The sequence below is a fragment of the Mixophyes fleayi genome, chromosome 12 (genome assembly GCF_038048845.1).
Source record: "Mixophyes fleayi isolate aMixFle1 chromosome 12, aMixFle1.hap1, whole genome shotgun sequence".
NCBI lineage: Eukaryota > Metazoa > Chordata > Amphibia > Anura > Limnodynastidae > Mixophyes > Mixophyes fleayi.
The window spans coordinates 34,405,507-34,477,595 of NC_134413.1; the positions used below are offsets into that span (position 1 = coordinate 34,405,507).

The window sequence follows — 72,089 nt, forward strand, 5'->3', positions numbered from 1 at the left end:
TAAAACGGAGTTATATAAAACATGCCTAATGTGGTTGTGAACATATATATGCTCTGATCCATAAAATCAGGTGCAATTGCACTTAAGTAGATGCTCTATGCCAGTGATGGCTAACCTGTGACACTCCAGGCATTGTAAAACTACAAGCCCCAGCATGCTTTGCCAGTAGATAACTAGCTGATAGCTGGCAAAGCATGCTGGGGCTTGTAGTTTCACAACACCTGGAGTGTCACAGGTTAGCCATCCCTGCTCTATGCCAAAGAAGTCCTGCATTAATAATTCTAGATATTTCAGCCTTCGCCAAGTTTCAGCAGCTCTTGATGGCCTTGTTGTGTCATTGGTATGTACTGTTTCACTCTTTGTATGTACTAGTTATAAATTTGTTTTTGTTTTATAGGGGGAATGTTCCAATTTTGATCTATGTAGGCGGTAGGCGTGGTGGTGAAGAGTATATGCTTAGCTAGGTAACATAAACCCTGGGCCGAAGATGTTTCAACAAAGGAAAAAGAGCTACTTGGAGTATTGAGATGCTGGGGTGAACCAGGAGATCAATATATACACCTCTAACCAGAGCGTAACAATCCTTAGCTGGATCCCAAAAATGTGCAAGGTATCCCCTTGGGGGCCACAAACTCATAGCTGTGAAATTGTGATGTATATTTTCTGGAGTTCTACCTTAGTATCACCTAAATAACAATTTATAATCTGATTAAACATAGTATGCAGTAAGACATTTCTTAGTTCTAGAAAACAATAGTTCCCAGCTTTGTTCAGGATAAACTATTTGGAGGTCTCCTTCCAAATGTAAAATTAGGGAAGTTTTGGCAAAAAGTTACAGGATAAACGAATCTCTATCTGAAGGTAATGTCAAGGTGAGTTGAGTTAGTGTTCCAGGCATTGTTCCAGGGGAAAGCCAGTGACATCTCAGATGTGTAGAAATGTATACAAAGTCTCTGTTCCAAAGTTTAAATGCAAAACTGAGCTGTTGAACTCTTGCTAAGGTAGGTCCCATATATAAATTTTTAAATTCTGTAATTACAAAATGTACTTAGTTTTAAAGCTGAAGGTTGGGAATATGCACCTCTATCACTTGAAGTTGGGGCATGTCATTATGTTGAGCTGCAGATTTTTCCATGTTCACTCAAACTTTCAAGCCATTTGGGAGTTACCAGCATTTCATCTGGTGTGCATGCACTCGATAGAGCTCCTATCAGTGATCAAAGTGGAAATTTAGGAGTTTACAGTATGGAAAATGTGAGTGACAGGAATTTGATAGTTTCTCCAACTAATGTTGGAGAACCTGGCTTTGGCTAGGGGGAGAGTCTTAATTGCTATCTCCTCTGGAGTCTTATCAGGTCAATGTCTGTTAGTTTTGGCAAGTGTATATTATTGTGGAAACTATTGGCTAGGTTTCTGCTGGTTCACGGATATTTGGATTGTCTTTTAGGTTATAAAGAGTCGAGTAATAATCTGCAAACGTGTCTGTTATTAAAGTTGTTATAAATTGCCTAGTGACTTGTTTTGTTACATTACGCTGGTGTGCCACTGAGAATTCTGCCATATTTAGAGAAATCTGTCATTTTAATTGGTCTATCTCTCTAATGACAACTTTGTCAGTGCACCACTTAATCATGTGGGGCCTGATTCATTAAGGATCTTAAATGAAGAGGTATCTTATTTCAGTCTCCTGGACAAAACCATGTTACATTGCAAAGGGTGCAAACTAGTTTTCTGTTTTGCACATAAATTAAATTCTGGCTGTTTTTTCATGTAGCACACAAATACTTGATAGCTTATTTGTACACTGAAATTTAAAGTTGATATATGTGTGCTACATGAAAAAACAGCCAGTATTTAACTTATGTGCAAAACAGAAAACTAGTTTGCACCCCTTGCATTGTAACATGGTTTTGTCCAGGAGACTGAAATAAGATACCTCTTCATTTAAGATCCTTAATGAATCAGGCCCGTGGTCGGCAAAGTCAGACTTACCCGGGGCAAGTTGAATTTTGTGTTCCATGATAACTTCTGTAACCCTTACGTACAACTAAACTTAAAGTTCCCATTTAACAACTTCATGGCCAGTCCATATGTCACTGTTTTTGGGATGCATTTAAACAGGGATTACTTCTTTTTTTTTTTTTTTAATAGACTACCCAAATTAGTTTGTTCTATATGTATCAGTTTTTCTGGGCACACATAACTTTTTATCACTTTAAGCATTGTCTAGAGCAGTTTCCCCAACAGTGCAGGTTTTCCAGAGGAGCAGTGATATAATTACACCACCTGTGGATCTGTTACATTGTATCAGTCAGTAACGACTACACCTGTGCTCCAGCAAAGAGATCTGGAAAACCTGCACTGTTAGGTTCCCTGAGGACTGAGTTTGGGAAACTCTGGCTTAGAGGACAGCAGGTAAATATATAAAATAATTGTTTCTAATGATTGTTGTCCTGACTAATTTACTGTAATCTATTAACCTTAAGATTTAATTATCTTGTTCTCCTGATTTAAGGGGATAGGAAATATGTATAGTTTTACCCAAGTCTGATGTATTTGTAGGGACCAAGCACAAATGTCCCTATTTTGGTTTTACCCACATACTAAGAGGAATAGCCACTTATTTCCTCGCCACACTGAACTTTATTTGAAATCCTTTAAGAGCACCGGACACCTGTACAGAGTGGAGGCAGCCATAGTACAGGCTGAACCAATAATCAGAATACTAATAATAGAAATACAGCCGAAGCATTGAGTAGGAACCAGTGATGTCATGGAGGCACCAGCTGGTAACGTGCTGGAGAGTAAACTACTAATAAATACAATGGGCTGACTGTCTATGTTTTATATATTCCTTATAATACACAGCTGTCTGTAATGTATAATGAGGTGATGTCATCACTACGCAGTTTATACATCTATTACAGGAAACCTCCGCTACCACCCAATCCAATCTCACAGCAGAAGGATGTACTAATAACAACAAATAGTAATAATAATGAAAGTTCTTGTTATACCAATACCGTCTTTAAAGTCGCTTTGTGTCTGTATGTACGGCTGGTGCTCTTCAGCCTGTGGATGTAAAAAGAAATTCATGTATCCAACGCTCTACAATGTTATAACTATTACATGGTGCTGCCCTGTACAACGCCTCTTACTGTATTCTCTGCATAAAGGTGCATTGAGATGTATCCATTGTACGTCACCCTCCCTATAACACCTCACTAGTTATTACACCCACAGTAATTCAAGGAGCTGTTATAAAAAGGCAGCTTTGTATATTGATTAGCAACACACCCTGAAGATGGATAAACTCCAGTGCCCGGAGGATCTTTGAGAATAAAATATTTTGTGACTTGCTACCCTCCCCCTAACCCAAAACGTTAAAGGGCACCGGACTCCTGTAACATTCATACAGTGGCCCGAACCAACATTCAGGTGAATGCAGCTTATAAATTAGGAACAAGAGATGTCCCTGGTTTGTAATAACGCCACATGTTGTAATCAAGAATATTGGTTCAGTTCTCCATACGACAGCTACTTCTCTGACTTTGATACATTACTCAATGTGATTGTTTGGGGGGTAGATGGATTTTAATAAATTCACCTCCATATTCTACAGAAAAAAACATTACCGCCTCTGTCTGCTTTATCCAGTTTTTCAGAATCCGCTATTCTAATTCATCCGAGTTATTACAGGGTAAATAGTAATATCTGTTACTATCCTCAGATATATGATGTGCAGTATACAGTACCACCACAAGAAGGCAGCCTGCACTCATCACCACTTATAGTTCTCGGTAGGATTGGCAATAAAGCAGTTTGTGTGCGTCTGTATACACCCACCTGATATTTAGTAGGAGACTCGTGTTTCCACTCATTCATCTTGCGGAGTTCTGAAATAAATAAATTCCTATTAGTGGAGTCCTGAAAAACCTGCTGTTCTCTAAACCAGTCAGTGGTCAAAAACCAGGAACACGGTATGTAGCAGTGATGGGCAATCTAATATACACTCCAGGGGCCAAACCATGTGGCCCTCTAACATTCAACAGGGCCACACGTTACCCTTCATCTCAGTAATACGTTAAAACAATACAATTGATCAAAGAAGGAGACACCTATCTGTAATAAGGTATTAGCAGCATTTTACACAAACACATAGAGCCAGGGGCCGCTGGTGAGGACCTGGGGGCCCGCCTGTTGTCCATCACTGGTGTACAGTCACACGAACCCAAGGTGGGTTATAAGAACCAAGTTATTTGTATACTATGTTTAAGATTTCTGGTCTGGCTCTTTAAAGGTATAACATAACTTACTGGTAAGTTTGTTTTATTCACTTTGTCTTTACAGAAATGTCCACTAAAATAGACTGACACGTTTATCTTATCTTAGAGCACCTCAATGATAGGCAAATCTCTGTATATTAATATTTATAGAAGCTGCCATATTTCTTTCTAAGCTGAGCTAAAGTGAAATATCAGCCATAGACACCAATGGAACAGTGCCCCTAGTGGTGGAAATTGCCCTGGTAGTCACACCCCCCCCCCTCCCCCCTCATGTTTGATGAACAAGACCCCCGTTAAATACTTTACCTATTGTGTTGCTCGTGTTATAATCCAAGTGACTCTTAGATGACGTCTTCTCTCCTAACACAGGACTGGAAGGCACAAATAACATAAATATTCATAGTCCATTCACCATCATATTATATACACACATGTAATATCAGTACACATACGTGACCCACGTATATAAACTGGGATAGAACGACATGAGGAAGAGCACACAACACTTCTCCATATGTTCTAATAACAAAAACTAAACTAAATTGTGAACAACGGAAGTCTTTTGGAGTGAAATGAAACTTTAAATCAAAGTCCGTTCGAAGCTCAAAAACCAAACCCACGTTCTAAGCAACAAGTCAACAATTTCTAAAGATTTGAATAAAGGTGATTTAATGGCACAAAATTGTCATATAGCATTTTTCTCAGGTGGGAAAAACAAAACATTTCCTAAAAAGGAGACTTTTACGTTTAACAACTTAATGTTTTACACTCCATTTAAAAGGATATATCCTCAATAGTAAATAGTCAGAATGTTATAACAACAACAACAACACACTAAGGGCTAGATTTACTAAGCTGCGGGTTTGAAAAAGTGGGGATGTTGCCTATAGCAACCAATCAGATTCTAGCTATCATTTTGTAGAATGTACTAAATAAATGAAAGCTAGAATCTGATTGGTTGCTATAGGCAACATCTCCACTTTTTCAAACCCGCAGCTTAGTAAATCTAGCCCTAGATACAATGTTACACTGTAGTATCCGACAGCTTATATATAGATTCTATATCCCTTCTCAGTGTACTCACCTCCCAATTTCTTTGTCTGGCAGATCCTGCGTCTTATATTCTTTCAGTCGGAAATTATACTGTGCACCTTTCCTCTCGCAGTCCATCACGGGCCGGTCGTCTGAAAACAGGGACATGTTGGTGATGAAAGGTTTCTCCCCCGTTACCTGAAACGCACCTTTCCCCCCCAGTTTTAGCATCGCTGAGGGTACATGGCCGGTGCTCTCAGTAATAATGGGACCGGCTGACAGTTGGGTAACGTTAGTACATATGCCAAACAGACTCCTGGTGTAGCCATGGAAACATCTTCCACAACAGAGATTGGGGCAGGGATTGGCCTGGTCTCACCTCACACCCACTCGTTTGCTGAGATTAATCGGTATCAGACAGATCACTGCCTTCTACATCATCCAATTTGCTTAAACAAAACACTGTGGTCACCGCTGGATTCCCAGCCCTTAGATGGGAGTCTAACTAAACACTGACATGTTGTCTCTTACTAAAAATAAATCTGTCTAGTTCCTATATCATCAAAACAAGTCTATATTGACGCAGGTGGTTGTGGATGACATGACGGAGGAGACGCAAAGTCAGGGTAAAGATAAAGGGCAATTTATGGGTGCAAACCCCCCCCCTTAAATAGGAGGTCTCCTCAGGCAACAGGACCCCCCCACCCCTGATTGCAATAAACCACCGTGACTCTTGTCCATTTTCCTCTACAAGAAGGAAGGATGGGGGGTTCTATGTGACCCTAAATTAAAGCTCAGGCTCAGGCATGGCTGTCCACAGGACATCCCGCACACATGACGTCTGTGCGGTGGCTTAAGGACATATAAAAACATTACCCAATATACCCTCCCTTCCTCTCCAGAGTTAAAAATCTTATTTCATATGTTTTCTAGACTGTATTTTGGCTCCTAACAAACACTTTATTTATTCGGCATAGTCTATGACTCACCAAGAGCTTCTAAGGCGCCTAACGTATGAATGACAAAGGGACGGTATTCGGCAATCAGTTTGGTTACCGGATTGAGGCGCAAATCCAGGCTCTTGAGGTGCGACAAATATCTGAGATGCTGGATCTCCTCTAGAGATGAGATGTCATTATAATATAAATTCAGGAAGCGAAGAGCCTGGAGATATTCAATGCCCTGCGGAAGCAATATAACAATCACGCTGGTTATTCTGGGTTATATAGGAGTTATTTTGTTGGCTGAGAATGTAGCCGACCAATTCACCAAGAGGTCGTGACCTGGGGGCCGCACTGAATTGTCCAAACCCCTTACATTGTCACTCACCTGTAAACTGATCATTATGTTTCTAGACAAGTCCAATGATCGGAGACTTTTAAAATTCTTAAACGCATCTCCCAGGCGAACAATCTTTTTCTTGTATGTCCCTTGTAGATTGAGCGACTCCATCGTCTCTGGAGAAAAGTTTTGGTAACGATAACACAGTGAAATAATGTCCATTGTACTAAGTTAGTATAAAATAATAATATGGAGACAGGAAAAGACAGAACTGGCTTCTGGGTTTGCGAGAATCATTCCTTGGTGGATTATTCTAATTCTAAGCTGTAGTTATTTTATTATGAATATTTGTTGCATTACTGATGTATTATTATAGCACAATACATTCTGAAAACTGGTTCCAGACAGTTCACATAAGCATTATTATTATATATTGGACAGAATGAGATCTTGCCCTGAGCTCCAGCTGGGATAAATCTGTATTATTATACGTTGAAGATACTCGGAACTTGTCTAGATTAATAAGTATTATAATGTTTGTGTTAATATTTCACTAAACACACTGTGCCCCCTGGCCATACTTTTCATATTAATAATATTATTTTATATTGAACACAGTGTGGTTCTGTCCTCTGATTCCAAGTGGGGTTACTAATATTTTATTATTTTTGCTACTTGTTAATTATCAGGGCTCCACTTGAAACATGGACTCCGCCCACCTATCGGTTTGGCTATGGTGACCAGGAAGTAAGGTGGCAGCGTACAGATGTGATTGTGGTTATCCAGAGTTAGGAGGCTTCTTCACCATCATTTCCTCCCACATGTCCTTCTCTGTCCACCTAGGTCACAATGACTTAAAAAGCTGTGTGGCATTGGGTGAGCTCTCAGTGGGCAGGGGGATTGGGTCAGCTCCTGAATCCTGCCTGGATTATCAGGTGGGCGGAGTCAACGGTTGGCGCCCGGATATTTAACAAGTGCTTTATATTAGTATAACATCAGAGCCATCTTGTCTGTTACTGAGTGAGTTCATTTGTATTTATTTAGTGTAGTAACAGCCGTCCACAGCCCACCAGGAGCCCATATACACCGAGCACTAGGCCCAGGCCGGGGCCTCGGTTACCTGCCATGCCCGGCTGCAGCCCGGCTCTCCCGCACACCCAGCTCTCAGTCAGTCTCACCCTCCTCACAGCCATCCCATTCACTGGGTCCAGTGACAACAACATTCCCCCAAGCAACAGCGGGAAACACGGCGCGGAGTGGAAGGTTCCGGGGGTGGGGCCGGCACAGAGGGGGCGGAGCTGTCACTGCCCGACCAGCCACTGGGGACGGCCGGCAACGGAATGTGGGCGTGACAGGGCGGGCACGGTGTTATCTGACGGTGCCATGGTAACAGGGGCGGGCGGATGCTGTTGTCATGGTGACGGGGGCAGGGTAACGCTCTCAGGGGAGAGGCGGTTACTCTGAGCGCTCCTAGAGGTGTCCGGCGGGGAGACGGTTAATAACGGCCGATGGCGGAGAACGAGCAACCGCCGGGGCCGGTAATACCGGGACTGCTACACGTCATATGTGACTCTCACTGAGAGACGTCATACCTGTGTGTGACTGTCACTGAGAGGCGTCATACCTGTGTGTGACTGTCACTGAGAGACGTCATACCTGTGTGTGACTGTCACTGAGAGACGTCATACCTGTGTGTGACTGTCACTGAGAGACGTCATACCTGTGTGTGACTGTCACTGAGAGACGTCATACCTGTGTGTGTGACCGTCACTGAGAGACGTCATACCTGTGTGTGACTGTCACTGAGAGACGTCATACCTGTGTGTGTGACTGTCACTGAGAGACGTCATACCTGTGTGTGTGACTGTCACTGAGAGACGTCATACCTGTGTGTGTGACTGTCACTGAGAGACGTCATACCTGTGTGTGTGACTGTCACTGAGAGACGTCATACCTGTGTGTGACTGTCACTGAGAGACGTCATACCTGTGTGTGACTGTCACTGAGAGACGTCATACCTGTGTGTGACCGTCGCTTAGAGACGTCATACCTGTGTGTGACTGTCACTGAGAGACGTCATACCTGTGTGTGTGACCGTCACTGAGAGACGTCATACCTGTGTGTGACTGTAACTGAGAGACGTCATACCTGTGTGTGACCGACACTGAGAGACGTCATACCTGTGTGTGACCGTCACTGAGAGACGTCATACCTGTGTGTGACTGTCACTGAGAGACGTCATACCTGTGTGTGTGACTGTCACTGAGAGACGTCATACCTGTGTGTGACTGTAACTGAGACGTCATATCTGTGTGTAACTGTCACTGAGAGACGTCATACCTGTGTGTGTGACTGTCACTGAGAGACGTCATACCTGTGTGTGACTATCACTGAGAGACGTCATACATGTGTGTGTGACTGTCACTGAGAGACGTCACACCTGTGTGTGACTGTCACTGAGAGACGTCATACCTGTGTGTGACTGTCACTGAGAGACGTCATACCTGTGTGTGTGACTGTCACTGAGAGACGTCATACCTGTGTGTGTGACTGTCACTGAGAGAAGTCATACCTGTGTGTGACTGTCACTGAGAGACGTCATACCTGTGTGTGACTGTCACTGAGTGACGTCATACCTGTGTGTGACTGTCACTGAGACGTCATACCTGTGTGTGACTGTCACTGAGACGTCATACCTGTGTGTGACTGTCACTGAGACGTCATACCTGTGTGTGTGACTGTCACTGAGAGACGTCATACCTGTGTGTGACTGTCACTGAGAGACGTCATACCTGTGTGTGTGACTGTCACTGAGAGACGTCATACCTGTGTGTGACTGTAACTGAGACGTCATATCTGTGTGTAACTGTCACTGAGAGACGTCATACCTTTGTGTGTGACTGTCACTGAGAGACGTCATACCTGTGTGTGACTATCACTGAGAGACGTCATACATGTGTGTGTGACTGTCACTGAGAGACGTCATACCTGTGTGTGACTGTCACTGAGAGACGTCATACCTGTGTGTGACTGTCACTGAGAGACGTCATACCTGTGTGTGTGACTGTCACTGAGAGACGTCATACCTGTGTGTGACTGTCACTGAGAGACGTCATACCTGTGTGTGACTGTCACTGAGAGACGTCATACCTGTGTGTGACTGTCACTGAGAGACGTAATACCTGTGTGTGACTGTCACTGAGAGACGTCATACCTGTGTGTGACTGTCACTGAGAGACGTCATACCTGTGTGTGACCGTCACTGAGAGACGTCATACCTGTGTGTGACCGTCGCTGAGAGACGTCATACCTGTGTGTGACCGTCGCTGAGAGACGTCATACCTGTGTGTGACCGTCGCTGAGAGACGTCATACCTGTGTGTGACCGTCGCTGAGAGACGTCATACCTGTGTGTGACTGTCACTGAGACCTCATACCTGTGTGTGACTGTCACTGAGACGTCATACCTGTGTGTGACTGTCACTGAGACGTCATACCTGTGTGTGACTGTCACTGAGAGACGTCATACCTGTGTGTGACTGTCACTGAGAGACGTCATACCTGTGTGTGACTGTCACTGAGAGACGTCATACCTGTGTGTGACTGTCACTGAGACGTCATACCTGTGTGTGACTGTCACTGAGACGTCATACCTGTGTGTGACTGTCACTGAGACGTCATACCTGTGTGTGTGACTGTCACTGAGAGACGTCATACCTGTGTGTGACTGTCACTGAGAGACGTCATACCTGTGTGTGTGACTGTCACTGAGAGACGTCATACCAGTGTGTGTGACTGTCACTGAGAGACGTCATACCTGTGTGTGACTGTCACTGAGAGACGTCATACCTGTGTGTGACTGTCACTGAGAGACGTCATACCTGTGTGTGACCGTCGCTGAGAGACGTCATACCTGTGTGTGACCGTCGCTGAGAGACGTCATACCTGTGTGTGTGACTGTCACTGAGACGTCATACCTGTGTGTGTGACTGTCACTGAGAGACGTCATACCTGTGTGTGACTGTCACTGAGACGTAATACCTGTGTGTGACTGTCACTGAGAGACGTCATACCTGTGTGTGACTGTCGCTGAGAGACGTCATACCTGTGTGTGACTGTCGCTGAGAGACGTCATACCTGTGTGTGTGACTGTCGCTGAGAGACGTCATACCTGTGTGTGACTGTCACTGAGACGTCATACCTGTGTGTGACTGTCACTGAGACGTCATACCTGTGTGTGACTGTCACTGAGAGACGTCATACCTGTGTGTGTGACTGTCACTGAGAGACGTCATACCTGTGTGTGTGACCGTCACTGAGAGACGTCATACCTGTGTGTGTGACCTTCACTGAGACGTCATACCTGTGTGTGACCGTCACTGAGAGACGTCATACCTGTGTGTGACCGTCACTGAGAGACGTCATACCTGTGTGTGTCCGTCACTGAGACACGTCATACCTGTGTGTGTCCGTCACTGAGACACGTCATACCTGTGTGTGACCGTCACTGAGACACGTCATACCTGTGTGTGACCGTCACTGAGACACGTCATACCTGTGTGTGACCGTCACTGAGAGACTTCATACCTGTGTGGTCATACCTGTGTGTGACCTGTCACTGATAGACGTCATACCTGTGTGTGACTATCACTGAGAGACGTCATACATGTGTGTGTGACTGTCACTGAGAGACGTCACACCTGTGTGTGACTGTCACTGAGAGACGTCATACCTGTGTGTGACTGTCACTGAGAGACGTCATACCTGTGTGTGTGACTGTCACTGAGAGACGTCATACCTGTGTGTGTGACTGTCACTGAGAGAAGTCATACCTGTGTGTGACTGTCACTGAGAGACGTCATACCTGTGTGTGACTGTCACTGAGTGACGTCATACCTGTGTGTGACTGTCACTGAGACGTCATACCTGTGTGTGACTGTCACTGAGACGTCATACCTGTGTGTGACTGTCACTGAGACGTCATACCTGTGTGTGTGACTGTCACTGAGAGACGTCATACCTGTGTGTGACTGTCACTGAGAGACGTCATACCTGTGTGTGTGACTGTCACTGAGAGACGTCATACCTGTGTGTGACTGTAACTGAGACGTCATATCTGTGTGTAACTGTCACTGAGAGACGTCATACCTTTGTGTGTGACTGTCACTGAGAGACGTCATACCTGTGTGTGACTATCACTGAGAGACGTCATACATGTGTGTGACTGTCACTGAGAGACGTCATACCTGTGTGTGACTGTCACTGAGAGACGTCATACCTGTGTGTGTGACTGTCACTGAGAGACGTCATACCTGTGTGTGACTGTCACTGAGAGACGTCATACCTGTGTGTGACTGTCACTGAGAGACGTCATACCTGTGTGTGACTGTCACTGAGAGACGTAATACCTGTGTGTGACTGTCACTGAGAGACGTCATACCTGTGTGTGACTGTCACTGAGAGACGTCATACCTGTGTGTGACCGTCACTGAGAGACGTCATACCTGTGTGTGACCGTCGCTGAGAGACGTCATACCTGTGTGTGACCGTCGCTGAGAGACGTCATACCTGTGTGTGACCGTCGCTGAGAGACGTCATACCTGTGTGTGACCGTCGCTGAGAGACGTCATACCTGTGTGTGACTGTCACTGAGACCTCATACCTGTGTGTGACTGTCACTGAGACCTCATACCTGTGTGTGACTGTCACTGAGACGTCATACCTGTGTGTGACTGTCACTGAGAGACGTCATACCTGTGTGTGACTGTCACTGAGAGACGTCATACCTGTGTGTGACTGTCACTGAGAGACGTCATACCTGTGTGTGACTGTCACTGAGACGTCATACCTGTGTGTGACTGTCACTGAGACGTCATACCTGTGTGTGACTGTCACTGAGACGTCATACCTGTGTGTGTGACTGTCACTGAGAGACGTCATACCTGTGTGTGACTGTCACTGAGAGACGTCATACCTGTGTGTGTGACTGTCACTGAGAGACGTCATACCAGTGTGTGTGACTGTCACTGAGAGACGTCATACCTGTGTGTGACTGTCACTGAGAGACGTCATACCTGTGTGTGACTGTCACTGAGAGACGTCATACCTGTGTGTGACCGTCGCTGAGAGACGTCATACCTGTGTGTGACCGTCGCTGAGAGACGTCATACCTGTGTGTGTGACTGTCACTGAGACGTCATACCTGTGTGTGTGACTGTCACTGAGAGACGTCATACCTGTGTGTGACTGTCACTGAGACGTAATACCTGTGTGTGACTGTCACTGAGAGACGTCATACCTGTGTGTGACTGTCGCTGAGAGACGTCATACCTGTGTGTGACTGTCGCTGAGAGACGTCATACCTGTGTGTGTGACTGTCGCTGAGAGACGTCATACCTGTGTGTGACTGTCACTGAGACGTCATACCTGTGTGTGACTGTCACTGAGACGTCATACCTGTGTGTGACTGTCACTGAGAGACGTCATACCTGTGTGTGTGACTGTCACTGAGAGACGTCATACCTGTGTGTGTGACCGTCACTGAGAGACGTCATACCTGTGTGTGTGACCTTCACTGAGACGTCATACCTGTGTGTGACCGTCACTGAGAGACGTCATACCTGTGTGTGACCGTCACTGAGAGACGTCATACCTGTGTGTGTCCGTCACTGAGACACGTCATACCTGTGTGTGTCCGTCACTGAGACACGTCATACCTGTGTGTGACCGTCACTGAGACACGTCATACCTGTGTGTGACCGTCACTGAGACACGTCATACCTGTGTGTGACCGTCACTGAGAGACTTCATACCTGTGTGGTCATACCTGTGTGTGACCTGTCACTGATAGACGTCATACCTGTGTGTGACTGTCACTGAGAGAGACGTCATACCTGTGTGTGACTGTCACTGAGAGACGTCATACCTGTGTGTGACTGTCACTGAGAGAGACGTCATACCTGTGTGTGACTGTCACTGAGAGACGCCATACCTGTGAGTGACTCACTGAGAGACGTCATACCTGTGTGTGTGACTGTCACTGAGAGACGTCATACCTGTGTGTGTGACTCACTGAGAGACGTCATACCTGTGTGTGACTGTGACTGAGAGACGTCATACCTGTGTGTGACTGTCACTGAGAGACGTCATACCTGTGTGTGACTGTCACTGAGAGACGTCATACCTGTGTGTGTGACTGTCACTGAGAGACGTCATACCTGTGTGTGTGACTGTCACTGAGAGACGTCATACCTGTGTGTGACTGCCACTGAGAGACGTCATACCTGTGTGTGTGACTGTCACTGAGAGACGTCATACCTGTGTGTGTGACTGTCACTGAGAGACGTCGTGACTGTCACTGAGAGACGTCATACCTGTGTGTGTGACTGTCACTGAGAGACGTCATACCTGTGTGTGACTGTCACTGAGAGAGACGTCATACCTGTGTGTGACTGTCACTGAGAGACGCCATACCTGTGAGTGACTGTCACTGAGAGACGTCATACCTGTGTGTGTGACTGTCACTGAGAGACGTCATACCTGTGTGTGTGACTCACTGAGAGACGTCATACCTGTGTGTGTGACTCACTGAGAGACGTCATACCTGTGTGTGTGAGTCACTAAGAGACGTCATACCTTAGTGTGACTGTCACTGAGAGACGTCATACCTGTGTGTGTGACTGTCACTGAGAGACGTCATACCTGTGTGTGACTGTCACTGAGAGACGTCATACCTGTGTGTGACCGTCACTGAGAGACGTCATACCTGTGTGTGTGACCGTCACTGAGAGACGTCATACCTGTGTGTGTGACCTTCACTGAGACGTCATACCTGTGTGTGACCGTCACTGAGAGACGTCATACCTGTGTGTGACCGTCACTGAGAGACGTCATACCTGTGTGTGTGACTGTCACTGAGAGACGTCATACCTGTGTGTGTGACTGTCACTGAGAGACGTCATACCTGTGTGTGACTGTCACTGAGAGAGACGTCATACCTGTGTGTGACTGTCACTGAGAGACGCCATACCTGTGAGTGACTGTCACTGAGAGACGTCATACCTGTGTGTGTGACTCACTGAGAGACGTCATACCTGTGTGTGTGAGTCACTGAGAGACGTCATACCTTAGTGTTACTGTCACCGAGAGACGTCATACCTGTGTGTGTGACTGTCACTGAGAGACGTCATACCTGTGTGTGACTGTCACTGAGAGACGTCATACCTGTGTGTGTGACTGTCACTGAGAGACGTCATACCTGTGTGTGACTGTCACTGAGAGAGACGTCATACCTGTGTGTGACTGTCACTGAGAGACGCCATACCTGTGAGTGACTGTCACTGAGAGACGTCATACCTGTGTGTGACTGTCACTGAGAGAGACGTCATACCTGTGTGTGACTGTCACTGAGAGACGCCATACCTGTGAGTGACTGTCACTGAGAGACGTCATACCTGTGTGTGTGACTCACTGAGAGACGTCATACCTGTGTGTGTGAGTCACTGAGAGACGTCATACCTTAGTGTTACTGTCACCGAGAGACGTCATACCTGTGTGTGACTGTCACTGAGAGACGGCCATACCTGTGAGTGACTCACTGAGAGACGTCATACCTGTGTGTGTGACTGTCACTGAGAGACGCCATACCTGTGAGTGACTCACTGAGAGACGTCATACCTGTGTGTGTGACTGTCACTGAGAGACGTCATACCTGTGTGTGTGACTCACTGAGAGACGTCATACCTGTGTGTGACTGTGACTGAGAGACGTCATACCTGTGTGTGACTGTCACTGAGAGACGTCATACCTGTGTGTGACTGTCACTGAGAGACGTCATACCTGTGTGTGTGACTGTCACTGAGAGACGTCATACCTGTGTGTGTGACTGTCACTGAGAGACGTCATACCTGTGTGTGACTGCCACTGAGAGACGTCATACCTGTGTGTGTGACTGTCACTGAGAGACGTCATACCTGTGTGTGTGACTGTCACTGAGAGACGTCGTGACTGTCACTGAGAGACGTCATACCTGTGTGTGTGACTGTCACTGAGAGACGTCATACCTGTGTGTGACTGTCACTGAGAGAGACGTCATACCTGTGTGTGACTGTCACTGAGAGACGTCATACCTGTGAGTGACTGTCACTGAGAGACGTCATACCTGTGTGTGTGACTGTCACTGAGAGACGTCATACCTGTGTGTGTGACTCACTGAGAGACGTCATACCTGTGTGTGTGACTCACTGAGAGACGTCATACCTGTGTGTGTGAGTCACTGAGAGACGTCATACCTTAGTGTGACTGTCACTGAGAGACGTCATACCTGTGTGTGTGACTGTCACTGAGAGACGTCATACCTGTGTGTGACTGTCACTGAGAGACGTCATACCTGTGTGTGTGACCGTCACTGAGAGACGTCATACCTGTGTGTGTGACCGTCACTGAGAGACGTCATACCTGTGTGTGTGACCTTCACTGAGACGTCATACCTGTGTGTGACCATCACTGAGAGACGTCATACCTGTGTGTGACCGTCACTGAGAGACGTCATACCTGTGTGTGTGACTGTCACTGAGAGACGTCATACCTGTGTGTGTGACTGTCACTGAGAGACGTCATACCTGTGTGTGACTGTCACTGAGAGAGACGTCATACCTGTGTGTGACTGTCACTGAGAGACGCCATACCTGTGAGTGACTGTCACTGAGAGACGTCATACCTGTGTGTGTGACTCACTGAGAGACGTCATACCTGTGTGTGTGAGTCACTGAGAGACGTCATACCTTAGTGTTACTGTCACCGAGAGACGTCATACCTGTGTGTGTGACTGTCACTGAGAGACGTCATACCTGTGTGTGACTGTCACTGAGAGACGTCATACCTGTGTGTGTGACTGTCACTGAGAGACGTCATACCTGTGTGTGACTGTCACTGAGAGAGACGTCATACCTGTGTGTGACTGTCACTGACAGACGCCATACCTGTGAGTGACTGTCACTGAGAGACGTCATACCTGTGTGTGTGACTGTCACTGAGAGACGTCATACCTGTGTGTGTGACTCACTGAGAGACGTCATACCTGTGTGTGTGACTCACTGAGAGACGTCATACCTGTGTGTGTGAGTCACTGAGAGACGTCATACCTTAGTGTGACTGTCACTGAGAGACGTCATACCTGTGTGTGTGACTGTCACTGAGAGACGTCATACCTGTGTGTGACTGTCACTGAGAGACGTCATACCTGTGTGTGTGACCGTCACTGAGAGACGTCATACCTGTGTGTGTGACCGTCACTGAGAGACGTCATACCTGTGTGTGTGACCTTCACTGAGACGTCATACCTGTGTGTGACCGTCACTGAGAGACGTCATACCTGTGTGTGACCGTCACTGAGAGACGTCATACCTGTGTGTGTGACTGTCACTGAGAGACGTCATACCTGTGTGTGTGACTGTCACTGAGAGACGTCATACCTGTGTGTGACTGTCACTGAGAGAGACGTCATACCTGTGTGTGACTGTCACTGAGAGACGCCATACCTGTGAGTGACTGTCACTGAGAGACGTCATACCTGTGTGTGTGACTCACTGAGAGACGTCATACCTGTGTGTGTGAGTCACTGAGAGACGTCATACCTTAGTGTTACTGTCACCGAGAGACGTCATACCTGTGTGTGTGACTGTCACTGAGAGACGTCATACCTGTGTGTGACTGTCACTGAGAGACGTCATACCTGTGTGTGACTGTCACTGAGAGACGTCATACCTGTGTGTGTGACTGTCACTGAGAGACGTCATACCTGTGTGTGACTGTCACTGAGAGACGTCATACCTGTGTGTGACTGTCACTGAGAGACGTCATACCTGTGTGTGACTGTCACTGAGAGACGTCATACCTGTGTGTGTGACTGTCACTGAGAGACGTCATACCTGTGTGTGTGACTGAGAGACGTCATACCTGTGTGTGACCGTCGCTGAGAGACGTCATACCTGTGTGTGACTGTCACTGAGACGTCATACCTGTGTGTGTGACTGTCACTGAGAAACGTCATACCTGTGTGTGACTGTCACTGAGACGTAATACCTGTGTGTGACTGTCACTGAGAGACGTCATACCTGTGTGTGACTGTCGCTGAGAGACGTCATACCTGTGTGTGACTGTCGCTGAGAGACGTCATACCTGTGTGTGTGACTGTCGCTGAGAGACGTCATACCTGTGTGTGACTGTCACTGAGACGTCATACCTGTGTGTGACTGTCACTGAGACGTCATACCTGTGTGTGTGACTGTCACTGAGAGACGTCATACCTGTGTGTGACTGTCACTGAGAGACGTCATACCTGTGTGTGTGACTGTCACTGAGAGACGTCATACCTGTGTGTGACCGTCACTGAGAGACGTCATACCTGTGTGTGTGACCGTCACTGAGAGACGTCATACCTGTGTGTGTGACCTTCACTGAGACGTCATACCTGTGTGTGACCATCACTGAGAGACGTCATACCTGTGTGTGTCCGTCACTGAGACACGTCATACCTGTGTGTGTCCGTCACTGAGACACGTCATACCTGTGTGTGACCGTCACTGAGACACGTCATACCTGTGTGTGACCGTCACTGAGACACGTCATACCTGTGTGTGACCGTCACTGAGAGACTTCATACCTGTGTGGTCATACCTGTGTGTGACCTGTCACTGATAGACGTCATACCTGTGTGTGACTGTCACTGAGAGACGTCATACCTGTGTGTGACTGTCACTGAGAGAGACGTCATACCTGTGTGTGACTGTCACTGAGAGACGTCATACCTGTGTGTGTGACTGTCACTGAGAGACGTCATACCTGTGTGTGTGACTCACTGAGAGACGTCATACCTGTGTGTGACTGTGACTGAGAGACGTCATACCTGTGTGTGACTGTCACTGAGAGACGTCATACCTGTGTGTGACTGTCACTGAGAGACGTCATACCTGTGTGTGTGACTGTCACTGAGAGACGTCATACCTGTGTGTGTGACTGTCACTGAGAGACGTCATACCTGTGTGTGACTGCCACTGAGAGACGTCATACCTGTGTGTGTGACTGTCACTGAGAGACGTCATACCTGTGTGTGTGACTGTCACTGAGAGACGTCATACCTGTGTGTGTGACTGTCACTGAGAGACGTCATACCTGTGTGTGTGACTGTCACTGAGAGACGTCATACCTGTGTGTGACTGTCACTGAGAGACGCCATACCTGTGAGTGACTGTCACTGAGAGACGTCATACCTGTGTGTGTGACTGTCACTAATAGACGTCATACCTGTGTGTGTGACTCACTGAGAGACGTCATACCTGTGTGTGTGACTCACTGAGAGACGTCATACCTGTGTGTGTGAGTCACTGAGAGACGTCATACCTTAGTGTGACTGTCACTGAGAGACGTCATACCTGTGTGTGTGACTGTCACTGAGAGACGTCATACCTGTGTGTGACTGTCACTGAGAGACGTCATACCTGTGAGTGACTGTCACTGAGAGACGTCATACCTGTGTGTGTGACTGTCACTGAGAGACGTCATACCTGTGTGTGTGACTCACTGAGACGTGATACCTGTGTGTGTGACTCACTGAGAGACGTCATACCTGTGTGTGACTGTCACTGAGAGAGACGTCATACCTGTGTGTGACTGTCACTGAGAGACGCCATACCTGTGTGTGACTGTGTGACTGTCACTGAGAGACGTCATACCTGTGTGTGACTGTCACTGAGAGACGTCATACCTGTGTGTGACTGTCACTGAGAGACGTCATACCTGTGTGTGACTGTCACTGAGAGACGTCATACCTGTGTGTGTGACTGTCATTGAGAGACGTCATATCTGTGTGTGTGACTCACTGAGAGACGTCATACCTGTGTGTGACCGTCACTGAGACACGTCATACCTGTGTGTGACTGTCACTGAGAGACGTCATACCTGTGTGTGTGACTGTCACTGAGAGACGCCATACCTGTGAGTGACTGTCACTGAGAGACGTCATACCTGTGTGTGTGACTGTCACTGAGAGACGTCATACCTGTGTGTGTGACTCACTGAGACGTGATACCTGTGTGTGTGACTCACTGAGAGACGTCATACCTGTGTGTGACTGTCACTGAGAGACGTCATACCTGTGTGTGACTGTCACTGAGAGACGTCATACCTGTGTGTGACTGTCACTGAGAGACGTCATACCTGTGTGTGTGACTGTCACTGAGAGACGTCATACCTGTGTGTGTGACTGTCACTGAGAGACGTCATACCTGTGTTTGTGACTGTCACTGAGAGACGTCATACCTGTGTGTGACTGTCACTGAGAGAGACGTCATACCTGTGTGTGACTGTCACTGAGAGACGCCATACCTGTGAGTGACTGTCACTGAGAGACGTCATACCTGTGTGTGTGACTCACTGAGAGACGTCATACCTGTGTGTGTGACTCACTGAGAGACGTCATACCTTAGTGTTACTGTCACCGAGAGACGTCATACCTGTTTGTGTGACTGTCACTGAGAGACGTCATACCTGTGTGTAACTGTCACTGAGAGACGTCATACCTGTGTGTAACTGTCACTGAGAGACGTCATACCTGTGTGTGACTGTCACTGAGAGACGTCATACCTGTGTGTGTGACTGTCACTGAGAGACGTCATACCTGTGTGTGACTGTCACTGAGAGACGTCATACCTGTGTGTGACTGTCACTGAGAGACGTCATATCTGTGTGTGACTGTCACTGAAAGACGTCATACCTGTGTGTGACTGTCACTGAGAGACGTCATACCTGTGTGTGTGACTGTCACTGAGAGACGTCATACCTGTGTGTGTGACTGTCACTGAGAGACGTCATACCAGTGTGTGTGACTGTCACTGAGAGACGTCATACCTGTGTGTGACTGTCACTGAGAGACGTCATACCTGTGTGTGACTGTCACTGAGAGACGTCATACCTGTGTGTGACTGTCACTGAGAGACGTCATACCTGTGTGTGACCGTCGCTGAGAGACGTCATACCTGTGTGTGACCGTCGCTGAGAGACGTCATACCTGTGTGTGACCGTCGCTGAGAGACGTCATACCTGTGTGTGACCGTCGCTGAGAGACGTCATACCTGTGTGTGACCGTCGCTGAGAGACGTCATACCTGTGTGTGACCGTCGCTGAGAGACGTCATACCTGTGTGTGTGACTGTCACTGAGACGTCATACCTGTGTGTGTGACTGTCACTGAGAGACGTCATACCTGTGTGTGACTGTCACTGAGACGTAATACCTGTGTGTGACTGTCACTGAGAGACGTCATACCTGTGTGTGACTGTCGCTGAGAGACGTCATACCTGTGTGTGACTGTCGCTGAGAGACGTCATACCTGTGTGTGTGACTGTCGCTGAGAGACGTCATACCTGTGTGTGACTGTCGCTGAGACGTCATACCTGTGTGTGACTGTCGCTGAGACGTCATACCTGTGTGTGTGACTGTCACTGAGAGACGTCATACCTGTGTGTGACCGTCACTGAGAGACGTCATACCTGTGTGTGTGACTGTCACTGAGAGACGTCATACCTGTGTGTGACCGTCACTGAGAGACGTCATACCTGTGTGTGTGACCGTCACTGAGAGACGTCATACCTGTGTGTGTGACCTTCACTGAGACGTCATACCTGTGTGTGACCGTCACTGAGAGACGTCATACCTGTGTGTGTCCGTCACTGAGACACGTCATACCTGTGTGTGTCCGTCACTGAGACACGTCATACCTGTGTGTGACCGTCACTGAGACACGTCATACCTGTGTGTGACCGTCACTGAGACACGTCATACCTGTGTGTGACCGTCACTGAGAGACTTCATACCTGTGTGGTCATACCTGTGTGTGACCTGTCACTGATAGACGTCATACCTGTGTGTGACTGTCACTGAGAGACGTCATACCTGTGTGTGACTGTCACTGAGAGACGTCATACCTGTGTGTGACTGTCACTGAGAGACGTCATACCTGTGTGTGACTGTCACTGAGAGACGCCATACCTGTGAGTGACTCACTGAGAGACGTCATACCTGTGTGTGTGACTGTCACTGAGAGACGTCATACCTGTGTGTGTGACTCACTGAGAGACGTCATACCTGTGTGTGACTGTGACTGAGAGACGTCATAACTGTGTGTGACTGTCACTGAGAGACGTCATACCTGTGTGTGACTGTCACTGAGAGACGTCATACCTGTGTGTGTGACTGTCACTGAGAGACGTCATACCTGTGTGTGTGACTGTCACTGAGAGACGTCATACCTGTGTGTGACTGCCACTGAGAGACGTCATACCTGTGTGTGTGACTGTCACTGAGAGACGTCATACCTGTGTGTGTGACTGTCACTGAGAGACGTCATACCTGTGTGTGTGACTGTCACTGAGAGACGTCATACCTGTGTGTGACTGTCACTGAGAGAGACGTCATACCTGTGTGTGACTGTCACTGAGAGACGCCATACCTGTGTGTGACTGTCACTGAGAGACGCCATACCTGTGTGTGACTGTGTGACTGTCACTGAGAGACGTCATACCTGTGTGTGACTGTCACTGAGAGACGTCATACCTGTGTGTGACTGTCACTGAGAGACGTCATACCTGTGTGTGACTGTCACTGAGAGACGTCATACCTGTGTGTGTGACTGTCATTGAGAGACGTCATATCTGTGTGTGTGACTCACTGAGAGACGTCATACCTGTGTGTGACTGTCACTGAGAGACGTCATACCTGTGTGTGACTGTCACTGAGAGACGTCATACCTGTGTGTGACTGTCACTGAGAGACGTCATACCTGTGTGTGTGACTGTCACTGAGAGACGTCATACCTGTGTGTGTGACTGTCACTGAGAGACGTCATACCTGTGTGTGTGACTGTCACTGAGAGACGTCATACCTGTGTGTGTGACTGTCACTGAGAGACGTCATACCTGTGTCTGACTGTCACTGAGAGAGACGTCATACCTGTGTGTGACTGTCACTGAGAGACGCCATACCTGTGAGTGACTGTCACTGAGAGACGTCATACCTGTGTGTGTGACTCACTGAGAGACGTCATACCTGTGTGTGTGAGTCACTGAGAGACGTCATACCTTAGTGTTACTGTCACCGAGAGACGTCATACCTGTGTGTGTGACTGTCACTGAGAGACGTCATACCTGTGTGTGACTGTCACTGAGAGACGTCATACCTGTGTGTGACTGTCGCTGAGAGACGTCATACCTGTGTGTGTGACTGTCGCTGAGAGACGTCATACCTGTGTGTGACTGTCGCTGAGACGTCATACCTGTGTGTGACTGTCGCTGAGACGTCATACCTGTGTGTGTGACTGTCACTGAGAGACGTCATACCTGTGTGTGACCGTCACTGAGAGACGTCATACCTGTGTGTGTGACTGTCACTGAGAGACGTCATACCTGTGTGTGACCGTCACTGAGAGACGTCATACCTGTGTGTGTGACCGTCACTGAGAGACGTCATACCTGTGTGTGTGACCTTCACTGAGACGTCATACCTGTGTGTGACCGTCACTGAGAGACGTCATACCTGTGTGTGTCCGTCACTGAGACACGTCATACCTGTGTGTGTCCGTCACTGAGACACGTCATACCTGTGTGTGACCGTCACTGAGACACGTCATACCTGTGTGTGACCGTCACTGAGACACGTCATACCTGTGTGTGACCGTCACTGAGAGACTTCATACCTGTGTGGTCATACCTGTGTGTGACCTGTCACTGATAGACGTCATACCTGTGTGTGACTGTCACTGAGAGACGTCATACCTGTGTGTGACTGTCACTGAGAGACGTCATACCTGTGTGTGACTGTCACTGAGAGACGTCATACCTGTGTGTGACTGTCACTGAGAGACGCCATACCTGTGAGTGACTCACTGAGAGACGTCATACCTGTGTGTGTGACTGTCACTGAGAGACGTCATACCTGTGTGTGTGACTCACTGAGAGACGTCATACCTGTGTGTGACTGTGACTGAGAGACGTCATAACTGTGTGTGACTGTCACTGAGAGACGTCATACCTGTGTGTGACTGTCACTGAGAGACGTCATACCTGTGTGTGTGACTGTCACTGAGAGACGTCATACCTGTGTGTGTGACTGTCACTGAGAGACGTCATACCTGTGTGTGACTGCCACTGAGAGACGTCATACCTGTGTGTGTGACTGTCACTGAGAGACGTCATACCTGTGTGTGTGACTGTCACTGAGAGACGTCATACCTGTGTGTGTGACTGTCACTGAGAGACGTCATACCTGTGTGTGACTGTCACTGAGAGAGACGTCATACCTGTGTGTGACTGTCACTGAGAGACGCCATACCTGTGTGTGACTGTGTGACTGTCACTGAGAGACGTCATACCTGTGTGTGACTGTCACTGAGAGACGTCATACCTGTGTGTGACTGTCACTGAGAGACGTCATACCTGTGTGTGACTGTCACTGAGAGACGTCATACCTGTGTGTGTGACTGTCATTGAGAGACGTCATATCTGTGTGTGTGACTCACTGAGAGACGTCATACCTGTGTGTGACTGTCACTGAGAGACGTCATACCTGTGTGTGACTGTCACTGAGAGACGTCATACCTGTGTGTGACTGTCACTGAGAGACGTCATACCTGTGTGTGTGACTGTCACTGAGAGACGTCATACCTGTGTGTGTGACTGTCACTGAGAGACGTCATACCTGTGTGTGTGACTGTCACTGAGAGACGTCATACCTGTGTGTGTGACTGTCACTGAGAGACGTCATACCTGTGTCTGACTGTCACTGAGAGAGACGTCATACCTGTGTGTGACTGTCACTGAGAGACGCCATACCTGTGAGTGACTGTCACTGAGAGACGTCATACCTGTGTGTGTGACTCACTGAGAGACGTCATACCTGTGTGTGTGAGTCACTGAGAGACGTCATACCTTAGTGTTACTGTCACCGAGAGACGTCATACCTGTGTGTGTGACTGTCACTGAGAGACGTCATACCTGTTTGTGACTTTCACTGAGAGACGTCATACCTGTGTGTGACTGTCACTGAGAGACGTCATAGCTGTGTGTGTGACTGTCACTGAGAGACGTCATACCTGTGTGTGACTGTCACTGAGAGACGTCATATCTGTGTGTGACTGTCACTGAAAGACGTCATACCTGTGTGTGACTGTCACTGAGAGACATCATACCTGTGTGTGTGACTGTCACTGAGAGACGTCATACCAGTGTGTGACTGTCACTGAGAGACGTCATATCTGTGTGTTACTGTCACTGAAAGACGTCATACCTGTGTGTGACTGTCACTGAGAGACGTCATTTCTGTGTGTGACTGTCACTGAAAGACGTCATACCTGTGTGTGACAGTCACTGAGAGACGTCATACCTGTGTGTGTGACTGTCACTGAGAGACGTCATACCTGTGTATGACTGTCACTGAGAGACGTCATACCTGTGTGTGACTGTCACTGAGAGACGTCATACCTGTGTGTGACTGTCACTGAGAGACGTCATACCTGTGTGTGACTGTCACTGAGAGACGTCATACCTGTGTGTCTATTGTGGATCCACAGATTTGCACCACTATTCACACAATACCCTGTTACCTATTGGTACATAACCAACTCTGCCTACTATACCCCACACCAGCCATAAACCCTTCACACTCCCTCCCCCCAATATTTATTGTATCATATGAAACAATTCAGGGTCATAAAGGGCAAAAAGCCCAATGGCCAGTGAAACAAGTGTTTATGTCAGGGATGTAGGGCCTCCCCCATATGTCCTGGGTTCATCTCTAGTGTTTTTTTAACCATTGATTCATTGATACCCATTCATTTCATGGGAGGAAATTGAGCATCACTACACTGGTACATGCGCTACACCCGTCTTCTGTTATCTCACGTGTATGTGCGTTACACCTGACTCCTGTTATCTCACCTGTATGTGTGTTACACCTGACTCCTGTTATCACACCTGTATGTGTGTTACACCTGACTCCTGTTATCACACCTGTATGTGCGTTACACCTGACTCCTGTTATCTCACCTGTATGTGCGTTACACCTGACTCCTGTTATCACACCTGTATGTGCGTTACACCTGACTCCTGTTATCTCACCTGTATGTGCGTTACACCTGACTCCTGTTATCACACCTGTATGTGCGTTACACCTGACTCCTGTTATCTCACCTGTATGTGCGTTACACCCGACTCCTGTTATCACACCTGTATGTGTGTTACACCCGACTCCTGTTATCTCACCTGTATGTGTGTTACACCCGACTCCTGTTATCTCACCTGTATGTGCGTTACACCCGACTCCTGTTATCTCACCTGTATGTGCGTTACACCTGACTCCTGTTATCACACCTGTATGTGCGTTACACCTGACTCCTGTTATCTCACCTGTATGTGTGTTACACCCGACTCCTGTTATCTCACCTGTATGTGCGTTACACCTGACTCCTGTAATCTCACCTGTATATGTGTTACACCCGACTCCGGTTATCTCACCTGTATGTGCGTTACACCTGACTCCTGTTATCTCACCTGTATGTGTGTTACACACACCTGACTCCTGTTATCACACCTGTATGTGTGTTACACCTGACTCCTGTTATCACACCTGTATGTGTGTTACACCTGACTCCTGTTATCACACCTGTATGAGTGTTACACCTGACTCCTGTTATCACACCTGTATGTGCGTTACACCCGACTCCTGTTATCACACCTGTATGTGCGTTACACCTGACTCCTGTTATCTCACCTGTATGTGCATTACACCTGACTCCTGTTATCTCACCTGTATGTGTGTTACACCTGACTCCTGTTATCACACCTGTATGTGCGTTACACCTGACTCCTGTTATCACACCTGTATGTGCGTTACACCTGACTCCTGTTATCACACCTGTATGTGCGTTACACCTGACTCCTGTTATCTCACCTGTATGTGCGTTACTTTTGTTTGTTAAGTGATTTGCTACATTCAGAAGGATATTTGTTCGGCCTGCCAATTGGTTACTTGCTTTGGTGCAGTGTTAGTTATTTTAAATGTTACTGAACTCCCCCAAAATACTTGATATTTTGTAAATGAGGGCAAATGGTTTGTACTTTACCTGGATGTCAGAACAGCTCTGAATTATTTGATTAATATAATGTATACTCTCCATAATGCTGAGTATCAGCCTATTTCTGTGAGTCTCTAATGGTCATGTATGAAAATGCAAATCCTATGCTGTAGGTGTGTTGTTCATTCATCCAGTGGGGGGCACTGCAGACACCGGGGTATAGAATGCGCTGATATGGAGCTCAGGCACCTTAAATTTACCAGTAAATAGCTCCAGTTCCTCCCTCTCTGTATCCCCATTGGCTACTCAGAACTTCTGGGATCGTTATTATGGATGATTATTATTAGTTTAGTGCTTGAAGTCACCTAGATTCTGTTTCGTTGGATGAGGTTATTTACATGAGTTTGGATGGGTAACGAAGTCGTGTTTAGGGACAGTCATTGTTTGTCCCTTTCACGTACTTGAGTGTTAATTGAGAGCTGGGGAGTAATGTCCTCTCTTTTCTGATATGAATGGTGATGTACGTCCCTAATGAAGGTTAGAGGGCCGCCCAGTGCCGCCGCTGTAGTGTATCTGGTTGCCTATCGCTGTCTTAAATGATGTTGAAGGTGTGTGAGCAGGGCCGCCGAGAGGGGGGGGGGAGCGGGTACAGTTTACCCGGGCCCGGCCATGCCAGGGGGCCCGGGCCGGGCCCTCGCTGCTAATTAATTTTTTTTTTTAAAATTTTTCTGTCTTGCGTTTTTTTTTTTAACTTTTTAATTTATTTTTTTCCCCGCGCGGGGGGGGGGGAGGGGGGGGGTCTTGGGTTTCTTGGGAGCTGGGAGGAAGAATAAATTAAAAATAAATAAATAAATACTCACGTGATCGCGCGGCGCCGTGTCCCTCCTCTCCTCCATTCACACTGACTGCCGGGCGTGACGTCATCAAGTCACGCCTGTCAGTCAGTGAGGAGCGCCGCAGCCAGCATGAAGAAAGAAGACAGAAGAGGAGACAGAAGAGCAGAAAAGAAAAGAAAGAAGTTGACAAAAGGTAAGTAAAGAAACGGAGAGGCAAGGGGAGGAAAACAGAGAGGGACAGTACTATAAAGAAAGGGGACAGAGAAACAGAGGAGGAAAAAAAGGAGAGAGCCACAGAGGAATAAAAAAAAATTGGGGAAAGAGGAACAGAGGAGGGGAAAAAAAGGAGAGAGCCACAGGGGAATAAACAAAAAAGTGGGAGAGAGGAACAGAGGAGGAAAAAAAGGAGAGAGCCACAGGGGAATAAAAAAAAAAGTGGGAGAGAGGAACAGAGGAGGAAAAAAAGGAGAGAGCCACAGGGGAATAAAAAAAAATTGGGGAGAGAGGAACAGAGGAGGAAAAAAAGTGGGAGAGAGGCACAAAGTAAAAAAGAAGGGGGAAAAGCAGCATGGAGGTCGCAGTGTGAGCATAAGGGGGTACAGTGTAGTTGTGATGAAGGGGCACAGTATTGTGTGTGTAATGGCACAGGGGGCTTGTTGCAATGTAGTGTGTGTGAGGTAGGTGGCAGCTAATTAATGGGCGCTATTTTGTTTGTAGGGTGATGGTGAGGCAATTTAATAGTAGGGACTATTAATTTAAGATGGGGTGGTTTGGGGGCTATTGAATCTTGGGGTGAGTTTAGGGAGAATGAGGTCTATTTATTAAATGTGACTATGAATTATTTAATGGCAGTGATGGTTGCGGGAAATAGGTATTGCTGGGGCTGTTTGCAGGAAGGGAAATAGGTTTATTTATTAAATGTGAATAGTATTATTTTAATGTTGGGGCTGGAGGAAGGCCTAATTATTAATCGTGGGTGCTATTGATTTAACGCTGGGGCTGGCTGTAATTTTCTAAATGTAGCCATTTTTTTTTCAAAATAGGTCCTTCAACATTTCTGGATCCGGACAAGCCACAACTAAAGAAAGCAGCAGCCACAGGTGGAGAAAGTGAGAAGAACAGGTAGGAGAGAGCAGCACAGTGTGTGAAATGTTGTGATTCTAGTAGGGACAATACCAATTTTTGGTGAATGTTGTGTCCAATGTAAGGTGTAGGCCAAGACTGAACTGTTTGTGTACACACTGCATTGTTTGTATACTACCCTGTGGTGGTAGATGTCCTGAAAGTCAGGAGTGCTTGAACATATGTGACGCTCCGGCGAATTGAGAGCCTAGTGGTTTTTATGTTAGCCACGCCCCAATGGCACGTTTGCCACGCCCCCAAATGCATGACCACACCTCCCAAAATTTTTGCACTGCCGTTTGGCTAGCCACGCCCCTGAATATATGACCATATACCCAACTTTTTTTGCGCCGCCTTAAGGCGGCGCTAAAAATTTTTGGGGCTTACTTCACTATGAGGGGGGCCCCATGAATTTGTTGTACCCGGGCCCTGAATTCTTCTTGGCAGCCCTGTGTGTGAGGGGCATTTGAGGGGCGAATAGTGGGGTGTTGGCCTCAGAGCTTTGTTCTCCCTGCAAAACAACATCAATTCTAGTCAGTAAACTAGCAAATTTGTAATTTCGCCTGATGAAGGGGCCTCTGTGCTCTGAAAGCTGGGAAATATAATCATTTTTTGGGGTTAGCCAATAAAGGTATCACTCCTATAATACTTTTGTCTTTTTTTTTGTACCTTCAGGAAGTTGATCTAATTGATTTCCTTGAGTAAGCTCCCAAAACCGTGAGTGTGCACTTATGTGTGCAATAGGTGGATAAATATATATGTGTAAATAGCATAACTCTGCACTCCTGAGAAATGGCTTTACTGGCTTTAACCAATGAACAGGCAGCCACTATATCCTGTTTATATAACACACAATCAGAGCAAAGTGTTTCCATTGTTATACAGGTTTCTTTGCTTCCACTAATTTGTTCTGAAGTTCCTGCTGGGAAGTTTGTGGGTTAAGGTGAAGGGATGAGCACTTGTTATTGATTGGTTTTATTTCACGCAGGTGGATACAGAACCAGCGGTTGGACTGACAGATGTGTTACACTGTAATGTTGGTGGCTGGCTCTTCTCCATCCCCAAGATGACGCTTGCTCCGTTCTGGGATTCTGTCCTGTGGGAAGAGGCCTCCGCTCAGCCCGACACCACAAAGATATTCATAGACCGGGATGGATCCGTCTTTAGAAACCTCCATCATTTCCTTCTCACATCACAGCTCCCGTTATCCAGCTGGTCTGACCTGGGATTGTCGTATGAACTGGCCAGAGGGCTCCATCTGCAGCCAGTGATAGAGGTACCATATAATAGTGCTCAGCATACCCTGACTGCAGGGGGCAGCTAGCTGACAACTGCCCCAGAGGGGAACTAGCAGGAAAGTAATCCCACCACTTGTATCAGTCTGCACATCCCAACTTCACAGGTCTTGTGAACATCAATTGCCAATGAATATGTTTTTATGTGTCAATAAAAAACTGCGTATGTCACAGACTGTAATATCAAGAAAGTTTTACACTTTTGTAGTCAGATAGGCAAAATATCAATTATCACTCTGAGGAATCCGCCACTTGCCAATATAGACGGAGAAACGCGTCAGAAATTTGGATCAACATTAGGACTCTGATTCCGGACCTTCACCTGTTCACTGTTATTTATCATTGTTCCTAATTGCTATTTTGTCGATGTGATTACAGAAATATAAAACTTTGCTACTTATTATTACTACTATTATTATTACTTTTTAATATTACATATATGACATGCAGTTTTTATTGGCATATAAGAGCATATTAATTGGTATTCTATGTTCATGAGACCTCTAGATTTAAGTTGAGTGATCCAATTTTTTAGATATATTTGTTGGACCTTTTGTGATTAATAATGATCCCTTTTTTGGAGCAGTACATATTCTTTGTCTGGTGTTTTTATGATTTTCGCTTCAACTGCGTGGTTAAAGAGGAGGTATTTTCCGCAGAGTGTTAAGTAGCGCCCGGAATCCTGGATGTCACCGTACACCACAGAAGGCAGCCAGAGGACAGCTGTTTGTTTAATCCGTTTTGCTGCCTGTCACGCCCCATTTAGCGCTGGCGTTTAACAGCTCCGGAATTATTACACCTGAATGGTGGAGTCGCTACATGACTTGTACGTCTCTCTGTCCCTCTATATGACAAAGGAGCTTTGACTTTCATGTGTTTTACAAACAAAGAGTAACACGATACCGGCACTGTATAACTAAGGCATGTTTTGTGCTAATTAAATATTAAGCGACTTAGTGGATGTGGGGCAGAACGGTGGCTCAGTGGTCAGCGGATCTGTCTCACAGCGTTGGGGTCATGAGTTCAGTTCCTAACCATGGCCTGTGTGGGGTTTATATGTTCTCTCCGTGTATGCGCGGGTTTCCTCTCACAATTAATTGGCTGCTGACAAAATTAACCCTCATCTGTTGTCATCATTTTCTGCTTCTCAATAGTGTCTGTTACCAAATGTTCTCAAATGAAACTTTGTTTTCTATTTAATGACTGCTAAACATAAAATATGAAAGACATGACTCTTGTAGGATTTAGAAATGCAAACATTTCATAATGTAACTTTTGTTCCCTATAAGCTATTGTTCTCTGTCTTCAGTCACCTGGGCTCAGAATGGTTCTCCCCTATAGGGGTGTTAAGAGAAAGTCTTGTCAAGGCTCTTTTTATAAGGGGGCAAAATTGGGCGATCAGGGCAGGGGTCCAGGATTGTCTCCCTAGTAATAGAACCTGACCCCTCAAGTGAGTTACTTGGACAAGGAGCTCCTTAGATATATCATCATCATCACCATTTATTTATATAGCGCCACTAATTCCGCAGCGCTGTACAGAGAACTCACTCACATCAGTCCCTGCCCCATTAGAGCTTACAGTCTAAATTGTCTAACACAGACACACACACACAGACTAGGGTCAATTTACCCCAGTGCTGTGAGGCAGAAGTGCTAACCACTGAGCCACTGTTCTCTCTATCTCCCTCTCTCCCTCTCTCTCGCTCCCCCCCCTCTCCCTCTCTCTCTCCCCCTCTCTCTCTCCCCCACCCCTCTCTCTCTCGTCTCTCCTCTCTCTCTCTCTCCCCCTCTCCCTCTCCCTCTCCCTCTCTCCCTCTCCCTCCCTCTCTCTCCCTCTCTCTTGCTCCCCCCCTCTCCCTCTCTCTCTCTCCCCCCCTCTCTCTCTCCCCCCCCCTCTCTCTCTCCCCCTCTATCTCCCCCCCCTCTCTCTCTCCCTCTCCCTCCCTCTCTCCCCCTCTCTCGCTCACCCCCTCTCTCTCTCGCCCCTCTCTCTCTCTCCCTCTCCCCCCCTCTCTCTCTCCTCTCTCTCTCTCTCTCTCTCTCTCCCTCTCCCCCCCTCTCTCTCTCCTCTCTCTCTCTCTCTCTCTCTGTGTATATATATATATATATATATATATATATATATATATATATATATTTCTTATATTGCATTATTCCTAATCTTTATATAGCTTAAACATTATCCCCTGTCCTATATAGGACCCTACTCTACCTTTATTCCCAGACAAAACCTGACCAGGGGAAAAAACCATCAGCAATGTCTGCACGGTATCATTTTTACCAATAGAAACATGTTTTTGTTGTTTTATGTTCTCAAGAGAATATTTTAATACACAATAGATAGAATATACAGTAGATCTAAGTTCTCTCCAGTGTTCTGTAAGCTGCTACGGGGGTTGCTAGTGTTCTGTAAGCTGCTACGGGGGGCGCTAGTGTTCTGTAAGCTGCTACAGGGGCCGCTAGTGTTCTGTAAGCTGCTACGGGGGCCGCTAGTGTTCTGTAAGCTGACACGGGCCGCTAGTGTTCTGTAAGCTGCTACGGGGGTTGCTAGTGTTCTGTAAGCTGCTACGGGGGCCGCTAGTGTTCTGTAAGCTGCTACGGGGGCCGATAGTGTTCTGTAAGCTGCTACGGGGCCGCTAGTGTTCTGTAAGCTGCTACGGGGGTCGCTAGTGTTCTGTAAGCTGCTACGGGGGCCGCTAGTGTTCTGTAAGCTGCTACGGGGGCCGCTAGTGTTCTGTAAGCTGACACGGGGCCGCTAGTGTTCTGTAAGCTGCTATGGGGGGTTGCTAGTGTTCTATAAGCTGCTACGGGGGCCGCTAGTGTTTCAGTGTCCCCGAGTGTCATCCATAAGATATCTACTTCTCGTAAATGTTTGAAGGGTTTACATATCATCTGTTAATTAATAGATCGGTATATCCTGGTGACAGGTTTATTGCTGAAGAAAAGCAATAACTGAGTTCAACTTTATTGTGTTGTCTTTGGCAAGTACTTGGTGTTTACCGCTCAGTGTCACTGCCGGCTGCTCTATTCTCCACATGTCTCCAATTTGTGTGTTATTAACAGGCTCTAGACAAGGTCCAGGACAGGAGACCCCAGCAGCGGGAGCAGACAGAACCAGATACCCCCATCACTGAGAGATCATCCATCAACTACTGGAAGTCTCCTAAATGTAGCAGCAGACTCTCCGAATTCCCAGTAAAGAGTTCCCTCTCCTCAGGTGATGACTGAGTTTCTTACCCCCACATGTGTCTCATGTTGTCTGCGCCTTATAGGTTCATATTTCACTGTTTTACAAGTTTGTTTTATTTTGTGGTTTACTGGGTGACCACACAAAGCTTCCTCCATGTTTTCTATCAGGAACCCAGGACAGAGCTCCGCTCGGACTTGTAGACACCCCGCTTATCGATGCAGAAGAAGAGGTGCATTATTGCTTCTTCCCAATACACGCGCTGGAGAACTATCCTACGTTGGTCACCGATGATAACTTGCTGTGGTTCTCCGAGAGTTTCTTCTTGATAGAGTGCGGATGTGACGAGTTCCGATTCATAGGTGAGGAACGTCTTTCATTAGACTCCTCCCGTCCTCCGCTTAATTCATCTCCAAGATTTGCCCTGTTGTAATGTGAATTCATAGCTTGCACTAATGAGCTCTAATGAGGTCCAGACTGCTGTATACAGGTGGAATCGTGTCTGCACCTCATTCTGATCCTGGGTGTTAGAGACAGAGGAGCTTAAATTGTTTCCATCAACCCATAAACATTTAGGGCTATTTTTTTTACTAAAGTAAAAATTAGTTGTTGTTTTTTTATAGAAAACTTTTACATTTCCAGAGTTATTGTCTTGTGACCAATTGCTGTCATTCTGCTGACTTCACACAGGAAACTTTCTTCTTTCTGGGAAGTTTTTGTTACCAGAGAAGTTCTCAAAGTTTGAGGTGTTGGAAGCAGAAGTTAAATCGCTGAGAATTCCCGGTGTCTTCAAGGCCCTGAATAATGAGAAGAAATCTTTACGTACGTTCCGGTGCGATCACTGTATATTGTCCAGGTGTCTCTGCCTGAGTATAAGGCCACATTGTAGAATGTTGTGTCTCCCAATCAATGCTTCATTCCCGGGTTGTCACACACAATTTCGGGTTCTATACCACAATCTGTACAGCTCCCACGATTCATTCCAGGGGACCCCTTGGCATGCAGGGACCAGTATCCCCCCTACCCCCTATCTCCCCTACCATGTACCTGTGTGGTAACATCACACAGATACACAGTAACATCACACAGGTACACGGTAACATCACACAGGTACACAGTAACATCACACAGATACACAGTAACATCACACAGGTACATAGTAACATCACACAGGTACATAGTAACATCACACAGGTACACGGTAACATCACACAGGTACATAGTAACATCACACAGATACACGGTAACATCACACAGGTACATAGTAACATCACACAGGTACATAGTAACATCACACAGATACACAGTAACATCACACAGGTACACAGTAACATCACACAGGTACACAGTAACATCACACAGGTACATAGTAACATCACACAGGTACACAGTAACATCACACAGGTACACAGTAACATCACACAGGTACATAGTAACATCACACAGGTACATGGTAACATCACACAGGTACATGGTAACATCACACAGGTACATGGTAACATCACACAGGTACATAGTAACATCACACAGGTACACAGTAACATCACACAGGTACATAGTAACATCACACAGGTACACGGTAACATCACACAGATACACGGTAACATCACATAGGTATATGGTAACATCACATAGGTATATAGTAACATCACACAGGTACATAGTAACATCACACAGGTACATAGTAACATCACACAGGTACATGGTAACATCACACAGGTACATGGTAACATCACACAGGTACATGGTAACATCACACAGGTACACAGTAACATCACACAGGTACACGGTAACATCACACAGGTACACAGTAACATCACACAGGTACACAGTAACATCACACAGGTACATAGTAACATCACACAGGTACATGGTAACATCACACAGGTACATAGTAACATCACACAGGTACACAGTAACATCACACAGGTACACAGTAACATCACACAGGTACATAGTAACATCACACAGGTACACAGTAACATCACACAGGTACATAGTAACATCACACAGATACATAGTAACATCACACAGGTACATAGTAACATCACACAGGTACATAGTAACATCACACAGGTACACGGTAACATCACACAGGTACACGGTAACATCACACAGGTACACGGTAACATCACACAGGTACACAGTAACATCACACAGGTACATAGTAACATCACACAGATACATAGTAACATCACACAGATACACAGTAACATCACACAGGTACATAGTAACATCACACAGGTACATAGTAACATCACACAGGTACACAGTAACATCACACAGATACACAGTAACATCACACAGGTACACAGTAACATCACACAGGTACATAGTAACATCACACAGATACATAGTAACATCACACAGATACACGGTAACATCACACAGATACACGGTAACATTCGGCTGATTGATGGTCACAGCTCTGTTACCAGAAGTGCTGAGATTATCATTCATGGTATAATGTGGTGGAGGTGACACAGAATGAGTCCTGTTGCTGCCCCTGGTATCTAGTCAACAAAAGTTTAAAGACCAATTAACATTCAGTACAGTTTATATTATAAAGTTACAAACTATAAAGTGAATGGTAAAATGACAGAAACAAGAAATAGTTGGTTATATAATTAAATATAGTCCTTAAAGACGTATTGTGAGATTTGGGTTGGAAAATAAATATTTTGCATCCAACAAAGAAACATTGTAAAGGCATGTAATAATAGATCATTTATTAACAATCATTAAAGGATAAATTTACTTTTATATTTAAAATTTTGAAAAGTGTCCGACTTCTGGAACCTTCTATATGGCGGTGGATTATCCTTTACATGGCGGCTATCGATTGTGGCAGAAAATGCCACGTTTATACTTATTGATCTATTGCTCCTAGGAAGTAACTACTGCAGCCGTACAGACAAACCAGTGGCCCCCAGTAACCGTACAACAGGACAAGAGCCGTTCTACGTCATGGCCTTGGAGTTATTGGCCAAATACCCCGACTCTGCGCTAGGTCAGCTGACTATAGAGAGTAGTATAGATGGCAGTAAGCTGTACATCCGCGGGTACCGGGACCCTCTTCCTGCATGTCACGTATGTTCCAGGAATATTCTGTGTGTGTGTCGTATGTACACAGGGCCGCTGCAATCATCTGTAGTCTGAGAGAGTACAGTACTTGTGTATATAGAGCTAAATCCTTTATCATCTAACTACAAGTAACCTCTTATCCGCAAACATGTTATTGTAAACCAATATGGTACCTGGTATCGCCCTATAGTCACTGTGAGGAGCGCTGCTAATTAATGATTTGGACAATACCAGGGGCTGTATGGGGGCAAATAGGCTAATTTGTAAATGTAATGTAGGATGTTTTATGTGAAATGCTGCAGTTTAAATAAGAACCTCTTATCCGGAAACCCAATATCCCAAATATTCTGTGTTATAGATCCCAGATCTGTACATTGTAAATCACTGACAGCTTGGAGGGTTCTACAGCATCTTCCAGATTGGGACGTTCTGGCCGTAAAAATATTCACTGATTCCAGTTTAGGCGGCTATAAGAATATCCGTTTTGTTATTTTTAATTACAAAAGTACTCACATTTTGTGGCAAACACGGTTTCACTCTATATTTTGTTGTTATTGCACATATTTTAAATTTGAAAGTAGTTTAAGCTCATTCAGATGTAAATGTGATGCAGGAATTGGCTGGAGACCTGCAGACTTCCACTAACCAGCAGCCGTGTGCAGATCTGTGGTCTATGTACATTACTAGACCAAGGGGATATCACATACCACCCGATGAGAGACGCTGTGAGATCTTATCTACAGAGCAGAACAGGCCTCGGTCCTGGGACATTGTGTAAGTAATATCATTTACCTGGATCTGTAACATTATCCTGTGTGTCTCCTTAATACCGGTCCCTGACACCATTATCCTGTGTGTGTCCTTATTACTGGTCCTGACACCATTATCCTGTGTGTGTCCTTATTACTGGTTCCTGACACCATTATCCTGTGTGTCCTTATTACTGGTCCTGACACCATTATCCTGTGTGTGTCCTCATTACTGGTCCCTGACACCATTATCCTGTGTGTGTCCTTATTACTGGTCCCTGACACCATTATCCTGTGTGTCCTTATTACTGGTCCCTGACACCATTATCCTGTGTGTCCTTATTACTGGTCCCTGACACCATTATCCTGTGTGTCCTTATTACTGGTCCCTGACACCATTACCCTGTGTGTGTCCTTATTACTGGTCCCTGACACCATTATCCTGTGTGTCTCCTTATTACTGGTCCCTGACACCATTATCCTGTGTGTCTCCTTATTACTGGTCCCTGACACCATTATCCTGTGTGTCCTTATTACTGGTCCCTGACACCATTATCCTGTGTGTCTCCTTATTACTGGTCCCTGACACCATTATCCTGTGTGTCCTTATTACTGGTCCCTGACATCATTATCCTGTGTGTCCTTATTACTGGTCCCTGACACCATTATCCTGTGTGTCTCCTTATTACTGGTCCCTGACACCATTATCCTGTGTGTCTCCTTATTACTGGTCCCTGACACCATTATCCTGTGTGTCCTTATTACTGGTCCCTGACACCATTATCCTGTGTGTCTCCTTATTACTGGTCCCTGACACCATTATCCTGTGTGTCCTTATTACTGGTCCCTGACACCATTATCCTGTGTGTCTCCTTATTACTGGTCCCTGACACCATTATCCTGTGTGTCCTTATTACTGGTCCCTGACACCATTATCCTGTGTGTGTCCTTATTACTGGTCCCTGACATCATTATCCTGTGTGTGTCCTTATTACTGGTCCCTGACACCATTATCCTGTGTGTCCTTATTACTGGTCCCTGACACCATTATCCTGTGTGTCCTTATTACTGGTCCCTGACACCATTATCCTGTGTGTCTCCTTATTACTGGTCCCTGACACCATTATCCTGTGTATCCTTATTACTGGTCCCTGACACCGTTATCCTGTGTGTGTCCTTATTACTGGTCCCTGACACCATTATCCTGTGTGTGTCCTTATTACTGGTCCCTGACACCATTATCCTGTGTGTGTCCTTATTACTGGTCCCTGACACCATTATCCTGTGTGTCCTTATTACTGGTCCCTGACACCATTATCCTGTGTGTCCTTATTACTGGTCCCTGACACCGTTATCCTGTGTGTGTCCTTATTACTGGTCCCTGACACCGTTATCCTGTGTGTGTCCTTATTACTGGTCCCTGACATCGTTATCCTGTGTGTGTCCTTATTACTGGTCCCTGACATCATTATCCTGTGTGTGTCCTTATTACTGGTCCCTGACACCATTATCCTGTGTGTCCTTATTACTGGTCCCTGACACCATTATCCTGTGTGTCCTTATTACTGGTCCCTGACACCATTATCCTGTGTGTGTCCTTATTACTGGTCCCTGACATCATTATCCTGTGTGTGTCCTTATTACTGGTCCCTGACACCATTATCCTGTGTGTCCTTATTACTGGTCCCTGACACCATTATCCTGTGTGTCCTTATTACTGGTCCCTGACACCATTATCCTGTGTGTCCTTATTAGTGGGTCTCTGACACCATTATCCTGTGTGTCTCCTTATTACTGGTCCCTGACACCATTATCCTGTGTGTCTCCTTATTACTGGTCCCTGACACCATTATCCTGTGTGTCCTTATTACTGGTCCCTGACACCGTTATCCTGTGTGTGTCCTTATTACTGGTCCCTGACACCATTATCCTGTGTGTGTCCTTATTACTGGTCCCTGACACCATTATCCTGTGTGTGTCCTTATTACTGGTCCCTGACACCATTATCCTGTGTGTGTCCTTATTACTGGTCCCTGACACCATTATCCTGTGTGTCCTTATTACTGGCCCCTGACACCGTTATCCTGTGTGTGTCCTTATTACTGGTCCCTGACACCATTATCCTGTGTGTGTCCTTATTACTGGTCCCTGACACCATTATCCTATGTGTGTCCTTATTACTGGTCCCTGACACCATTATCCTGTGTGTCCTTATTACTGGTCCCTGACACCATTATCCTGTGTGTCCTTATTACTGGTCCCTGACACCATTATCCTGTGTGTGTCCTTATTACTGGTCCCTGACACCATTATCCTGTGTGTGTCCTTATTACTGGTCCCTGACACCATTATCCTGTGTGTGTCCTTATTATCGGATCTCTCACACTAACTCCTTAATAATAGAATGACTGAGCGCTAGTCTGATATCTCTGGTAGGATTATATTTAATGTGCCGCTATCTGCCCGGTGGTCACATCATCAGCTGGGAAGCAGCCGCTGAGAATAGACCCTAATACAGACCAGTATAACTGCTGGGGAGCCACAGTGATCCTTTTTTGTTGTGTAATGGTCCAAATTACTACACGTGGAAACACTCTGTCTAGGAGGAACTGTCGGTACTGACGTTGAGCTGTTTTGTTTTAATATAGTACATGAATCTATATTTACCTAGGTAACAACTGGACAGCTGATGTACAAGAGCTTCCGCAGCAGCAGATAGTCCGGGTCTATGTTGGGATGCACTGGTACGCCACGTACTTGGGAACTCTGCTCAAGGTACAGACAGAAAGAGACCGGTTCCTGTATTGTCCTCTTGTTAATATAGTACATTACTCCCAGTCACATCCCCCACACGCTGTACTACTGCGGATATTCTCTTACATAACATCCATGACTGAGGGTTTCATTATATCTTTATTCTCTGTGGTAGTATTTCCATAACGCTCTGAATGTGGGTAGAACCTCTAGTTAGTGACACGTCGGTGGTAGTGGCCACGGAGGATTAATGACTTGTCGCTGGGGATTGTGATTAACGTGATGATAACGATGAATCCGGCTCTTTGTGTTCAGTATCCTGAGCTGCTGAATAACACCAGGAAGACGCGCTGGATCTCCTGTGGGTTCTCCTTGTTGGTGAATGGAGATGGACAGATGTTCAGACACATCCTCAACTTTCTGCGACTTGGAAGCCTCTTCCTGCCCTCTGCATTCCAGTGAGTATCTTGGCGTTCTCCTACCGCGCCTCCGGCTGTCCCCACTTTATTAGTGACCGGGGGTTTTACCCCACACTAGTTATAATATTTAAGTATAATATAACTAGACCGGCTCTGACATGAAAGGGTTCACAGTCCAGATCAGTGATGGGCTACCTGGGGCACTGAACGGTCCGCACAGTGAGGTCCTCTAACCCTAGACAGGGCCGCACGTCACCCTTAACCTCAGTGATATGTTGAAACAATACATTTAATCAAAGAGAGAGACCCCGATCTGTAATAACATACCAGCAGACATAGACAAGTGTTACAAGCTATAACAACGTAATCTGATGATGGAGCAGGATGGAGCTGGGGCCACTGGTGACGGCTTGGTGGGGGCGCTGGTGATGGCCTGGGGGGCCGCCTGATGCCCATCACTGGTCTAGACCAACGTCTGTTCCCATGGCCATGATTTGTGAATCTACTTCCAGGTGACTGTACCAGATCTGATAGACTCATTGGTCACACTACATGGTTTTTACTCCTCTTAATATTTTAAGGGGTGTTTCTATCCAAAAAAGGACCACGGCATCATATTGATAATTCAGCATAATAGTAAATGTAAGTACAGATTAACGTGGTCAGCGCAGACAATGCTGGATAAATGGCAGCTTCCTCCATATTGTATGAGAGCACACGCTGACATGAGTCATATTAATGCCTTTGTACCTTGTTGTAGGTCTCCAGCTGTTCTGTCCAGTGTGCCCCGTCCCGATGATATGTGCTGCTCCGTTAGTGGACGTTAGGCAGCCCAGGGAGGTGAAGCCTGGGGGACACCAATAATCCCACCAGGCCAGGACACCTATACGAGGGAGGTCACAGGGGGGGCAGTATGCACCAGCTCATGTACAGTGAGTCCTGTGCTCCATTAGTGGACATAAGGCAGCCCAGGGAGATGAAGCCTGGGGGACACCAATAATCCCACCAGGCCAGGATACCTATACGAGGGAGGTCACGGGGCGGGCAGTATGCACCAGCTCATGTACAGTGAGTCCTGTGCTCCATTAGTGGACATAAGGCAGCCCAGGGAGGTGAAGCCTGGGGGACACCAATAAGCCCACCAGGCCAGGACACCTATACGAGGGAGGTCACAGGGCAGGCAGTATGCACCAGCTCATGTACAGTGAGTCCTGTGCTCCATTAGTGGACATAAGGCAGCCCAGGGAGATGAAGCCTGGGGGACACCAATAATCCCACCAGGATACCTATACGAGGGAGGTCACGGGGCGGGCAGTATGCACCAGCTCATGTACAGTGAGTCCTGTGCTCCATTAGTGGACATAAAGCAGCCCAGGGAGGTGAAGCCTGGGGGACACCAATAAGCCCACCAGGCCAGGACACCTATACGAGGGAGGTCACAGGGCAGGCAGTATGCACCAGCTCATGTACAGTGAGTCCTGTGCTCCATTAGTGGACATAAGGCAGCCCAGGGAGGTGAAGCCTGGGGGACACCAATAAGCCCACCAGGCCAGGACACCTATACGAGGGAGGTCACAGGGCAGGCAGTATGCACCAGCTCATGTACAGTGAGTCCTGTGCTCCATTAGTGGACATAAGGCAGCCCAGGGAGATGAAGCCTGGGGGACACCAATAATCCCACCAGGCCAGGATACCTATACGAGGGAGGTCACAGGGCAGGCAGTATGCACCAGCTCATGTACAGTGAGTCCTGTGCTCCATTAGTGGACATAAGGCAGCCCAGGGAGGTGAAGCCTGGGGGACACCAATAAGCCCACCAGGCCAGGACACCTATACGAGGGAGGTCACAGGGGGGGCAGTATGCACCAGCTCATGTACAGTGAGTCCTGTGCTCCATTAGTGGACATAAGGCAGCCCAGGGAGGTGAAGCTTGGGGGACACCAATAAGCCCACCAGGCCAGGACACCTATACGAGGGAGGTCACGGGGGGGCAGTATGCACCAGCTCATGTACAGTGAGTCCTGTGCTCCATTAGTGGACATAAGGCAGCCCAGGGAGGTGAAGCCTGGGGGACACCAATAAGCCCACCAGGCCAGGACACCTATACGAGGGAGGTCACAGGGCAGGCAGTATGCACCAGCTCATGTACAGTGAGTCCTGTGCTCCATTAGTGGACATAAGGCAGCCCAGGGAGATGAAGCCTGGGGGACACCAATAATCCCACCAGGCCAGGATACCTATACGAGGGAGGTCACAGGGCAGGCAGTATGCACCAGCTCATGTACAGTGAGTCCTGTGCTCCATTAGTGGACATAAGGCAGCCCAGGGAGGTGAAGCCTGGGGGACACCAATAAGCCCACCAGGCCAGGACACCTATACGAGGGAGGTCACAGGGGGGGCAGTATGCACCAGCTCATGTACAGTGAGTCCTGTGCTCCATTAGTGGACATAAGGCAGCCCAGGGAGGTGAAGCTTGGGGGACACCAATAAGCCCACCAGGCCAGGACACCTATACGAGGGAGGTCACGGGGGGGCAGTATGCACCAGCTCATGTACAGTGAGTCCTGTGCTCCATTAGTGGACATAAGGCAGCCCAGGGAGGTGAAGCCTGGGGGACACCAATAAGCCCACCAGGCCAGGACACCTATACGAGGGAGGTCACAGGGCAGGCAGTATGCACCAGCTCATGTACAGTGAGTCCTGTGCTCCATTAGTGGACATAAGGCAGCCCAGGGAGGTGAAGCCTGGGGGACACCAATAATCCCACCAGGCCAGGACACCTATACGAGGGAGGTCACAGAGCAGGCAGTATGTGCCAGCTCATGTACAGTGAGCGCTGTGCTCCATTTAAATGGCAGAATCACTGCTCACGTCCCTAGAAAGCTGCGGATCCTTCTCCTAACAGATGTGCTGCAGGCTTCTATAGCAACGCTCTGCAGAGAGTGTTGTGAATGGGTTTTCTCTCAGCCTGGTGATTACGATGAGACTAACATGGACAAGTGCCAGGGGGTACACGACATCAGGGATGTATGTGCATTAATACATTGGACCAATGATCAATCCACCTGTTCTGCTTGGGGGGGATTCAGGAAACATCTAGAACATTGTCTATTCAACTGTCCGTTTTATCTTATGTTGTTGTATCATGACCCCCTCAATGTACATAAAACAGGGCCAGATTAAGGGCCACGTGGGCCTGGGGCTGAAAATTATAAAGGGCCTATTGTGAGAAGTGCCGTCCCACCAGAGGTGTGGCCAGTGATGTGTGGGTGTGGCCAGTGATGTGTGGGTGTGGCCAGCTGTGTGGGCGTGGTCGGCACCATGGAGGGCATAGCTTGCACTTCCCTCCAGCTACCTATATCTCCCTCCCATCATCCCTTATATAAAGAGAGCACCACTAACTGGCTCACACATCATGTATGTAACGTGATGAGTGGAAATACGTCCCAGCTGTCCCTCATGCCGGAACAAGCTCCTGGCTGATTGGGATAGTCCCCTAAAATCAGGACTATTCTGATGGAATCAGGACAGTTGAGAGGTAAAGGTATGTTATGTTATTGACCATTGAAGACATGGTTGCTTATTTTTATTTATAAAGTGCTTTAACAGAAACATGTTTTTTACATTGAACAAAATACAGGTGCTGAAAACTTTTGAATCCATGTAAATATATATATATGTAAATACACTGTCTATTGTATGTATCTATATTGATCCTAATATATAAACATTCACTGTCCACTTTATTATGTATACCTGAACACCTGCTAGTTAATGCAAATATCTAATCGGTCAATCATGTGGCAGAAACAATCGGGCTGGCTTGGCTGGGGGGCAAGTGCCCCCAGGGCCGGTTCCATATCGGGCTACCTTGGGCTGGGTAACTAGGCCACCTGCATTTTTCTTCCTTCAAAATGTTCCTAATAGGAGTCTTGCCCCCCCCAGGTTAACATTTGCAGCCCTCCCCTGGCAGACATGGTCAAAAATTACAGTTGTAGTTCAGACCAAACACCAGAACGGAGAAGAAATGTGATCTCAGTGACTTTTACTGTGGAATAATTGTTACCTCAGAAACTGCTGATCTCTTTGGGATTTTTACACACAACAGTCTCAGAGTTTACAGAGAACGGTGCTCAAAACCAGAGCGAAAGTTCAGTGGGTGGAAACTCCTTTGTAATGAGAGACGTCAGAAGAGAACGGCCAGCGTGGTTCTGAATGCCGTGTAAGTCACATACAACTCCTGACACTAATAGAGGCAAATCGAGGGAGGCGAGGAGCGTGCAAGCGCACGGCAGCTACAGTACTGGCATGTTCAAGTGTTATAAACTGGAGGGGTTAGTACACAATTAGCTGATTATCGCCATTGCTTATTATGTCGCCAGCCCTGCAAAATATAAAGGATCCTTGATAGACGTATCTGACTATGTGTCCTTGTCACATTTGTGTAAACGCACCCTTACTGTATGCTTGTCCCTCTTCCCTCCCCTGTTGTAGGGAGACGAATGTCAACAGTGTCCAAAAATCTTCATACGGACATAAGCGTACTAAGTTTTAGAGTTGGTTAATAATATTTAACATAGTCATCCCAAGGTTGCATTTGAGCTGATCATGACATCTAATAGTGGGATGAACTCTTCAGCCAGGTAGGTCACACTGTTACCGAATCCTGTGGTCAGTCTGAATACAGCTGGGGGGTTTCCTGCAGTTGTAAAAATAACAAACTGCTTTGCAGTAGTTATAAAAATATAACCCTTACAAAATACAGCGTACTATGAAGACAGCTTTATACATCTTCCTTTTTACTTGACGTTGTGTAAATCTGTGTTTAATACTGTCAGACGCCCCAATATCTTGTTTCCCTGGGCTGTAACGAGATCCGGTTTAAAGTCTCGCTCATGTCAGTGATTGTACTGGTATATGTCAGCAAATGATGCTTTGTGATGTCTTACATCCATTTTTACAGGAAGCGCCTGAAATAGCCCCTCAAGGTGGCTGCATGTGCGGAATGGAAAAAGTTTGCATCTTCTGATGGGAGAAGCTGTCAGACAGTGGGCAGATTGTGGCTTTCCTTCCTCTCATATTGAGCCCACATGCAAAAATAAGTTTGATTTCCCCAGAAGGAGAGAGGTCAGGGAGGAGAGGTAGATTTGGGTGTCTTCTGCATAAAGGGGGTATTAGAGGTTGAAGGAACATATTAGTTCACCAAGAGATAATCCATATAGAGAGAAAAGCAGATGACCAAGAACAGAGCCTTGAGGAGTCTTGAGCCGCTGACAAATAGTGTGAGTGGAGGGGAGGATGTGCCAGGAGTATAGACACTGAGAGACCATTCAGAAAGGTAGGAGGTGAACGCAGAGAGTGCAAAGTCATAAACGTCAAGGCAGTGAAAAGTGTGCAGGAGAAGAGGGTGGTCAACTGGACCAAAATCAACAGAGAGGTCAAGGAGGATGAGTATGGAGAAGCGATCGTTCAACTTCGCTGCAGGAAGATCATTGGTCACTTTAGTGAGGACAGTCTCAATGGACTGGTAAAAGCCCAATTACAGAGGGCTGAGGATCGAAGAGAGGAGAGAAGCTGTCAGGTCTTGTGCTTATTCAGGTCTTGACTGTAGCCTGCGGTTGTCCCACATGTTTCATATGCTCTGACATCTTCACTGTCTGCACACTGGGGTTTCCATTTGGGTTTGCGCCTCTTTTCTAACATTGCGGTGCTGCAACACAGACACAGGGTTTCTCATATTACCTGACAACTCTCTTGGACTCTGTGCAGTGAAACACAGACTCAGTTAATAAGCTGCTGCATTCTGTTTATCACGTCTATGTAAGCCTGCATCAGAGCATGGACTAATGACATGCTGCTAGTAATTAGTTGCCAGCACCTGAGGCTTCATGCACATGTTCAGGCCTATATAAGCAGCTTCCTGGGAACTACACACTACTAGTTTATTGAACCTGTCTCCTTAAGCCAGCACTCTGTATCCTGTTGCCACCTGGCTGTCTTATTCTGTCTGTCCCTTGGCTCGCAGATGACTGCCCTCTTTAGCTTTGACCCCTGGCTCTCAGACGACTACCTTCTCTGGCTCTGGATCCCTGACTACTCCCTGGACTTGCTGCTACGTGAGACTCGCTCTCTGTAATTAAAGGTACAGTACCTCTTCTCCCTAAAGTCTCTTCCTGTGTTTTCCTGCTACTGAAATCCAACCCAATATTTACAAACATAAATCCCAGAGACCTGACACAAGTCTCTCAAGTAGTTTGGAAGCAAAAGGAAGGAGAGTAAAAGAGCGGTAGTTGGAGACACAGGTAGTGTTGCAAGACAATTATTGAGGGTAGGTTTAACATTGTAGATGGATATACCACACATGAGTTATGTGGAACTTACAACTTGGCACCTAAGCCTGGAGGAATACATCTAAGTAACATTGTTGATTTGGAACCCAACCTACCTACAATAAGGACTTTAGTTGGACTTCCCCCTTAAGGACACATTGGTCTTTTTCCGTCATGATAACTCAATGGTTTTAATCCGCATTTTTATATATGAGCTGTCTCAACTGTTATATAAATTGAGAGATACATTACTCATACATGTGAATGATATCTTATAGTGGTTATATACCTTGTGCTCTATATACTGTGTATTATTGGATTGTATATTGTTCCTATTAGCAGCAGAGACACTTATATCTCTCTTATTCTGTGCAGCACAGACCTTCAGATGTGTTTATTTTAAAGGAAAATTCTATTTGACTGAATGAACTGCAGTCACACTCACACCTACTCCTAGCCACACTGGTTATTATTATCAGTGAGCACTCGCCCTTACTTGACTGTGCGGCATCAGTTATCCTCCACTCACACAGAGACATAACCGTAACTCATCAGAGTTATTTATATATTAGTACAGTGGTTCCCAAAATTTCTCAGTTCAAGGAACCATTAGGGTCACCATAATTTTTCCAAGGCACCCCTAAGCAAAAATAATTACCAGGTAGTCCCGTTTTTTAAGTAGTTTGGTCAAAATGACGTAAGATGTATTTAGACCTGTTCACCATCACATTGTGCCTCTTTATCACTGCGCCCCTTCGTCATCTCACACCATGTGTCCCCCCCTTCAGCGTCTCACTCTGCCCACCCCCCTTCAGCGTCTCACTCTCTGCCCCCCTCCTTCAGCGTCTCACTCTCTGCCCCCCTCCTTCAGCGTCTCACTCTCTGCCCCCCTCCTTCAGCGTGTCTCTCTCTGTCTCCCTCCTTCAGCGTGTCTCTCTCTCTCTCTCTGTCCCCCTCCTTCAGCGGCTCCCTCTCTCTCTGCCCCCCTTCTTCAGCGTCTCTCTCTCTCTCTCTCTGTCCCCCTCCTTCAGCGTCTCCCTCTCTCTCTGTCCCCCTCCTTCAGCGTCTCTCTCTCTCTCTGCCCCCCTCCTTCAGCGTCTCTCTCTCTCTCTGTCCCCCTCCTTCAGCGTCTCTCTCTCTGTCCCCCTCCTTCAGCGTCTCTCTCTCTCTCTGTCCCCCTCCTTCAGCGTCTCTCTCTCTCTGTCCCCCTCCTTCAGCGTCTCTCTCTCTCTGTCCCCCTCCTTCAGCGTCTCTCTCTTTCTCTGTCCCCCTCCTTCAGCGTCTCTCTCTCTCTGTCCCCCTCCTTCAGCGTCTCTCTCTCTCTGTCCCCCTCCTTCAGCGTCTCTCTCTCTCTCTGTCTCCCTCCTTCAGCGTCTCTCTCTCTCTCTCTGTCCCCCTACTTTAGCGTCTCTCTCTCTCTGTCCCCCTCCTTCAGCGTCTCCCTCTCTCCCTCCCTCCTTCAGCGTCTCTCTCTCTCCCTGTCCCCCCCTTCAGCGTCTCACTCTGCCCCACCTCCTTCAGCGTCTCACTCTGCCCCCTCTCCTTCAGCGTCTCACTCTGCCCCCCTCCTTCAGCGTCTCACTCTCTGCCCCCCTCCTTCAGCATGTCTCTCTCTCTCTGTCCCCCCCCTTCAGCGTGTCTCTCTCTCTCTCTCTGTCCCCCCCCCTTCAGCGTGTCTCTCTCTCTCTCTGTCCCCCTCCTTCAGCGTCTCTCTCTCTTTCTGTCCCCCTCCTTCAGCTTCTCCCTCTCTTTCTGTCCCCCTCCTTCAGCGTCTCTCTCTCTCTCTGTCCCCCTCCTTCAGCGTCTCCCTCTCTCTCTCTCTGTCCCCCTCCTTCAGCGTCTCTCTCTCTCTCTGTCCCCCACCTTCAGAGTCTCCCTCTCTCTCTATGTCCTCCTCCTTCAGCGTCTCTCTCTCTGTCCCCCTCCTTCAGCGTCTCTCTCTCTCTCTCTCTTTCTGTCCCCCTCCTTCAGCGTCTCTCTCTCTCTGTCCCCCTCCTTCAGCGTCTCTCTCTCTCTGTCCCCCTCCTTCAGCGTCTCTCTCTCTCTGTCCCCCTCCTTCAGCGTCTCTCTCTCTCTCTGTCTCCCTCCTTCAGCGTCTCTCTCTCTCTGTCCCCCTCCTTCAGCGTCTCTCTCTCTCTCTCTCTGTCCCCCTCCTTCAGTGTCTCTCTCTCTCTCTCTGTCCCCCTCCTTCAGCGTCTCTCTCTCTCTCTCTGTCCCCCTCCTTCAGCGTCTCTCTCTCTCTCTGTCCCCCTCCTTCAGCGTGTGTCTCTCTCTCTCTGTCCCCCTCCTGCAGCGTCTCCCTCTCTCTCTGTCCCCCTCCTTCAGCGTCTCCCTCTCTCTCTGTCCCCCTCCTTCAGCGTCTCTCTCTCTCTCTGTCCCCTCCTTCAGCGTCTCTTTCTCCCTGTCCCCCTCCTTCAGCGTCTCCCTCTCTCTCTGTCCCCCTCCTTCAGCGTCTCTCTCTCTCTCTGTCCCCCTCCTTCAGCGTCTCCCTCTCTCTCTGTCCCCCTCCTTCAGCGTCTCTCTCTGTCCCCCTCCTTCAGCGTCTGTCTCTCTCTCTGTCCCCCTCCTTCAGCGTCTCTCTCTCTCTTTCTCTCTGTCCCACTCCTTCAGCGTCTCTCTCTCTCTCTGTCCCCCTCCTTCAGTGTGTGTCTCTCTCTCTGTCCCCCTCCTTCAGTGTGTCTCTCTCTCTGTTCCCCCTCCTTCAGTGTGTCTCTCTCTCTGTTCCCCCTCCTTCAGCGTGTCTCTCTCTCTGTTCCCCCTCCTTCAGCGTGTCTCTCTCTCTGTTCCCCCTCCTTCAGCGTGTCTCTCTCTCTGTCCCTCTCCTTCAGCGTGTCTCTCTCTCTCTCTGTTCCCCCTCCTTCAGCGTGTCTCTCTCTCTCTGTTCCCCCTCCTTCAGCGTGTCTCTCTCTCTGTCCCCCCCCTCCTTCAGCGTGTCTCTCTCTCTGTCCCCCCTCCTCCTTCAGCGTGTGTCTCTCTCTCTCTGCCCCCCCTCCTTCAGCGTGTCTCTCTCAATGTCTCCCCTCCTCCTTCAGCTTGTCTCTCTCTCTGTTCCCCCCCTCCTTCAGCGTGTCTCTCTCTCTGTCCCCCTCCTCCTTCAGCGTGTCTCTCTCTCTGTCCCCCCTCCTCCTTCAGCGTGTGTCTCTCTCTCTCTCTCTCTCTCTCTGCCCCCCTCCTTCAGCGTGTCTCTCTCAATGTCTCCCCTCCTCCTTCAGCTTGTCTCTCTCTCTGTTCCCCCCTCCTTCAGCGTGTCTCTCTCTGTCCCCCCCTTCAGCGTGTCTCTCTCTCTCTGTCCCCCTCCTTCAGTGTCTCTCTCTCTGTCCCCCTCCTTCAGCGTCTCTCTCTCTGTCCCCCTCATTCAGCGTCTCTCTCTCTCTCTCTCTGTCCCCCTCCTGCAGCGTCTCCCTCTCTCTCTGTCCCCCTCCTTCAGCGTCTCTCTCTCTCTGTCCCCCTCCTTCAGCGTCTCTCTCTCTCTGTCCCCCTCATTCAGCGTCTCTCTCTCTCTCTGTCCCCCTCCTTCAGCGTCTCCCTCTCTCTCTCTCTGTCCCCCTCCTTCAGCGTCTCCCTCTCTCTCTCTCTGTCCCCCTCCTTCAGCGTCTCTCTCTGTCCCCCTCCTTCAGCGTCTCTCTCTGTGTCCCCCTCCTTCAGCGTGTCTCTCTCTCTCTCTCTGTGTCCCCCTCCTTCAGCGTGTCTCTCTCTCTCTCTCTCTCTCTGTTCCCCCTCCTTCAGCGTCTCTCTCTCTCTGTCCCCCTCCTTCAGCGTCTCTCTCTCTCTCTGTCCCCCTCATTCAGCGTCTCTCTCTCTCTCTCTGTCCCCCTCCTTCAGCGTCTCCCTCTCTCTCTCTCTGTCCCCCTCCTTCAGCGTCTCCCTCTCTCTCTCTCTGTCCCCCTCCTTCAGCGTCTCTCTCTCTCTCTGTCCCCCTCCTTCAGCATCTCTCTCTGTCCCCCTCCTTCAGCGTCTCTCTCTGTGTCCCCCTCCTTCAGCGTGTCTCTCTCTCTCTCTCTCTCTGTTCCCCCTCCTTCAGCGTGTCTCTCTCTCTCTCTCTGTGTCCCCCTCCTTCAGCGTGTCTCTCTCTCTCTCTGTGTCCCCCTCCTTCAGCGTGTCTCTCTCTCTCTCTCTCTCTCTGTTCCCCCTCCTTCAGCGTGTCTCTCTCTCTCTCTCTCTCTCTGTTTCCCCCTCCTTCAGCGTGTCTCTCTCTCTCTCTCTGTTCCCCCTCCTTCAGCGTGTCTCTCTCTCTCTCTCTCTCTGTTCCCCCTCCTTCAGCGTGTCTCTCTCTCTGTTCCCCCTCCTTCAGCGTGTCTCTCTCTCTCTCTCTCTGTTCCCCCTCCTTCAGCGTGTCTCTCTCTCTGTCCCCCCAATGTTCTGCTGGGAAACCTTGGGTCCTGGCATTCACGTGGATGTTACTTTGACACGTACCACATACCTAAACATTGTTGCAGACCAAGTACAACCCTTCATGACAACGGTATTCCCTAATAGCAGTGGCCTCTTTCAGCAGGATAATGCGCCCTGACACACTGCAAAAATTGTTCATTGTTTGAGCAACATGACAAAGAGATCAAAGTGTTGAATTTGTCTCTTGTTGTATGGGCTGGTCCCGTATAATTGGGGCACCCTTGTTCTCCATATTCAACTCAGTGAACTGTGCCTGAGACAGCCGTATCTCTGTTGGGGATTGGAGAGCTACTAGCTGAGTAACAGAAAGGAATAAGATAACTCTGTCCGGCTTTGAATACACAGACAGTAGTAGAGGCTCTGGTTTGATTTTGCAGGTAAACTTCCTTTTTGTATCTTGGATGTTGCACTAGTCTCTGCACTACCATAAACAAACAAGCAGGTCTAGTGGATTAGTAGCTCGGTGCTCTACTGACAGCAATGGAAGAGTTCTTGGTTTGAGTCCTAAGGCAGGTTTCATTTTTAAGCATTTGAATGTTGCACAGGACTGGTTGATAACATTAAAAAAAATATATCCAGAAACACTGACGGCAAAAGCTAGAGTAGTTGTCTATAAGCCCAGTACTTACCTGGCTGTGATGTAAAATAATCATCAGCTATTTATATAACGCGACTAATACAGCAGCGCTGTACAGAGAACTCAAAATCAGTCCCTGCGCCATTGGAGCTTACAGTCTAATTCCCTCACATAGACACAGACTGAGATGAACTTGTTACTTGAATCCCTCAGTGTTCTCTCTTACTACCATGAATGTTGCACCAGGCTGGTTTGTGACATTGAGAAAATAACATGAGCTGGTCCAGCAAGTCACCGCCAGTGATGGTAGAGTCCCAGGTTTGAATCTGCAGACAGATATCATTTTAGTACTTCGGATATTTAAAATGTTTAGTGACATTTACAAAAGATTTTTATAAGTTGGCTGTTAGTTTCTTAACCCATCATTACAAGGAGAGAACCCACTGAGCAGAATGATGACAGAGAAACCATCAACCTGTCTGGGGATTCAAACCAGGACCTTCCAACACCACAGTCAGCAGTCTGGCTACTAATCACCTGAGCCATCCGAGCCAGTACAAGATGGAGAGCAGCAGTGGGTCTTTTATCAATGTCATCCAGGGGCTTGGAACAAAATCAAAGAAGCTATAAATGTTACCTGGCTGGGGATTCAAACACAAGGATCCACATACACCATAAACAGACCTTCTATTTACTGAGCCAACTACTAACTCTGCCCAAGCTGGAATACACAGACAGTAGTAGAGGCTCTGATTTGATTTTACAGGTAAACTTCCTTTTAGTATCTTGGATGTTGCACTAGTCTCTGATGACATTAAGAAGCTGGGCTCATTGATGGTATTGAGGAAACTCTTTTCACATGCTTGGTGACATTTAGAAAATTCTTACCTCCTAAATATACTGTGCTGGGTCAACATCTCTACTAACATAGATGTTGAAGTCCTGGTTTATGTTCCCCCAGACAGCATTCTGTTAGTACCTTGGATGTTGGTCCAGGCTGGTTGATGACATTGACCATAATCTCCCTTCATATCTAGCAAACAAGCTGTCTCTGTTGACTTGTGTCCAGGTTCTCTGTTTGCAGCTAATGGTGGTGTCTCAGGTTTGAACCCCAAGACAGGTTTCTTTCAGCTATCTTTCCTGATGCACCAGGATGAATTATGACACAGAGGAAACCTTGGCTCAGAGGACTAGTAACCAACTTGTTTGCTGGTAGAGATGTTTGAGGTCTTAGTTCAACTCCACAAACAGCTGTAGCTTTTGTACCTTGGATTTTACACCTGACTTGTTGAAGACATTGAGATAAGTTTCCGTATTTTCTTACACCATATGTGGGCAGCATGGTGGCTAAGTGGTTAGCACATCTGCCCCGCAGTGCTGGGGCCATGAGTTCAGTTCCTGAATAGGGCCTTATCTGTGCAGTGTGTGCATGTTAGGAACTGATGTATGTTGTCTGTGCAGTGCTGTGGAAATAGTGGTGCTATATAAATGATGATGTTGGCTCAGATGAGTAAGATCTAGGTGCTGTCAATATAAATATGTCTTTGTCAATATGTCTTTGTCAATATGTCTTTGTCAATATGTCTTTGTCAATATGTCTTTGTCAATATGTCTGACTCATGACATTTAGGAGTCTTTGTGAAAGATGGTCTTTAGTCATATAAGTTAGTGGGCAAGTAGTAAAGTGCTCATTGGACAGAAGAGTTCCCATCAATATTGAGAAAAGTGTAGTCTAGTGAGAGAAGAGAGAAGAGTAGTGGCAAGTTAATAATGTACGAAAAGTGTAGTCTTTTCATAAAGTTGCTGTTAATTCTTTTAAAACCCCACAGCCATGTTAATTTAATAATGCTGGACAAACAATTTAACCCATCACTTACAAGGAGAGCACACACTGAGCAGGATGATGACATAGAAACCATCAAGCCTGTCTGGGGAGTCAAACCAGGACCTTCCAACATCACAGTCAGCAATCTGGCTACTAATCACCTGAGCCATCCAAGCCAGCACATGATAGAGAGCAGCAGTGGGTCTTTTATCAATGTCATCAATGGGCCTAGACCAAAATCAAAGAAGCTATAAATGTTACCTGGTTGGGGAGTTGAACACAGGGATCCATATATACCATAAACAGATGTTCTATCTACTGAGCCATCCAAGCCAGTACATGAGGGAGAGCATCAGTGGGTCTTTTATCAATGTCATCAATGGGCCTGGAGCAAAACCAAAGAAGCTATAAATGTTACCTGGCTGGGGAGTTGAACACAGGGATCCATATATACCATAAACAGCTCTTCTATCTACTGAGCCATCCAAACCAGTACATGATTGAGCGCAGCAGTGGGTCTTTTATCAATGTCATCCAGGGGCTTGGAGCAAAATCAAAGAAGCTATTAATGTTACCTGGTTGGGGAGTTGAACACAGGGATCCATATACACCATAAACAGATCTTCTATCTACTGGGCCACCAAGCCAGTACATGATGGAGTGTAGCAGTGAGACTTCTATCAATGTCATCAATGGGCCTGGAGCCAAACCAAAGGAGCAGTAAATGTTACCTGGTTTGGGATTCAAACACATGGATCAATACACACCATAAACAAGTTTCCTATTGACCGAGCCACCGAGCTGAATGAAGTGATACAGATATGGAGAGACTTTTCTTATGAACTTCATTAAGCCTGTCGCAGCTTTTAATAAAAGTTAGTAAATGTTACCTGGCTGGGGATTCAAACACAGGGATCCATAAACACCATAAACAGATCTTCTATCAACTGGGCCACCAATCTAGAATGTTTGCTCCAAACATGAAGAAACTTTTCTCATGGACTTCATCAAGCAACATGAACTGTGCTAAAATGAAATCAGACAGGGGACTCAAACCAGAGGCTCCTCTATCACTGCAGATAAACCACCAACTGAGCTATTTCCTCCTTTAAGCTATATGCGACTTTTCTCACTGTCTTGAATCAGTAATGTTGTATCAGGAATGGGCCATGTGTCTGCACTGCAAGTCCCAGTAAACTTAATAAACCTCAGTTTGACCATCAGTGGAGAGAGTCCAGCCACAACTGGAGTCCTCTATTTCTCTGACTGCAAAAGCCGCTGGTATCTGATTATCTTATATTTCTACATTGGTACCTTTAGAGCTTTGGAACAAGGGTGTCAAATCATTCTGCTCTGTGGTGGGGTTTGTACATGTCAAGGACTATAGGACGGGGAAGGTGACCAGTGATATGTGGAGTGATGATGATGATTTTGGTGGGATCACCTCTCTAACAGACAGATCGCGGCTGGGGGCAGTTTGTGGTAGTGGTTAAAGAGAGACCTTTGGGGCCTCCTCACACTTGGGGCAGTTAGTGAGAGAGACAAATATTTAAGTTAGATACAATGAAGTTATAACTAAGTTAAATCCAAACCTGAAAATACCTTACTGTGTGATGGATGTCAGATATTACTCTATAAGATGGACACAAAGGGTCTGATTCATTAAGGAACGTAAATGCCTATATGTGCTGTATTTTGCGTAAAATCATTTTGCACATGCTCAGAAACAAACCATACGCCAGAGAGCGCAGCAACGTCCAATTCATGTTCAAGCACAAAGGACCCAACTACAGACTACAACTTCAAAAGCTGATTGGGGAAAGAAAAGGGAGGGACACAAAGTCACTGTACAGTAAGGACGTGCCAAGCTCGAGCGTAATCAGCGGCGTCAGATTCAAGCTTTGGGCATCTCTATGATACGTGTTTTTCTGTCATATCTCTTGCTCCAGCTACAGGTCAGGTGTAAGTGCTGATTACTAGTGATGACGGCTGTGTATACAGCTAAAACATGTGTTTACAATCAGGAGCAACTGTAACAATGCATTTTATGTACAGTGGACATTAATCACATCCTAATAAATGTATTTTTTTTATATTTTTATAGTTTTGTCATTAATAACTATAACAGGTGACATTAATTGAATTTTATTTTTCTCTGCATGACTTTATATTCCACATATGTATTGGACATATCCTGAAATCTATTGTCTAGAGCAGAACGGACCTAGACCCGTATTCATCAACAGAGGCAGGGCCAGATTAAGGGCCACATGGGCCTGGGGCTAAAGATTAAAAAGTTCCTATTGTGAGAAGGGCCGTCCCACCGGAGGTGTGGCCAGTGACGTGTGGGTGTGGCCAGTGACTTGTGGGTGTGACTAGCTGTGTGTGGGCGTGGTCAGCACCATGGAGGGCATAGCTTGCACTTCCCTCCAACCACCTACATCTCCCTCCCATCCTCCCTTATATAAAGAGAGCACCACTAACTGGCTCACACAACATGTATGTAACGTGATGAGTAGGAATACGTCCCAGCTGTCGCTCATGCCGGGACAAGCTCCTGGCTGATCAGGATAGTCCCTAAAATCAGGACTATCCTGATGGAATCGGACAGTTGAGAGGTAAATGTATGTTATGCTGTTGACCATTGAAGACAAGAATACAAACAATGGTTGATTATTTTTATTTATAAAGCGCTTTAACAGAAACATACATGAAAAATGCAAATTTTCAGGTTTGTAACATTGAACAAAGTACAGGGTGCTGAAAACTTAAGAAAAATAAATGAAAAATAAAACTTGAATCAATGTATAAATATATATAAATACACTGTGTATTGTATGTATCTTTCTTGATCCTAATATATAATCATACACTGTCCTCTGTATTAGTTATACCTGAACATCTGAGAGTTATTGTACAAAATGAATGTAACAGACTCATAAATCCAATATACAATGATGAGATTTTACTGTATTCCAGAGAATGGAGCCTCTTCTGTCAGGAAGTGAACGAGTTTAATATCCCGTCTCTGGTGGAAGCTTTACATGAGTGCAACGCATACAGGTAATAGTACTATACAGGTAATAGTAATACACAGGTAATGATACTATATAGGTAATAGTAATATATAGGTAATAGTAATATACAGGTAATAGTACTATACAGGTAATAATACTGTACAGGTAATAGTAATATACAGGTAATAGTACTATACAGGGAATAGTAATATACAGGTAATAGTAATATACAGGTAATAGTACTGTACAGGGAATAGTAATATACAGGTAATAGTAATATACAGGTAATAGTACTATACAGGTAATAGTACTGTACAGGGAATAGTAATATACAGGTAATAGTAATATACAGGTAATAGTACTATACAGGTAATAGTACTGTACAGGGAATAGTAATATACAGGTAATAGTAATATACAGGTACAGACCGCTGGGAAAAAGCAGTGATATCCCGGATGGTCACTGTAATATAATATAATGTAATACCAGATATTATGTAGTAAATAATAATTTGCGTAGACAGCTGTTGTGGCCGATATAGGGGATTATTCACTGTACACGATTATCAGTATATGTGATAAACACAATGTTTGTTCTGCAGATTATGGTTAGAAAAACAAGTACCCAGCGGACGCTCGGAAGACCTAAGACGTGAGGTGATTATTGTCTGTGATATCTGTCAGTGATATCTGTCTGTGACATCTGTCTGTGACATCTGTCAGTGATATCTGTATGTGAGATCTGTATGTGAGATCTGTCTGTGACGTCTGTCTGTGACGTCTGTATGTGACGTCTGTCTGTGAGATCTGTCTGTGAGATCTGTCTGTGAGATCTGTCTGTGACATTTGTCTGTGACATCTGTCTGTGACATTTGTCTGTGACATCTGTCTGTGACATCTGTGTGTGAGATCTGTGTGTGAGATCTGTCTGTGAGATCTGTCTGTGACATCTGTGTGACATCTGTCTGTGACATCTGTGTGTGACACCTGTCTGTGCAGGGCCTGATTAAGGGTTCTGGCCGCCCTAGGCTAATACGGCCGCAGCGCCCCCCCCCCCCCCCTCCTCCGAATATATAGGTGTATAGGAACACTCCTGAATATGAATGTTCAGGTGTATTCTCCAGCATTCAAATTTAGACAGATTGTGCCATTGTCTCTTACCTGTCCTTGCTCTTCTCTCTTGCAACTTTGTTATCCTCTCGCTGGCTTCTGGAAAGTTGGCGTCCTTTTTTGAAAATGCAAAAATGTATTATAATGCAAACCCTGAATGATTAGGCCCTTTAGTTAAAACAAAACACTCCATTATGGCCAGCTAAAAGTACCCCATTGGACAGGCATATATAAGCAATATCTGAATATTTGTTGTCAATCAAATACAAACCTCTACCAGCCCCATCTCACTAATATTTAGTATTCTAGTGATTGCTGAGACCACCCATGTGACCACCACACAATCATGAGATTCTGCCCCCCAAAGCTGCTCTATTTTTTAAATACCCCCTGCAGCCATTTTCCTTAACCACAACCCCCCCCCCCCCACAGTCATTTTCCTTAACCCCTGCTGCAGCCATTTTCTTTACCTCCCACCCTGCATTCATCCCCCTTGCAGCTATTTTCCTTACCTCCACTCTGCTAGCTAGCTATCCCCCCCGTCACATCAAAACTCCCCCAGTCACATATATCAGCCCCCCTTCATACATATCAACCTCTCTACCTCCCTATAGATTTTCATGGCAGCCCCCCCCTCCCACCCTATAGATTTGTATGACAGTCCCCCTCTCCCTCCATATACATATGCATGACAGTCCCCCCTCTCCCTCCCTATAGATATGCAGGGTAGTCCCCCCCCTCCCTATAGATATGCAGGGTAGTTCCCCCCCTCCCTATAGATATGCAGGGTAGTTCCCCCCCCCCTTCCTATAGATATGCAGGGCAGTTCCCCCTCCCTATAGATATGCAGGGCAGTTCTCCCCCTCCCTATAGATATGCAGGGCAGTTCCCTCCCCCTCCCTATAGATATGCAGGGCAGTTCCCCCCCCTCCCTATAGATATGCAGGGCAGTTCCCCCCCCTCCCTATAGATATGCAGGGCAGTTCCCCCCCCCCCTCCCTATAGATATGCAGGGCAGTTTCCCCCCCCTCCCTATAGATATGCAGGGCAGTTTCCCCCCCCCCCCTCCCTATAGATATGCAGGGCAGTCCCCCCCCTCCCTATAGATATGCAGGGCAGTTTCCCCCCCCCCTCCCTATAGATATGCAGGGCAGTTCCCCCCCCCTCCCTATAGATATGCAGGGCAGTTTCCCCCTTCACTTACCTGTAGTTGTGCCAGCGTCGCTCCTCTCCTCAGATCAGCAGATAGGAAGTGAAGACGTCCTGCTTCCTGTCTGCTGCACAGCAACAGGCAGCCTGGCGATTGGCTTGTGTGTAGCTAACCACTGACCACCAATGCTTTTGATCGTCGAGCCCTCCACCCCCCCGCGGCGACCCCCCCTCCCCCACCCCGAAAAAAAAAATGAATGAAGAAAAAAAAAAAAAAAAAAAAGAATTAAAAAAAATAAAAAAAAAAAATACCCACAGTGCCACGCCCCCCGGGACCCAGCGCTCCAGGCTGCAGCCTGGTCAGCCTAGTGGTTGATCAGGCCCTGCTTCTTGTATTGGAAATCACTAGTTGTTTTAAGGGATTTCCAAGGGTTCTTGTGACTTTGTGAGGTATTCCCTTAGTCTCCGGTGATCTGGGGAAGAACTGTTTACGTTTGGGGCCCATGTTGCAGGAGTAGGAGAGTAGTCAGGACATGTCATGGAGTGTATTTTAGTTTTAGTTATTTGTTACAGTGACCATTTATCTACCAACATTATATCAATTTTCATGTACATTGAGTGTACATGTGAGTAAAGAGAAATAGCACACCATGTGATGTTTAGACTCCCATCCATATAAGCCAGTTTTGTGACAAGCTTTCTATGAATACCTTTTGTAGCAAATACCTACCCATAAGGACATTAGAGCCAAATTAAAATCACCAAGCAATCCTTTTTATGTTTGTCTATCATGTGTAGTACTTTGCATACATAAGAACAAAACATCAATATAATAAGCTAATTCATGTATACATGTGCTCTAAATACATATATTATACATGCAGGATTTAGTCCTAGGTGTATCACCACTATGACTAATTTTAAGAAAGCTGGAGGCACACATTAGACACTAAAGACATACTAATAACAAACATTTGTGTATTAGACTAATATTAATATAAATATAATAGATTGTAAGCTTGCAGGCAGGGCCCTCTTACCTCTCTGTATGTAATACCCAGTATTGTTTTACAACTGTTTATTCCAAATTGTAAAGTGCTGCAGATTCTGCTGGCGCTATATAAATAAATGTTGATGATATAATATGATATATGAATACATGCTGGCACAAGTGCTTACACACTTTCTTGACTCTATTACCCTGGTGCCCACAAACCAGGGGTACCAAGACGGGCCCAGTGCTTTGTGCCAAGCATCTTTATGTGTGGGGCCCAATCATTTCCCCCCAGGAGCAGTGATACCCAACCAGGGGTTCAGGAACCCCTAGGGGTACTTACAGTGTTCCCTGGAGGTTCTCAGAAACAAATCCATAATGGCTGCACTACTGTTCTTATTGTCATGTGGATGGATCTACTTGTGATGTGTCTCCTGTCAGTGACTATCAAGTCTGGCCATGAAGGGAGGAGTTAGAATTATCAGAATGGCCTGACCATCTGGAGAGCTGCAGGGTGCCACATATTTTCTGTAGCTAGCAAGGTACTTGTAGTCAGTGACAGAGCTACCATTGGTGCGTCAGGTGACATGGAGATAAAGGGGCCCGCTGCATGGCAGATGCAGCGGGTCGGGGGCCCTGGTTCCCTTCTCCCTGCAACGGGGCCCACAGCTCGCTAGGCCCGCATCTGCTTGTAGTTCTACAGTATCTGGAGTAGTGGTCGAAATGGAAATTTAGTGGCGGTATGAAAAATGTAATGGGAATGTAGGCGAAAGGATTTTGATAGTTTGTCAGTGAAGGCAGTAGGAGAAGTGGCTGTACAGTATACCACCCAATACACCCTCACTTCGACCACTGAGCGGGAGAAATTAAACTTTACTGTAATGACACTGTAGTCTATTCTTCTTTGCAGCAATTTCAGTGAGCTAGATAGCTTTTCACTTACCTTGAATATGTGCATACATTTATTAGCATTTTGTTCAGGGTTGGGGGGTACAAGGACTAATGTTGCACTCATTTCTTAAAACGCTTCTGGCTGAAGGGCTGCAAATCAATGCTTTCTCCTGAAGTGTATGCTTTCCCTAACCAGAAAAAGGCACACTTTCCACAAGAATAAAACCATATTTCCAACCTAGTTAATAACAAATATAAACAAAGAGAGCTAATCACCTCTTTCTGGCTAGAACCAATAATGGATCGTTTTATACAATGGAATTAAAAATTTGGCTTTGAAACACACACACAAAATGCAGCCGCATAAACTTTTGAATCTGATGAGCCATGTGCTGAATCCCCACCTACCCCTCCAAAACATCTTTATGACCAACAAAAACATAATCTCTCAAAATGCAAGAAAAGAAAATATGACAATGATTACATCAAAACTGGTTTTACATATATTGGGCAGCAAGAGCAACCAAAACAGTGTGGTGTTTGTGGTAAAACATTTGGGTGTTTTCCGGGAACAAAAAATTTCTAGGGGTACCCAGTGTAAAAAGGTTGGGAACCATTGCCCTAGAGAACCGGCTGATGCGAAGCAGCACTGTGCTGGAAGCTAATGTAGGGTAAAACCGGATGTTTTCCATCTGGTTTTACCAGGCAGGTTGGGCTAACTGCATATGCAGATTACATGCGGTTTGAGGTTTCAGCCAATACAGTAAATTTTGCAGTTTGGGGCTGAAAAAGCACAAAACTGAACAATAGTAAATGTACCCCTAGGTCTAAAGACATACTGGCTTCATTTAATTGGCTTAATTTAATTACATTTACAAGGATGTTATGAATGTATACTGTACATAATATGCATTTTTCCAGTTGATCTGAATTGCAAACACATGTTCTAGCATGCAAACACACCATCATCCTTAGTAATTGGCACTTTTAACCGGCTGGGAGGCTAAGTGCTCCCTGCCTCCAGAATATGCTTAATTATTTACTTGTTTGCGCATGTGCCCAGCTGTCACAGGCGGGCACATGCGGGCAGATGCCTGGACGTGGCGCTGTTTACAAAGGCGCCTTGGCTGTTGTCTTGTTGACGGCCAGGACAGTGGTACCGGAAGTGACATCACGGCTGTTGTCATGACAGCTGGGACACAGGTGTGCGTTGGCGGACGCAAGCCACCGCTCACAACACCACTATTAGTATTTCTGTAATTATTGAAATATCTAGTAGTGGCAGTTAAAATATATATTTATCATAAGGAGTTCATTTTTTGTTTTGTTTTATACAAACCATTTTTGGAAAATATTGCAAGATATGTTTATTTTTTTATGGGAAATTCAGTGGGATCCTTTATTAGACATAGTATTATAGCCTGTGGTTTGTGTTAGGATACAGGTTTAGTGCAGAAGTCATGATCCTGCATGTTCTTGCTGCCATCTAGAGATCACTTTGTCTCTAAACATAGAATTTGACGGCAGATAAGAACCACTTGGCCCATCTAGTCTGCCCATTTTTTTTAACTTATGGTAACCTCAAACCCTATTTGAACCATAGTTCTTTATAAGGATATCCTTATGTCTATCCCAAGCATATTTAAATTGCTCTACTGTATTAGCCTCTACCCCCTCTGATGAGAGGCTATTCCACTTATCCACTACCCTTTCTGTTAAGTAATTTTTCTTCAAATTATTTCTAAACCTGCTTCCCTCCAGTTTCAATTCATGTGCAAGTGCTCTAAAATCCTCTGGCATGAAACTTCTGAACCCTAATTTACTAACATTCCATTGATGTAGGATGCAAAGTATGCAATGCAGACATTAACTTTCATTGTCTATCTTGCACTGCGAAGATACAATTACATTTCTCATCTCTCATTATGCTATGTAAGTAAATAAAATTTTGTGGTGTTTCATTACCTGCACGGGCACTGAGTGAAAAGGATACATTTCAAGTTTGGGCACACATGGGCAGGGCCGCCTTCAGAAATCATGGGGCCCAGTACGGGCCCCCCCCCGATGAGCACCCCTTCATGAGCAGCAGCGCAACACATACTTACCTGGGGGCCCGCTGTCTTGCAGTCCGCTGGTCTCCGCTACTCTGCCTTCAGCCTTGCTGTCGCCGTGACAGCCAGGCACCAGAATGTGATCGCAGGGGTGGAGGAATCATTCCCCTTGCGATCATGTGCTCTGGCTGTGACAGCCAGAGATTCCCCCTCATGTGCTCTGGCTGTGACAGCCAGAGATTCCCCACATGAGGGGGAATCTCTGGCTGTCACAGCCAGAGCACATGAGGGGGAATCTCTGTGTCACAGCCAGAGCACATGATCGCAGGGGGAATGATTCCTCCACCCCTGCGGTCGCATTCTGGTGCCTGGCTGTCACGGTGAAGGCAGAGTAGCGGAGACCAGCAGACTGCAAGACAGCGGGCCCCCAGGTAAGTATGTGTTGCGCTGTTGTACCGGGCCCCCTGGTGAGCCCGGGCCCGGTACAACAGTACCCCCCGTACCCCCCTGATGGGGGCCATGCACATGGGTAGGGGGGGAATGGGCAGATCACTTGGGAGCCTGTTAGTGGGGTCAGCACGTGAATGCACTCACAGGCTGACAGCAGCTGATATTAATTAGATCCGTCTCCGGTTGTGGCCAACTTAAGATTGGAAACAGCCCTTACCAATCTTCTAATGAAGCTGCAAAAATGCTGAACGTCAGCGTAAATGGAAAGAAGTCTATTTTTGTTATTTTTTTACTTTTCCTGGCACACACATTACTATCACAGCCATCAATCCCACCAGTGGAAAACACCTGCATTAAAGCATTTCCCAAAAGAAGAGAAACTATCTTATATAAACACAAGACAGTCAAAATAGGTGGATATAAACAAAAATATATGTATGAATATAATAATTGGCAGTGACTATTATTATTATTATTAATATTTATTTATAAGGCGCCACAAGGCATCCGCAGCGCCGTACAGAGACAAACAAAATCACAATACAATGGGAGACAGCACAGTACAGTAAACACAGCAACTCAGTACGCTCAATGCACAGCTAGAGAGGGCGGGGAAGGGGGAGGGTGGATCCGCAAACGACGGGGCCCAAGAAGGAGGGCGCGGAAGACAGGGAGACCCCCAGGGGGGAGGAGGGAGCGAGAGTGGACGTGGGGTGGAGGACCCTCGAGGAGGAGGGCTAAGTAGCTGGAGAGCAGAGTTAGAAGTGGTGGAAACAGGATGACTAAATGCAGGTGTAGGGGTTCCAACACCAGTGGAATGCACCTGAGGAAAATAACGGTCACTATGAAATGATAGCATATATTAACCATAATACTTTGTTGTTTTCAGTGAGGATTTAATATAGGTCCAGTTTGTCTACATTTATGACATAGGGCTAGATTTACTAAAATGCGGGTTTGAAAAAGTGGGGATGTTGCCTATAGCAACCAATCAGATTCTAGCTGTCATTTTGTAGAAGGTACTAAATAAATGAAAGCTAGAATCTGATTGGTTGCTATAGGCAACACCCCCACTTTTTCAAACCCGCAGCTTAGTAAATCTAGCCCATAGTCTTGAGTAGGCTGCAAAACCTAGTGGCACTGTTGGTTCTGGCCACAACAGATTGGGGTAGCTATAGCAACCTATAATAGGCTGGTAGTAGCAGGTGCAGCCAATAATTGTTGAAGGGGTATTGGCCAAACCAGTGATGACAACGTGGCTTGATGAAAAAATCTGAGAAAATGTGTGTGATCAATATAGCTTGTTTGATGTAGGTTTACACTGCCCATGAAATATGAAAAATTGTTATTTCAAAGATCTATAAAAAAATGTAATAGCCTCATGTAACGAAAATTCAATGCAAAGCCTTTTCTAGGGACTAATTTACATTACCAACATAATTTTAATGATTGATATACAACAGAGCAATCTAGTGACCATCATACTTTACAGAAAGCAATTTACTGACTGATATACAATATAGAAAGCTGTTACTGACCCTTTTATGGAGACCACTGTGCAATGCATATCCCCAAAATGTATCATTATTAACTATTATGTACATAACGTCTACATATTACGCCATGCTATACATATAATATTTATTCATTCACATCAGTCCTTACTCCCAGTAGGGCTTATGATCTATATTCCCTACCACACTAACACTCTTGCGGCTTGGCAGAGCTGTACTAAGAGGTAAACCAGAACACACCGCATGTGAGTTTTCAGCTCCAAACCGCAGGATTTATTATACTGTGATTTTGAGGCTAAAAACTAAAACTGCATCTGATGTGTGACAGTTTGCAAACCCCTAAACCACATGGTAAAATTGGATGAAAAACATCTGATTTTACCCCTTCCATTGTGCAAGAGCCCAGTGCTACTGCGCATTGGGCTCGGGGTCTGAACAAATTATCGAGCTCTATTACCTACGAGATAACAGGCACAATTATTATTATCGTAGATTTGTAAAGCTCCTCAGTGTTCCGTAGCGTCGTACAGTAGGGAAAACAGTACATACATAAAACAATGACATACAAGGCAGACAAAATAAATACAGACATGAAAACAAGGGCTATGGAGGACCCTGCTCATTAGAGAGCTTACATTCTAATTGGAAGAGGGCACAGCTGAAACAAGAGGAGCGAGTGTGGCTTAGAGTGGAGATTGGGACAGCTGTGAGGGTGTAGTAGTGTGAATAGTATCATCAGGGATAATGTAAGCTTTAGAAAAAGAGATGGGTTTTAAGAGAATGTCTAAATATTTGAAGGCTGTGGGAAAGCCGGATTGAACGTGGTAGGGAATTTTGTAAGTGGGAAGCAACACGGGAGAAGTCTTGTAGGCACGAGTGAGAGGTGATTATCTGACGAGATAAGGCACAGGTCAGAGGTAGATCTAAGAGGGAGGGAGGGAGAGTATTTTGATATGAGATTTGAGATGTATGAAGGGGTGGTGTTGTTGAGGGCTTTGTAGGTAAGGGTGTGTGTATGTGGTGTAGCACTGGGGCCCTCCTAGCACCACTGGGCAGTGGAAACCAGGTAAATTGTCAATCTAGTGGTGTCACCCATGACAAAAACCCATGACTGCTCTTTCATTCACAGCGTGCACATGGGTGACAGTTTTGGTACCCTAATAAATAAATACTGGTGATCCCTTTTATATCAATAAATCGTGCTTTCTTCATAATACACTACATGGCCAAAAGCATGTGGACACTCGATCACATCTGTTTTAAAACCATGGTCATTAATATGGCGTTGATCCACCCTTCTGCTGCTGGACAACCTCCACTCTTCTGAGAAGGTATACCACTAGATTATGGGATAGGGCTGCTGTGATTCGCATCCATTCAGCCACAAGAGCATTAGTGATGTTCGGGAATCAGGCCTGAATCGCAGTCATCGTTCCAATTCATGCCAAAGGTGTTTAATGGTGTTGATGTCAGGCCAGACAAGTTCTTCCACACCAAACTTTGGAAACCATTCTTTGATGGATCTCAATGTGCATTGTCATGCTGAAACAGGAAAGGGCCTTCCCCCAAACTGTTGCCACAAAGTTTCAAGCACACAATTTTCTAGAATGTTATTGTGTGCTGCAGCATTAAGATTTCACTGAAACTAAGGGGCACAGACTGTTATTACTCCTCCACCAAACTTTAAAGTTGGCAGTACACATTTGGGTAGCAGGTATTCCTCTGGCATCTGATAAACCCAGATTTTTCCTTGAAACCACTAGATGGTGAAACGTAATTTGCCCCTCTAGAGAACGTGTTTCCACTGCTCCAGAGTCTACTGGCAGTGTGCTTTTAATCAGGCTTGTGTGCCACTGCATGGCCATGGAAACCCAATCCATGAAGCTGAACAGTTCTTGTGCCGACGTTGCTTCCAGAGGCAGATTGGAACTTGGTAATGAATGCAGTAATCAGGACAGACGATTACTACTACTATTTATACTACTTTTTCTTTTAATAGTATTATTCTTTAAGAAAGATTGGTAATAACAAGATGAGGTCAACAAAATATTGAAGAGCATGCTTCTTAACTTGGGATGTCCACATATGAAGGAAGAATGCTCCAGTGAAAATGGTTTTAACTGCATAATGAAGCAAATATCAGTGATCTCTAACATAGCTTTGGCGCACCAAGGAACGGCCTCTATAGACTGGGCTTCTATGAGTTGTCAACATAACAGAGAAATGGGGTATACTGTCTCCAAACACAGACCACCTGCTATGACCTACCACTACACTCTATGATAGATTGTGGTTGCTATAAGTCAGAGAGACCTGTTTAGGTAAATGTGGAAGGAGGAACACTGGACACCAAGCAACTATGTTAAACATTCATTACTCATTGCCGAGATCCCTGATATGGTTTCCAGTAATTGCAGGTATTGGGCATTATGCATTAGCAATGACACTGGGCAGCAACCAAGGCACTTGATAATATAAGAGATATCTCTTTAAAAATAACATTTATGTTACACCTGGTCTCACATTAGTGGCCTTTAGAGCATGGTTCACGGGTAAGATAATGAGTGGTCAGCTGTGGCCAATGGACGAGTGCATGCCCTCTCCCTCCTGCAGGACAAATTGAGCCTACCTGCTTTAGAGTTCTGGTTATACCTGCAGGCTAGGCACTACCTGCAATCAAAAGACGTTATGGGGGTGCAAGCAGGAACCTGACTAGTTTCAAGGAGCTGTGCTGCATCTCTGCTGAACCACAACACACTATATCAATAATTTACCAACTGCTTATTGTTAATCTATACCCCAAACGAACTGGCTATGCTGGTGCTTGGGATAGAGAGTTGGGGAGACATACTTCTTACTTTGGGCCAAAGATTTCCAACATATTATGGTGAACTCCTCTAGACTCTCAGTGGTGGAGACACTGTAAAAATGGGATTTTTATACTTACATAAAATCCGTTTCTCTTAGTCCATTGGGGGACACCGGGGACACTGGGGTATAGAGTAGGGACAGGTCGAACTGGCACTTTAAACTTCTGCTTAACTAAGCCCTAGCTCCTCCCCCTCTATACCCCACCTCCTGTCCAGCCTCAGTTTATGTTTAACCAAGCCCACAGAAGGTGGAGATAGAGAGAAACAGGAAAAGAGAATAAAATTAACAAACAACAACATTCTCTTAACAAGACTATATGTCCAACAGTAGGAGAAACTAGAGCGTTAACGGTGGGTGCCCGGTGTCCCCCCAATGGACTAAGAGAAACGCTTTTTACGTAAGTATAAAAATCCCATTTTCCCTGTCTTCCTTTTGGGGACACCGGGGACATTGGGGACATCCCAAAGCTGCCCTACGGGAGGGAACGCTCAGAAAAAATGGCACGAAGCACCTTTCTTTGAAAACTTGGCATTCTTGGATGCAAACACATTAAACTTGTAAAAGTTAGTGAATGTGTGTACAGACTACCACGTGGCCGATTTACACAGCTGTTTTCTGGAAGCACCATAGCCCAGGAATCACTTACAGACCCTATAGAGTGCGCACATAGATTACCTGGGACAGGCTCCCCAGCCTTACTAGAAGATCAACGGATAAGAGCCGTAATCCACCTAGCAATAATTACTTTAGAAGCTAGCCAGCCTCTTTTGTGAGCATAATAGAGAATCAAAAGATCGTCAGTCTTGCGCATCTTCTGAGACCTCTGCACATAAATTCGGAAGACTTGGCAAGGAACTGTCTGGGAGAAAAACCGAGCAGATTGATCTTGTATCCTTAATCCACTACACCCGAGCCCAGACATCGGTGGTAGACTGCAACCACTGATCCCTGAACAAGAAAAGACGAGCTCACACCACTGGCAACAGCGGAGGAGCAAAATGTCCGTCATGCGGACTGCTTGTTTGCAAGTTTCGCTGCTAGACTTCGAGCCGACTAGGCCTGGTGCTCACACAGCAAACCACCGCTAAGGGCGGATGACTGGCCTATAGAAGATTGACCTGAAGAATATTAACCCCGAAACCTTCATGAGGACTGAGAAGGACTGGAATCTGGATAATCTTTGTTTGGGAGCATTAACAGGGAGAAAAGTGCCTTATCTACCTGTAGCTTGACTGATAATGGAGTCAAGCTGAGGTCCAAACAAAAGACCCCCCCCGAAAAAGGTATGGTCTCAAGAACCTTTTCAGACTCCCTATCAGCCTTCCAGAACTTACGGCAGAGAATACGTGCACCAATCAGTCCCGCGTATGTAGCTGCCTCTCCTAAATAATCTATCGCCCTCTGAATTTTCTCCACTACTGGAAGCAGTTCAGAGGAAGGCCTGCCTGCTAACAAACCTTGAAAACTGTGTTTTGACCAGCGTTCTACAGCTTCGTTAACCCACGCAGATGCCAAAGCAGGCCCGAAAGAGGCACATGCTGCCACGAAAATGAACTTAAGGACGGCCTTAACCTCATGGTCTGTACCATCCTTAAGAGTGGCTATGTTAGGAAAAGGAATAGTAGTTACCTTGGCTAACCTTGTAACTGCAGCATCCACACTTGGAAGCGTCTACCAATTAGCAAAAACTTCAGGAGGAAAAGGATAACCCGACTGCAGTCACCGAAATACTTGGAACTTGCTATCTGGGGAAGTCCAAGGCTCTGACAACAAATCTTCCAATAGGGAAGAAGCCAGGAAAAAGAAAGAATTAGTATTTTTTTTTTTCTCTCTCCGTGCAAAAAGAAGAGCCTGTGCAACACGAGGAACCTCTTACTTAGGAAAGTGAAGTACCTTACACACAGCTTGTATTAATTCCTCCACACTCTGGCAAACCGAATGAATCTCCTCCACAACCGAAGGGGCATCCATGTCAGAATTCACCGGTAATTTGCCTTCATTCTGGGAACTACAGTCAAAATCTGACTTATTTTCCTGAAGTTGTGGCGTCATCCTCCTACGCTTATGTGAGGAAGACTGTGCCGCAGATTGTAACATCCTCTCTAAGAGGAAGAAACCTAACCCAAACCCTGTACAGAGGATGCAATTCCCTGTACCCAAGCAGGTTGTACAGACTCCGCCAGGGAGAAACAGTCAAACCTTGACTTAGCGAACTAGAACCCAAGTCATTCACTACAGTGCAAGCAGAATCAGAAGATGGAGCGGCCACAGCCTGTGACCGCAGCAACTGAGCAAGTTCAGCCACTGTATTGGAGAGAGACCAAACCCAGGCATGTGTTGCCGTATGTAAAGCAGCAGCTGCTGTATTACACGGTATGCTCTTTGCAAGCCCCTCCATAAAATAATAAAAGTAACAGAAGAGGGCTGCTGAGCAGCACAGACACAGCCCGTTCGCCGGGAACTTAAACTAAACTGAGGTTAGACAGGAAGTGGTGTATAAAGGGGGAGGAGCTAGGGTTTAAACAGAAGTTTAAAGTGCCAGTTCGCCCTGTCCCTACTCTATACCCCAATGTCCCCGGTGTCCCCCAAAGGAAGACAGAGAAAAGTTATTTTTCACTGCTACAGGTGCCCCTCAGCTTAGCAAGATGCACCCGGATGTCTCGGGGTCCTCCTGTAGATGTGGCTCTAGGCCGGGAACCCCCTTCCATATCTGGTGGTCATGCCCAGTAATTACGTCTTTCTGGCGCCAGGTGAAAACAGTCAAAGTAAATCATGGGTGCCCTGGCCCTAGATTTCTGGTTATTCAGTATGTCAAATATTCCCATTTCTCAGTTTATTTTTTTTTTACTTCCGACATTTATGCAACGCCGCCATAGCAGTCGTTCCTGTCCATTGGCGTTTTCTTGTGTCCGCTGACATGCGGGAGTGGTTTAGACGTATATATCTTTACAGGCTTATGGACGACATAACCCTCTCTGGTTAAAAGAAGGTTACAGAATACGCAGCCATATGGTTACGCGTTTAAGTATTCTGTCTTACCGCTCCCTCATGAACTCAGGCTAGCTATTCTCAGGTGGAGATTTGGTGTGGACCGACACACGGGAGATCACATACTGCACTTTTTCCGTTTGGGCATTCTTCCCCCTGTAATGTGATTTATACACTTTGAGGAGTTATCTCTCTACCTTCCCTTTCCTCTCTGGCTCACCCTTTTCTTTATATGTATGTTTACATGTATCCCTGATTATTATGTAATGTATGTTTGTACAATAAGCACCACTTTATTGGTCAATGGACTGTGAAGTCTATGTGTCCTTACATTGGAATTATACTTTATCTGCTGCTATTACGTTTGTATTCTTCTAAAATTTCTAAACTATGATCTATGAAATATGTCAAGTAGATCTTTATATGTGACAAAGCAGAATGTTTACAATTTAAATAAGTAATCTTGGTATCAATAGCTTCAGTCAGGACAATTTGGTAAGATATGTCCGCTATACTACTTCAATATACACCGGTCAGCTACTGACAAGTGAAGTGAATAACATTGATTTTCTTGTAACAATGACAACTGTTAAGGGGCGGGCTATAATGGGCAACAAATGAACAGTCAGTTCTTGAAGTTGATGCTTTGGAAGCAGGAAAAATGGCCCAGTGTAAGGATCTGAGTGACTTTGACAAGGGCCAAATTTTGATGGCTAGAATACTGGGTCCATCCCCAAACGGCAGGTCTTGTGGGGTGCACCTGATATGCAGTGGTTAGTACCTACCAAAACTGGTTCAAGGACAAGCGGTGAACCGATGACAGGGTCATGGGCACCCAAGGCCAAAACTGATGCACGTGGAAAACGAAGGGAAGCACATCTGGTCCAATCCCACAAAAGAGCTACTGTAGAAAACTGCTAAAAAAAAAAGTTATTGGTGGCTACAATAGAAAGGTGGCAGTGCACATAGTGCATCGCAGTTTGCTGCATAGCCACCGACCGGTCAGTGCCCATTCTGACCCCTGTCCACTGTTGAAAGCACCTTCCGTGGAAACATGAGCACCAGAGCTGGAACATAGAGCAATGGAAGGTGGACTGGTCTGATGAATGAAGTTCTCTTGTGCATGCATCATGTGGATGGCTTGGGGAATGTGCATCGTTTATCTAGGGAAGAGATGGCACCAGGACTCACTATGGGAATAAGGTAAGCCAAATGAGACTGTGCAATGTTCTCTTGGGAAACCTTGGCCCTGCAATTCATGTGGATGTTACTTTGACATGTATCACGTACCTAAACATTGCAGACCAAGTACACCTCTTCGTGGCAACTTATTGCCTGATAGCAGTGGCCTCTCTTTCAGTACAATAATGCACACTGCAGAAATTGTTCAGGAATGCTTTGAAGAACATGACAGCGTTCAAGGTGTTGACTTCTCCAATTCAATTGAGCACCTGTGGGTTATGCTGGAAAACAAGTCCGAGCAATGGAGGCCCAACTTCACAGATTACAGTATCTGCTGCTAACATCTTGGTGCCAGACACTCCAGGACACCTTGAGAACTTGTGGAGTCCATACCTTGATGGGTCAAAGCTGTTTTGTTGGCACAAAGGGGACCTACACAATAATAGGCAGGTGGTTTTAATGTTACAGCTGATAGATGTACACAAAATACCCGATTGACACCAGACAGAAATTACAAAAAGAAAGCGATTGTAACGTTTGCACTTCTCTCCTGCGCCCGAGTCCAAGTTTATAGGGGCTGAAGTA

At 46.3% G+C, this 72,089-nt stretch overlaps 2 protein-coding genes across 2 annotated transcripts; one reads left to right on the top strand and one right to left on the bottom strand.

Annotated features, from left to right (window-relative positions):
• Positions 1 to 1,996: 1,996 nt before the first annotated feature.
• Positions 1,997 to 7,931, bottom strand: LOC142108240 (leucine-rich repeat-containing protein 36-like). Its single transcript, XM_075191866.1, has 7 exons — positions 7,720 to 7,931; positions 6,648 to 6,775; positions 6,308 to 6,500; positions 5,371 to 5,470; positions 4,593 to 4,657; positions 3,847 to 3,896; positions 1,997 to 3,072 (listed from the first exon to the last, which is right to left on the bottom strand). The coding sequence occupies exons 1-7, from the start codon at positions 7,820 to 7,822 to the stop codon at positions 2,974 to 2,976; spliced, it is 738 nt and encodes a 245-aa protein (XP_075047967.1). The 5' UTR covers positions 7,823 to 7,931; the 3' UTR covers positions 1,997 to 2,973.
• Positions 7,932 to 7,999: 68 nt separating this feature from the next.
• On the top strand, positions 8,000 to 57,009 carry LOC142108241 (BTB/POZ domain-containing protein KCTD19-like). The gene is given in 12 exon segments (XM_075191867.1): positions 8,000 to 8,137; positions 29,666 to 29,953; positions 33,036 to 33,189; positions 33,330 to 33,521; positions 33,850 to 33,981; positions 36,050 to 36,216; positions 36,218 to 36,249; positions 36,857 to 37,017; positions 39,664 to 39,767; positions 40,062 to 40,204; positions 56,268 to 56,351; positions 56,907 to 57,009. Coding segments are annotated over 12 exon segments (1,572 nt in total). The 5' UTR covers positions 8,000 to 8,107; the 3' UTR covers positions 56,992 to 57,009.
• Positions 57,010 to 72,089: the final 15,080 nt, after the last annotated feature.

Excerpts from the sequence above, each read along its gene's own strand:
- LOC142108240 (XM_075191866.1), bottom strand. The coding sequence starts at position 7,822 with ATGTTGTTGTCACTGGACCCAGTGAATGGGATGGCTGTGAGGAGGGTG. Across the intron at positions 6,776-7,719 it reads GCTGCAGCCGGGCATGGCAG|AGACGATGGAGTCGCTCAAT; the intron begins GTAACCGAGGCC and ends ACTTTTCTCCAG. Across the intron at positions 6,501-6,647 it reads ACATAATGATCAGTTTACAG|GGCATTGAATATCTCCAGGC; the intron begins GTGAGTGACAAT and ends TTGCTTCCGCAG.